Source organism: Spermophilus citellus, assembly GCF_964194105.1.
Source record: "Spermophilus citellus genome assembly, chromosome: 17".
Taxonomy (NCBI): Eukaryota; Metazoa; Chordata; class Mammalia; order Rodentia; family Sciuridae; genus Spermophilus; species Spermophilus citellus.
Window position 1 is genome coordinate 68,351,637 of NC_138199.1, and position 72,089 is coordinate 68,423,725.

At 40.0% G+C, this 72,089-nt stretch overlaps 2 protein-coding genes across 3 annotated transcripts in view; both read left to right on the forward strand.

The window, feature by feature from the left end:
- Nucleotides 1–39,869: 39,869 nt before the first annotated feature.
- KCNJ16 (potassium inwardly rectifying channel subfamily J member 16) lies at nucleotides 39,870–41,129 on the forward strand (the record flags this gene model as incomplete). Its single annotated transcript, XM_081271829.1, has 1 exon — nucleotides 39,870–41,129. The coding sequence occupies one exon, from the start codon at nucleotides 39,870–39,872 to the stop codon at nucleotides 41,127–41,129; it is 1,260 nt and encodes a 419-aa protein (XP_081127955.1).
- Nucleotides 41,130–67,626: 26,497 nt separating this feature from the next.
- The window catches only part of KCNJ2 (potassium inwardly rectifying channel subfamily J member 2), an 11,529-nt gene continuing 7,066 nt past the window's right edge, over nucleotides 67,627–72,089 (forward strand). The window contains exon 1 of one of the 2 annotated variants that reach the window (XM_081271142.1): nucleotides 67,627–72,089. This exon is cut by the window's right edge and continues 249 nt beyond it. The gene's annotated coding sequence lies outside the window, so the exon portion shown is untranslated. The other variant, XM_081271143.1, reaches the window with a different exon arrangement.

Genomic DNA, 72,089 nt, shown 5'->3' on the forward strand with positions numbered 1-72,089 from the left:
TTTCTCTTCTACTTTGTAAATGTTTATTATTTAATGGAAAAAAACATTGAGAAATACTTTTACAGCATAATTTTTATGAAAAAAAAAAACTCTTGGGCTTGATTACTACTTAATTAGTTAGTTGGCTCTGCCCCAGAAAAATATCTACTCACCAGAAATTTGGCCATTTTTTTAAACAACTATACATACTTCTCATATCAGGGGAGACCTATCCAAATGATGGGGAGTTCATGGCATTCTGGGTCCAGCATGGGGAAATAATCCAATCAAAATGCTTCAGGAGAACCTATTCTGGGCTCTCCCACATGGAAGGCAGCACAAGGATCTACGGGATAAGAGCTTGATAGCTTTCACCAATTAGCACCTGAAAGACTCATAGCCATCTCTGATGAACTAGTTAGGTCATCCTTGACCTTTTAATGCCCTTGCTTTTTGTGGCTGAGTTCTGTTTATGGATGACACAATAAAATCTTTTCTGGACCTGCAACTGAAGTTTGAGAAGGTGCCTGAATATTAGAGGCCATGACTGATATACCAGGCTTCTCATATCCAAAAGCCAACTCCATCTGTACCTTTACCTTGCCTTTTGTTTGGGTCAAGATTGAGCCAACTTGTGGGTGGTGACAAGAAGAGAGTGGTGTGGTTAATTTGAGCAAATTATCTAAGACTTATGTGTTACTCATATTTAAATTTGGGCTTTATGGGAATTGAAGGTGTTTTCATTTCCTCATGACTAAAATCTTATTGTATTATATAACAATACTGAGCTGGAGATAAGATTACACCATCTGTACTGGGAGTTTAAATGCTAAAGAAATGTTCAGAGAAACAAAAAATGAGCAATGCAAAACCATGAACAATCAGTCCCAAGCAAAACCAAATGCACCATGCTTTACCTAGTGTTTCTATGCATTGTATTGCTGCAATTTTTTTATTTTGCATTTTTCTCCTACACAATTGTGTCGACTCACCCTGGTGTTTGCAAATGCAAATAGTTGGCACCATTTTTCCAAGTATGCATGGAATTTGGTTGTGACCAGCTGGGACAGCTTGTGCAACAGAATCACAGTAGTACAGAACTGGCAGGTGAGAAATTACAAAATTGTGTCCTGGAGACTTCAGTTGTTGAGTCAGCACAGTTCATGTGTGCAAATACACATGTGCAAATTAAGTGTCTATACTAATTACATACAAAGTGGTACCATGATAATTGCTGAGCCAGGATTATAGTATTGTGGGCCTCGTTATTTTAGACACATAAATAATAGCATTCAGTAAGCATCCTGCTGTTCAGGAGACAGAAACTTATCTTATACACCTTGGTTTTCATAGTTGAGCATATGGCATCTCCTTTCTCCTGAGCAGGTGTAGGATAACTAACTATTGCACACTAGTGTATAAAGATAAATCCATGAGCTTCTTACCTTTGTGAATATCAGAATCTAGCAAATGAAGATACTGGCAGAATACTGTTTCCTGGGGAAATAGGAAGCATGAGTGTATAAATATTTCTTGTGTTTTAGCTTGAAGGAAAAGAACATATTTGCCTGTTATGAAGATCTGAACAGGCTTGGGAAGGAGTGCTAGGCTCACAGTGTGGCTAGAGAGTAAGTTTCTTTATGAGGATGGAGGCACAGTGGTATAAAAATGGAATCCAGAGGTAGACCTAGGTGGAAACTTTCATGAGAGGAGGGTTATAGTGTCCCCCTCCCTGTGTCAAATCTCTAGGGACCGCACCTCTAAGACTGTTCCCTATTACCTCAGGCTGATCCTGGAAAAGGAGAATTGCGTAGGAAATGTGGAGCACAGAGAAGAGTCAGAAGCAGCTAATTATTGATGTTTTCTTATGTTATAGGGGAGTCTTTGGTTCAGCTGGAGGTAGGATTTTTAAGAACTAGAACCACTCCTAACACAGGAACCTAACACAAGATCCCCGGCTCTTTGTCTTGGAGTGGTGGTGCTGATGGATAGCAGCCGGGTCCCTGCAGTGACTCTGACCCCTTTGTTCACATCACTACACCCTCTTTCCTAAGCTCCAACCCTGTATCCAAAATGTTTGTCCTGCTTTTGTGTAACTTATCCCTCTCTGAAGCTGAGAAAACAACAGACAGGTCATATAAATCATTAGCAAAATTCCTTGACCATGATACTTTTAAAAACGTATTGGAGGTAGGAGCCAGATCCTCAAAATGTTAGGCCAGACCTGCACAATGCCTTTCTTACAGCACCACCTTCTATAGATTTTCTCTCACGTTTTTGTTTGGTTAAACAACATTTCTAACCTTAATTTTATGCCTCAGTTATTTTTATCTGTTTGTTTGTTTCAGTACTGGGGATTGAATCCAGGGAATTTCACCATTGAGCCAAAACCCCAGCCCTTTCTTATCTTTTTGAGACAGAGTCTTGCTTAGGACTTTCCTAAGTTGCTGAGGCTGGTCTTGAACTTGTGATCCTCCTGCTTCAGCCTCCTGAGCTGCTGGGATTTACAGGCTCGAGCAACTTAACAAAAACCTGTCTCAAAATAAAACATAAAAAAGGGTTGGGGATGTGGCTCCTCCCGCCGCCCCCCACCAAATAAAATTGCATTTTTAAAAGTAGAACATTTTCAGTATTCTTTGAATGAAAGAAAACTACAGCAATGGAGACAGAAAGCTGTTAATATTGAATTCTTACTGTTCAAGAAATGCTTATACTCAGATGATTGTTTATGAACTATTTTTCAATATTCATTGAAAACAATGTATCTTGAAAAAACTAGGATGTTTACTTTATGAGTTGAAAGCAAATACTGTTGGGAAAGATTAGACAGTTTCCCTACCTTTTAAACCTTTAATGCATTTATCTTAAAGATGCCTTAGCTTCCCAAAGTCCCAGTAAACTTCTTTGCTATGTGTGGCATTTCCTTTTGCGTAGTTTCAGCTTTTAAACTAAAAATCAGATCACTCGGGGTTCTACTTTTATTTCATTTGTTTTGTTCATCTTTATTTGTTTGTTGATTGGATTCCTAACGAAAATAACAAGTGACATTCATGGTGGTATTTTGGAGCTTAGGGAAAAAAAATATACTGATTAATCCTTTTTATTTATCTTTAAACCAACTCAGTGAAAGTAGAGAGAGTAGATGGAAGTAGAATTCTTGTTGCAGTGATGGAAACACCAAGGATCAGGTAAATTGGGTAATGTGCTGGGATGTGACAGAGGGAAACCCGGCTCCAGGGTTTCAACCCAGCATCCCTTCTTGTTTCATTTGCCACCCACCTACTTTCTGGCTTTCTTTTCTCTTCTACTTCTGTAGTAAAGAATCTTATGGGCTGGGTGTGTTGGTGCACACCGATAATCCCAGTGGCTCCGGAGGATGAGGCAGGAGAATCACCAGTACAAAGCCAGCCTCAGCAATTTAGTGAGGCCCTACACAACTTAGCGAGGCATTGTCTCAAAATCAAATATATTAGAGGTCTAGGGATGTGGCTCCTGTGGGTGAGCGTACCTGGGTTCAATCCCTGGTACAGGGAAAAAAACCAAAAACCCTCTTATGGCAATTACAGATGCCTACTCAGGATGACAACAGCACACATTTTAAAATCAGACAGGATTTAATCTAGGCTGTGCTACTTATAAGCCATGTGATATAGGCTAGTGGTTCTTAAAATCTGAAATCGATCTATAGCATCTGCATCGCTTGAGAACTTGTAAGTAATGAAAATTCCTACTACCCCACCTGGTGATGGCGTTCCAGCAAACTCTCCAGGTGATTCTGCTCCATATTCAAGTCTGAAAACCAGTGCTGTAAGCAGAGGCCCTTTACCACCATGACATTTGTTTTCTTTTTAAATTGGGTCAATGACAGCTACAATATAGAGCCCCTAGGAGAACTGTGCTAAGGGATTTGAAGCAACCCACAGCAGAATAATATCCCCAGGGCACTGAAGCTTATTTGCAAGGGTCAATCCAAAACTACTCCTTGCACTGGATCTTCTGTGAGAAGAGAAACAAAGTGATCCCCATTCTTGGGATACAAAACTATTTCAAAACCGGGAAGAGATAGACTCCTCAGTAACTTATGGACAGTTACTGGCTATATTTTCAGTGGTTACTGGCTGCCATTGAAAGGAAAGCAAAAGAAGGCATGTGACTTTTTTCTCTACCTAGGTAGGGACTTTAGGAAAACAAACAGGAAGGAAAATGGCCCAAGACCTATTTCTTTGTCATGATTAATTTGTTTCCCACTTATTTAAATGATTTTGTCTGTCATATCATAAAAACTTTGCCTAGTGGTCAATTTTAGTTCCATGGTTTGAATCACTTAATATCTATCTATCTATCTATCTATCTATCTATCTATCTATCTATATCTATATATAGATATAGATAGATATAGATACACACACACACACACACACACACACACACACACATATATATATAAACACCTAAGTAGTTTAAAAGACCTGTTTAAAAATTATTTAAATTCAACTTAAATTTTTTTTAAAGTTTTGTTTCTACCAAAACATGAATTTTTTTTCTTTTCTCATTCTGAAACCAGCTGCTTACATTTTATGTTGCTAGATGGAGTATACAGGTACCAACAAGAAAATCAAGCTGATTCCTCCCCCTGCCTTTCTTTCTTTTTGATTTTCTTTCTGAACCTACTTAGCTCTACATTAGATGCTTGCTGGGGGCCATTCCGTCCTCATTTATGTGGCTCTTTTTTCAAAAGGGGGGAGGCCTATAATAGGAATTGGGGGCAAGGAGCTAAGCTACGCAGGTGGGGTTAAGTCTTGTGTAATTTACAGACTAGTTGTTACCAGCAAAGAAGGGAGCAGTATGAGGTGTGCCCTGATTCCTGAAGTTGGAAAAGAAACAGCACTCAGAAGCCCTTTTCTTTATTTATTTTAAAATTTGTTTCAGTAATTCTCCAAAACGGGATTCCTGACTTAGGGGAAACAGTGAGAAAAACATGACGTCCTAAGTTACTAAAGTGTAAAACTACAGCATTTCCATAACGGTGGTGTCTACAACCCGAGGGCACGCTATTAAATAAGCTTAACTTGTTACAAGGGGGGAAAATATTTACCCATAAACGAGGCTTCAGCCACATGTAGCATTTTTTCCAATCTCTGTTTATCAAATCTACATGTAGATTAAAAAAAAGGTTGAAAGTTAGTTACTCCAGTATTTAGAGAGAACACACAGCTCAGAGGGACGGACTGCGTTTAGAATCTCCAGTTACACCACACTCAAGATAGAGGCAGAATAGGAGACAACCACTTGGTATCCCTAGCAATGATTGCTTGTGTCACCTGGGTCTTGCCCTAAATTCTGCTCAGGTGCTGGACACAGAGAACTGGTAGAATCCACTTCCAGCAGGCCTTCACTGTCTCATTGCCCTTGAAGAATGCCATGCATTCATTTGCTCAAGCATTTATTTTTTAGACTCCACTTTGGATTTAATCACTCACTTATCTTCCTGCCAAAGTATTTGTGCTGGTAAAAGAAGGCAGCTGATCTGGATAGAACCTGCTGTTTCTGCTTCTGTCCAAAGACTAGTGGGAGAAAGTCTGAGGACAATGACTCTGGGATTGAATGGGGTAATTGTTCTGGTTGTTTTTTGGTTGTTTTGTTTTGTTTTACCTTGAAAGAAAATTCAGTTTTGAAAGCTCTGAGATAAGTGGGAAGTTTACCTAAGAACATCATTTGCCATCTCAGAAGTCTTTATTTAGCAGAAAACAGGTCATCCTTGTCACATCGTCAGTTGGATAAAATTGCACACATTGTTTGGGTAACTGAGGTCAATGAAGACATTTAGACTTTATTTTCCCAAGTACTTTTGCTTTCCTGACATGAATTATGGACCACGTTTAGACTCATATTCTTATTTCCAGACCGCGTTGCCAATTTAGTGGATATATTCAGAAGACTCACACAACAGACACTTAAAACCCCATAGCTATTGTTTTGAATTACCAGGCTGTGTAGTTTTTGCAGTTTCTTTTTGTTATTCTATCATTTTTCTATCCAGCTCAGTATGAATATATTAAATGTTGCATAGTTTTGCTAAATCTGTACCTGAAAATGGAGGTATCATCCAGTTTGCTCGGTTCAATTGCTAGAAATATAACATGTATCATTGTCAACACAGTCATTAGGATACGTGTGTCATTTAAAGGCAGGTGAGAAGTTTTCCCAGTTTGAGCTTGATTTAATATCTTGACTTCTCTGCCATTACTTTCCTTTTCCTATTTACAAACATACCTGTTCCTTTCTTTCATCTGGAGAATGTAAGTCCTTTCCCACTAGAATCTTATGCCTCTCTGCGCATCTTTCAAAGTTCTGGACAAATCTACCTTTAACATGCATCATTCCAGAGGAACTAAACCAGCATGGGGTGCACTGTTCCTGGTCACCTGTGCCACCTCCCACTCATTTGACTGTTCACTGAAATGGAACTGAAGTAAAGACACAACAAAAATAAGTTCGCTTCCTCTTTGTTTTGTCTGGTCTTCTAAATGCCTAACCAACTTCCCAATGGGCGAGGATCATGTCTTACAAATCACCCTCTTGTTAAAAACACATTACCCTCCTTGAGCCCAGTAGGCAGGGGAGATGAATGAAAAGCATGCACTTGGGAGGGGAAAGAATAGGAACTTAAGAATGAAACATAATAAGATTTGCTCCTTGGCAAGATATGCTGCATACAAGTGGAAAGTATGCAGTATTTATTTTGAGCCCTCATTCAGTTCAACATCCCACTGTGCCCCACCAACACACACACACACACACACACACACACACACACACACACACCTCCTTATAATGTTTCTGCTTCACCTCTTCTACTTCTACGGGTTGCAAGACCTAGTTCTCTGCTCTTATCCTGATTCGGTCTCCAGTTTCCTGCTGCTGCTACACTTTGGGGGAATGCTATCCTTGTTTTTCTCATAAGCTAGGAAATCAAGTGCTGTGCAACACTTAAAGGTCCAAAATTTGTCCTGCACTATAAGTAACAGAATTCTAAAATACCTAATTAAAAACACATTGAAGTGAACCATAGCATGCTCTGAGTTATTGTCTTCATTTTGTTTTTATCATTTTATGAATCTTTGTTTCCATATGGGATCAAAATATCTTCATGTCTTTCAGATATGTGGCTGCTACCGTAGCCTGCATATTCCTAATTATAGAGTAAAGAATATATGCACATTTATCTCCCCACAAGAAGTATGCAGCTCTGAGTCTGCTGATACTGTGGAATGTCAGCGAGCAAGATTTTATAATTTCTGTAATCTCTTGAAAATATGGTGTGTTGCAACCCAAGAGTAAGCTTGTTATCTCTAATGGCACATCTCTGGAAACAAACTCAGAAAATAGCTTAGGCCATCAGGTCGATGATTTTATGGTTGGAAATGACTGAAATACTTACTAGCTCTTTGTGATCACCAAGTTCTCCAGAGAAACAAAAACGAGGGGATGGGTAGATGGGGAGACGTATGTGAGGATATGTGTTAGGAAATGGACCCTGCAGTCCCAGAGTCCAGAGGTCATATGGAATTCCTTCTGTGGCTGGAGAATGAATATGTGCGATTCAGGTGGCTCCCCAAGGCTTGAGGACCAGAGGACCTGATGATGTGGCTTAGACTGAGTCTGAAGACCTAAAAGCCAGAACCTCTGAGGTCTGGCCGGGAATGATGGATGTCCCAGCTCCAGAAGGAAGAGTAAGTCCTCCCTTCATCCGCGGCTTTTTTTTTCTATCTGGGCTCTTAACAGTTTGGATGATATCTACCCACATTGCTAAAGGGACTTTCTTTACTCAGTTCGCTGATTTAAACACTAATCTCTTCCAGAAACTCACTGACAGACAAACCCAGAAATTGGGTTTTACTGGCTGGGCACCTCTTAGTCCAATCAGACTGACACAGAATTTTAGCCATCACCTCCATCAATTTGTAAAGGTCAAAAGCTAGTAAAAAACATTCCTTCAGAAAGGAAGAAGTAGAGGGAATAAAATCTATAAGATGTAAATTAACCTCTAAAATGCAAGTATGAATGTTATATTATTTTCCTGCTGTGACAAAGTACCAAAAACTCAGTGGCTTAAAACAGCAGAAATTTCTTCTTCTATTCTTTTTTTTTTTTTTTTTTTTTTTGGTTCCAGGGATTGAACTCATGGATGCAAAACCACTGAGCCACATCCCTAGCCCTCTTTATATTTTATTTTGAGACAGGGTCTCGCTACATTAGTGAGAGTCCTGCAAGGGTTCTGAGGCTGGCCTCAAACTTGCAGTCCTCTTGCCTCAGCCTGTCAAGCTGCTGGGACTATAAGCGTGCACCATAGCAGCACCCGGCTAACAGAAATGTATTCTGACTGCTCAGGAGGCTGGATATTTGGATCAAGCCACAGGACAGTGGCCGTGCTCTCCCAGAATCCACTGGGGAAGAAAGTTTTCTTGCCTTTCCCTGTTTCATCTGGCCCCTGTGTTTCTGGCCTTCTGGCAGCTGCTCTCCATGCTCTGCCTCCATCTTTATTTGACCTTTTTACCAGTGTGTGCATCTAGGTCCAGATTTCCTCCTCTTTTTTTGAGGATCTCAGTCACCTTGGATTGGGGCCCACTCTAATGACTTCAATTTCCTTCAGTCACATCTACAGACATTTTTCCCCCCAAATAAGGTCATATTCACAGGGTACGAGAAGTTAGGGGGACCCCCATCCATCCCATCATAGATGGGGATAGCCAAGAGAGACTCCACAATATCCTTGGAAAAGAGTCGAGAAATGCAGCAAGATGAAGGAAAAATTTGCTTTCGTTGTCTTATAAAATATCTTAAAAAAATATGGTTGAACTTTAAGTTTATTTTAGCCATCATGAAGTGGTTAGATAATCCTGGACGCAAGCACTTGTTTTTCTGCTTACTGTTTGGATCTTTCATCCTTTTTAAGATGCGTCTTTTGGACAATGCTTCTGTGATTTCTGTAACTAGTGGAAGTTGATTAGGTGTCAGCAAGCCATCTTAGAAGGGATAATTAAATGGAAGAACGCCTTTCAAAAAGAGGAAGGGGAAGATCAAATCAAAAGGGGAAATAAAAGGAACCATGACTTGTGGATGGGGGAAAGGTAGGAAACATGAAGCATTCTCCAAAATAGTTATCCTATAAAGAGGGAGAAAATTGGGATCTGGGTATTGACGCACAAGCTCATGACTCAGATTTTCTTCCATAACTTTTTCTTGCGCCCCAGACAGCTCTCGGGTTCTGAAGCTTCCTCTATATTTTCCAGATTTTCAAGCCTAAAGAGAAATAACAATAGTAACATTTGCATTTACTTAAGACTTTGGGAAAAAACCAAAGTGAAAATAAAAGTAACCTTCAAGGAGCGTCTGCACGGAATTACTGACTCAAGTCTTTTGGCCTAGGCTGTGCTTTGGTCCTCATTTTCATGGTAGCAAGATAAATATTTTCAGGCAGGGCAGGGTGGGGAAGTTGGGAAGGTGCAACTGCCCATCAAATCTGTCTCCAAGAGAAAGTATCTACATGTTGAAAGGTAATCGCTCAGTCAGTGTTACATTTATCCATTTGAGAAAGTTGAGGAAGTTGAAAGACCCTGAGCTGCTAAGAATGAGTGGACCTATATATTTATAGGGATGCTTTTCATATTGCAGGGATGGGCTGGTGAAATATTTACATGATCACCACCATCCATTGCACCTACTTCTGAGTCAACGAAGAAAGAAGCTGGAGAAATACAGCCACCAGGAAAAATGAGAGAAGTGGCAACATACATTTACCGAACTTTTGAGATCAAAATGAGTTTGAGTCGGTACATTCGAGGAGGTTGGTATTCATTATACCACTATCCTGCACTGGTACAAAACAATTTTGGACAGTGACATAGAGTCACATTTGGAAGTTAATGCACAGTGGGCAAGCCGTGCTTACGTTTGCTGTGCTGGAGTTGGTAGTCCTGGGAAATGGCAGGGACCGCTGTTCTTCAGATTCTTTATTGCAGAACCAGAGAACGTGTCCCTCTGAGACAAATTTGACATCATTGAGTACTTTTTTACAATCGATTTCGTAAAGAGCAGAAAGACTAAATTATAATAAAATTTATCAAGCTTTAACATATTGGCTAGTAATTAAATTTCTGAAAAAGCTAAGATGCTTTGAAAATAAGCACTATTTAATGTATTTTTGACTCATCTTATGGAAGCTTCTAAATAATTTCTGCATTTTTGTATGTTTGCTTTATTCACAAGTAACTCGATTTATAAGTCTTTGGGAGGAAATTACAAATACAGAAAATGTATTTGTGTAATGCGTCTGTTAAACTCTACTAAGCACCATACTGTGTTGTTTCTTGGAGAAGCTGAGTGTACAAATGGATGCATAAACTCTGTAGCAATCTCCTGAGAAGTCCAACTACAACCTTGGTAGCATTCAGCCTCAAGTGGTCAGAACTTGGTCAGTGATTGTCAGCTTCCCTCATTTTGGTCCCAACTTCGAACTCTGAACCCACCAGAGAAAGAAATCATGCTCTCTGAACCCAACACATAAGAGGCTCTGCTTCTGGTCAGCCCAATTCCAGCTATCCACATCAGCCTGAGCATACCTGAGTGCTCCCGGTTGGCCTCTGTAAAGTTGTTTCCACTCCTCTGTCTGCATTCCAGTTTCTGACAAATGAAAGTAACTTACCTGGCTCCCTGGCTGAATTGAGGTCTGAATTAATAAGCTCTCTGTTTTTTATTTGTGTGGTCTTTGCTTCTCCTTAAAGACTTTATTATGTTCTCTATACCAATGCCATTAAATGGCAAGAGTAGTCCCGCCAGAGGAAGAAACTCACTAAGACCCAACAAATATCACCTGTGGCAACTATGATTTGCAAAGCCAGAAAAATGGCTGTAACTGGTTCAAACTAGTGTCAAGATTCTTTGAACTAGCTCAGGTTTCTGATGATTTGGTGTTTAGGTTACTAAGTCCTCTTTCCAGGTTGTTCAAGCAAGAGTTGTATTGCTATGACTCTGATATAGTTGGCTATTCTCTTTGTGGATCTATCAGAAGTAACATGACATTTGTCTGTAGATAGATTAAAGTGACTCTGTTTCTTTAAGAAGGTCGGTTTCACCTCTACTGAGAATTGTGTGTTCTCTGATGTTAAGACGGTTTCTATTCAAATACTGCCAGTAACTTTTATTCATTATGAGACTTTTTAATAGCACATTAACATGTTTAATTCTCATTTTGCTTGTTTAAAAATTGCTATGATGAGCCAGGTGTGTTGGCACATATCTTTCATCCCAGCAGTTCGAGAGGCTGAGGCAGGAGGATCTCAGATTCAAAGCCAGACTCAGCAACTTAGTGAGGCCCCAAGAAACTTGGCAAGACCCTATCTCAAAATTTAAAAATCAAAAAAAGAGCTGGGGATGTTGCTCAGTGGTTAAGCACCCCTGGCTTCAATCTCTGGTACTCCTCTCCTGAACTGCGATGATGGGGTTAATACCTTATAGGTTGTTTAAGAACTAAAACAGATAATTCCTGTAAACCAGTTACCGAAGTTCTAATGTGTACTAGTTTCTCAGTGACTAATACCTACTATTATTATTTCATCAAAATCAGTGTTTACATTCTTAAATGAAAAATCTTTTGTACATTTGCTGTGACAACATAGCATTCAGAGCCAAGATTTGGAGATTGCTGGTAAGTTGATATTTTTTTCAGATGTTATTAGGTATCAGATAAGCTAAAAAAAAAACTATGTGCATTAAGTGACAAGGGAAATTTAGGTTCTATCTGCATAATTCAGGGTCTGGCAACCATCCACTGGGCTGGAAATCAAACCTCTCAGAGCTTGCAGGGTTTGGTATCAGACAATCAGGACTGTTTTGACTTCAGCTTTCTTGGTTGAGCAGGTTACAGCTGGTAACATGGTCAAGGTTTTCAAACATGGATTTTACTTTTTGGAGGGTAGACAAATCTATATTTAAAATACAGTCCTCTAGAAGCATGGAAAGATAGGAGACTCAGCCGAGCCAAGAGGTAGCAGCAGCAGCGTGTCCTAATATATTTAATGCTCCCTCTTTTCTTGGCGATCCCACTAGAATTAAAGAGACCATCAGACATGGTGAAATACTTATTGGGTAGATGGGATGTGGGCACATTTAATTTCTGAATAAAATAAAGGAAAAATTCCTGGGTGTTTTGGGGTAGACTTCCGTTGATGTGATCACAGATACAGAGTTAGCCACAGGAGACGTGAGCTCACTGGGCGGGGGGTGGGGGAGTGGGGGGTGGGGACGTGGGGGATTCTTTCCTTTGACTAAATTACGGCTCTCCCCACAGAGCGCTGGCAGGGTGGCACAGCCAGTGCGCTCCTGTCTCCTCGCTGATGTCAGAGGTCTACACGGGGAGGTCTCCAGAAAATGTTGCTGGAACAAATGTCTTGAAGGAATTTCACTGTTTTTGTCACGAAGGCCATTTAGTGGTCAAACTGGAAACCCAGAATGGAAATAAGTTACCTTATTAACATTCTTATATCAAAAAGTGTTTATTTTGCCTGGTGGGTCTCCAACAGAAAGGAGAGGAGCAGATAATAATGGAGAAGAGAGCACCTGGGACCATTTCTCAACGTATACTTATTGCATTAGGCTCTTAGGAACTGTTCCTAAGCCCAGGCGCTCAGCGTCACCCCATGGAAACATTTTTTTTTCCTACGTCCCGACAGTGACTGTCTCAAATATTTTCCATTCTCTTTAAGTTTCTACTCCTGTCTCTTCTCCCCATTACCCTTTCTACATAAGAGCAAATTGACCTCTGAAACCTCTTGCTCTTTGACCTACAGACCCGATGGCATCCATACCCATCCTTCTCTTGAAATCATCTTTGACTTTTTTTCCATCTCATCCCAGTCTTTCCCCATTTTCTCCACTCAGCTCTGCCATCTCCTTCCCTTACCCCTTTCTTCCCAAATGGATTGCAGATTGTTGCAGATTCTGACTCCCATGTATCTCTTGAGTTCGTTCCTGTCCTTTACCTCCTTAACACCCTCCCTGTCTCTCCTCTGGCCAATTCATTCTCACTAGCAGAACCCGATTCCTCAATGCCCATCTTGAATGCTGTAGGTTCATGCTAATCAGATGGTGTGAGTCTCCTGGGCAAAGCCTCTTTCCCAGTCCCTCAGAATAATCCACATGTTTTGCGATGATGATGTTGCTGTTCTCTGCTAGCTCCGTCTCCTAGTCTCCCCATCTCAAACCCAAGATAGAGCCAAGTATGCATTTGGATTTTTCCTGCTAACTGGTTTTCAGTGGTATCACAGTTGGCCTCCACCAGTTTCATTCAGCAGGAATAGAGCAAGGGTGTAAATTGTACCCTTGGGGAAAATGTGACTCAGCAAGTAACTACTGTAGAGCAGATTCGCTGGCGAACAAAAACAAACACGTCCAACGCTTCTAAGAAACTAGGAGGCTCCCTGAGAGTAGAAAAGGCTAGAATGAAAAGAGGCTTACTCATTAGTTGAGTTTTAAGTTAAATATTTTTTAGAGATTCTGCAATTCATGATAAGGGCTTAAGTGCTTATGGATTATATGAAAGAATTTTAAGACTTTAAAATAAATCATTTTGCAGCATCACTCTTATTAAGTCAGCAATTTAAATGCAGTTTCTTTTTTTTTTCTTCTATACCAAAAGTTTCAATAATGAATCAGTGGTTGCTTCCAAACATAATTTAGAGGGAATGTACAATGATGCATTGACCACCCAATTTTATTTCTAGCACTGACACCAAAGGACAATTTATTTTTTTTCTGACCCAAATATTAGAAGCTCAAGGGTTCCTTGTTATTTTGTATACTTAACACATTCAGAGTAGCTTTGAAGTAGAATTTTGAGTGGAACCTGGAGTGTCTCTGGACTGGTCAAGCAGCACTCCTCTAATTATAAATTAAGATATATTGCATCTTAAAAGAGGCATTTAGGAAACCACCAGAACATTGAGCAAACTCTATGGCATGACTTTTAATACAGCACTGTGCCAACATTGCTTTGCACCAGCTCATAAGGTCCAACTGAGCACACCTCTCAAATCTTACCACCCTGATACCTCACATCAGTGCCTTGAAATAGCCATGATTGGAACAGACGCCGCAGGAATTGGGGTTCTACAAATCAGACATTTATATCTTCCTAAGTGAGTTGTTGTCAGCAGGCCACTGTTGACGAATAAGTTGACCGAGTGTCCAGCAGTCCTGGTTAGTAGTATGGTCCTGTTAACTCAGAATTATTACATTTGCCCTGCTCTTTCCACTATCAACAGTGACAAATTAAATGATTGTTATGTATACTGGAAATAATTGCAGCCTTTGGGGAGTTTCAGCAGCAGAAATGAACACTGAGTTTATAAGGCAACTGAGCACACCTCTCTTTGTCTGAACAAGTGGCTGTTGGGAGTGGGATGAGACTTGTTTTGCAGAGCTTCAGGGGACAGCTTGAGTATGGAAAAGTCTTGTGAAAGCTACAGACACATTTTTATCTAAGTTGAAGAAAAGACTTCCTCTGTGGTTATGTGGAGTTATCCTAAAGTAGGAACAGATCGCATAGGGATCATTAAGGTCCTGGTTCATGTTGAAGCAGAAAATGACAGGAAAGAGCTGAGAGCCATTGGAAGGGATGCTGCTAGAGAGGGCATTAGACAGTCGCTCTTGCCATATACTTCCCTCTGCTGATTCAGATCACTGTCGAATCTTCTCATAACATTACTTGATTCAGTCCCTTTTGCAATTCTCAGAAGGACTTGCCTGGCAGTGTGTATGCTGCAGAGTAGGTACAACAAGCAGCTGAAAACATAATTCATTCAAATTCAGAAGAAAAAAAAAAACTTCTATAATGCTTCACTGTTCTGTTCCAAAATTAAATGATTTTCATTAATTTGAGAAGAACTCACTCACTGTAAATCTATTTATGGTTTTGGATTTTGAAATCTGTTAGGATAATCTACTTTAGCACAGCTTGGCCAAAGAAAGGAAGAGATGTCAGAAAGATTCTAATAATTTTAGGATCTTAAGTAGTGGAGGAGACTTCCAGGAGGAACACACTGTTTACTAGTGAGGACTTCAAAAGCTTCCTCTGTATTCCAAGGTAGCCAGACAGACAGAAAAACAGGAAGCCCTAAAGTCCATCTACTGATAAGCATACACCGCCTCTGCTGAGCTTGTTTAGATCCAGTTGAAGGCATGGCACAGCAGTTGCTGAGGCTGTATAGAGCAAGTCAACAATGTTCATTGGAGATGGAAAGTCAGTGCTCTCTCTTCTCTATTGAGAGGTTAGGGAGCCTGCCAAATATCCTGCAAGCACTAGACATCTTCACACATCTCTCTTCTCTATTGAAAATCAGTTCACTGAATTGGTCTGTTTGTGTATCATGTGATTATCAGGAGAATACTTTGTATGGTTTTCCTCCAAAATCAATGAGTTTCCTTTACCCATCTTTAATCTGGCCTCAGACCTCTTTGCCCATTCCTCTGCCACCTACATTTCATCTTCTCAGAACCTTTATGCTCATCCACCAGCCAGCAGGCATTTCTCTTCATGTTCTCCCACTAGGACTTATTCTACAAATACATAGATGGCATTTATTTTGGCCTCCTGCTGTTTTAAGTGCTTTACAAATATATTTCTGCTAAGAGCTCTATGAAATAGATATTTTTATTATTTCCCTTTTACAGGTTAGGGGGTGGAGGCATAGATGACTAAATAAAATGGCTAGTGACAGGGTTCAAATTGACCCTGTGACACCTTATCTCATCTCTAAACCACTCTACCTCTGGACACTTTAAAGACAACATGAAGACAATTTAATCCCACAAATTTAATGAGATTCTCAGGAAAAACAATGTCTGCACTACTCCCTCCATGGAAATGTGCTTTGACTCTCCCTCTTTCCCCAGAACACAGCTTCTACTCATGACACACATCTTCATAAGTGGACCCCCAGATCCCCAGCAAAGTCAATGTCACAAGCATGGCATGCATTTTACACATACACCCTCTTTTTAGAGAATCCAAATTCTAAATAATAATAATAATTCAAGTAATCCAATTATTTAGTATTGTATTTTATGAAAGAAATTACATTTGTACATTTTGAGAATCCATATTCTAGTCCAGTTACCACTCACCAAGAATAAAACTCGCCTACCAGAATAGTAATTCTTAAGCTGGGGCCACTTTGCATACCAGGGGATATTTGGCAATGTCTGACCCTAGTTTGGGCTGTCACTGCTGGGGATATGTGGGGGTTCTGCTCACATCACATGGGAAGGCTGCCAAATATCCTGCAAGCACAAGACATCTTCACACAACCAAGAATTATCTGGTCCAAATGCCAAGGTCAGCAAGCACAGGTCTAACATACTGTGAATTTAAATGGATTCTGTGGAGGGCAGCTTCTGCCCCTTTAAACAATGCTATCAAAGCTGTCTGAAAGCTCTATGCATGCATAATCATATCACCTATCATCTATTATTTATGTCCATCTATTATATTAAATAGACTCAATTTATCTGTTTTGTGTTTCATTTTTCTGTTGTGGTTTATAAAGGACTTAGGCCTGTAAACTATTCTTAATATGAATAGCACTTTTAAGGTAAATATTTATAGATAATGATCTCTTTAGTGATATGCTATTCACTCACTCATTCATATATTTTTCTTTCCAAGAAATAGGTATTGGGCATAAGTTGTACATCAAACAATGTTTGTGGTGAACTAGTAGCTTAGTGATAAGCTATGAGTAGTTACTGGATTAATATCATAATTATTTAAAAAAATGTTCTAATTAATTAAATATTATAAAATATTAATTAAATATTTTAATTAATATTTCCTGAAAAGTTATTATAGGGTGTATACTTTCTATAGTTCATTGTTTTCTATAATTATAAAAAACAATGTTTTATTTAAGAAGAAATTTTTTCATGGTATGGGAAAATATCAGAGAAAAATAGAAAATCATCGATTGAATTGTTAATTCTTCACAGAATTATTCGAATCTGGTGGTTAGTGGCATCACATGCACAAAGACCATTAGAAGTTGTTCCAATAACAGTGTCTACTCTTTCCCCAGGATTTTGCAATGAAACCAGGAGACTAAAAAGGGATCCCTCTGTGTGTTTACCCAAAGTACTTATTTTTAATAGAAAAAAACACACAGGAGTAATCTCAGGACATTTACTTCATTAAAAAGTTAATCAGCTTGCAACACCTTGTGTGACCCACCGTAACATCTCACATTAATTCAAAACAAGCAACACTTTCCCTGAAAAATAAGCCTCCTCGGATCCTCCCATCTTTTTCCTCTGTCAGTTTTCTACTTCATGTATCATCAGAACTCCCTGCATGTTGGATGAATGCTCTATCCCCTTCCTTCTATACTATTCAGTTGTCTTTGGCCTAATTAGTCATTTATTTCCAAAACTCTGTTGTGACATCTTTCATCAAGGTCACCAGTAACACCACATTGCCAAATCAAATGGTCAAGTCTTGGTTCTCTCTTCTACTAACCCTAGTATCCAACATCCAGTGATTACTCCTTTTTTGGTACAACTCCACTTTATTTCACGTCTCATCTCATCGTTTGCCTTTGACTAAGTGATTCTCCCTCTCAGTCTCATCTTTCCAACCTCAACCTGGGCTGCTCCAGGCTTTAGTTATTGTATAAACTCCTCTATGTTCATGGTTCCAAATTCCATACAGGTAACTGAAAATTTGCAATAACATACCTTCATTCTGGGATTCTCCCCTGAAGCCCAGATTAATATGATGTCAACTTGACGTTTTCATTTGGTTTTCAGAAGCCCTACCAAAGGTACTACTGCAACACATCAATTAATGAATCTTCTGCTCCAAATTCCTCCCTTTCCCATTGTCTTGGTAAATGGCACCAACATTCACCCAGGTCCTTAAAAATCTCAACATTTTCATGTCTAGTTCATTCCAAACTGCAAGACCTTCTAAGTACACAAAGAGTGGACATTGGACGAGTAATATATTCCTCTCTCTCTCTCTCTCTCTCTCTCTCATCTCAAACTCAGAGGAAGTAAGAAAACAAGCTGCAAAACAAAATCAGTTTCTCAAGAACATCTAAACCTTGCCCTTGGAATCACTATGGAGGTTGACAATCTTTCTAGGGTCACACATTTCCTTGGAACCCAAATGAAACACCGTTGGGCAAGATGCTGTTTACCTTCGGGGTAAGATTACATTGTCAGACAGGGTGTGTGTTTGCATAGAAAAATCTTTACTGTATCAGTAACAGAGCACCTAAACTTAAGAAGAACACAGTTTGGAAGCAGCACTCAAGCCCTGGAGGTATTTGCAAAAGATCCAGCTTTCTGGGTCGTTGAAAGTCTAGGGGCGATTTGTGGCCACTTGGAGATTCTTGTGGGAGATTCTTGCTATTGAACAGGCTCACAGAGGTGTGATCAAGAGACAAAGAGGTGTGGAGGAAGGAGAGTGCTCCCTAATCCTCATTGCTGTCAGCCACCATTGGCAAGCCTACCTAGTGTGAGTAGGCATGGGAACCAGTTAAAGAAAGTGTCGATTCACTGGAGTGAAGCCGAGAACTCAGTGGCCTTTGTGTGTCCGTGAATGTGTCCGGAAAGGCAAAGAAGAGCGAGATTCTCCTGTTCGGTTTCTCATCTCCATGGTGGTAGGTGCTGACAGCTTCAGAGGGGGCAGTAAAAGAACCCCCAGCCCCCTGAGCTGCACTGCTCTTACAGGATGAAAAGGACGCCGGGCTTGGATCTGAAGCTCGTTATCTGTCACTAAGGTAAGACTGAGCGAGGAGCACAAAGACAGCCTATCCTGAACTAATTACTCACGGGCTCTCTTGAGCTGGGTCTTTCTGTGGATGTGCTGCTAAGAGGCACGTTTATGGAGCTTCCTGGGGCTCTGTAGTCATGCTTTATAGCTGCACAGACTGGGAAAGTTTTTCTTTCTCTTGTGTCATCTCCAGGGAGCTGAAACAAACAGATTAAATAGGAGAGTTCACTGATTGACCCGTTAAGGGAATGAATGTTCAGAGAAAGAGATGCAAGGATGAGGACTTAGCCGGATGGACCTGAAGAACTGACTGACATAGGGCAGTGTGGGCTTGGTGGAGCCTCAGCCTCCTGTGGAAACTGTCTCCTTGTGTGCCCGGGTCGCTCTTCCATTTCTGCAAAGTGACAACCAAGGGCATTGAGAATTTAAAACTGTATGGTGAAGTGAGCTTCCATGGATTTGTAATTAATTGCATCTTCATAACTAAAACTACCAAGAGAAATACTAAAAAGATGCTTGGTAAAAACACCTGCTGAAAGGTAGCTTCATTAAAGCCATAAGCTTCTCACCTTGTAACTTTGACTGTTGCTCAGGAGCAAATGGCACTGGCCACCAGCCGCCGCCTTCAGGTTTCCATTTCACCAGAGGTGGCACAGGTGGGAGGAATCCAATTTGTCTCTGGAAGTTCTAAGTTCTATGTAATTGCATGGCCAAGGTTAACCTTAAATGCCCCACTTATGAAAAACTACAATTGTTTCATTTGAAAAGATCCTTTATGTCCTGCTTTTATTTCCAATGAGCCTTGGAATAAACTTGAGAGGAAGTTAGAAGCAATGTCCCCAGTTCTGAAAGTTTCTGAAAGTGCAAAAGGTAGAGCCCAATGGGCCACTCGTGAGCAGTGTGACCTTTCCCAGTTACTTAGCTTCTCTCTGCCTCCTTGACAACAGCCTTTAATAGAATCAGTCTCTTAGATATTATTTAATCTCTTGATATGATACCTGGCACACAGGGAGCACAAACTCAATGGAGACCATTTTTATTAGCTCCTTTTTAGAGAGGAAGGAGACTCTGATAGAGAGCAAAAGTGGTTTAGTAGCCAGGCTCAGGGTAATATCTCAGATGGCTCAGTTCCAAGGAACACAGGTCTGGTTCTCCAGTTTAAGAAAATACAAGCCAATTGCAATTCTGTCATGAGGAAGGTGGAATACAGTTGCAATATCCAAGGGAGTTTTGGCTATTTACAGCAGCCCAGCTCTGCTTCTGCTCTGGTGTTCTGGCCAGCAATAACCAGCTTTTAGCTTTTTGACATTCATAAGGCATCCCTGGCCGCATCCTCTGATGAGCACTGTGTCTGCAGCCAATGTCAGGGATGATGGCATGTTAGGATGGGCTGGCTTGAAGGGCCATGGAGATCCGAAAGAGTCGAGACCAGGGACATTCTGCTATGTGTACACAGTATATAAGAAGGACAGATCAGTCATTTCACATTCTGATCTTTTAAATTCTGCTATATCCAAGCATGTGCTTAAAAGTGTGCTAAAGTGCACAGTGGTCTCACCCACTATTGTCACTGTCTCTGCTCCAAGTCAGCCAAGGTAGAGGTTTCCATTTTGTCCCAGTGCTTAAACTTTAGGTGAAAACTATAGACACAGACAGGACATCTATTATTTTATAATGCTATCTGATTTACTTCTCGTAATTACCTCATTTTTTTTCAGAGTCTGAGTTTGCATAGATAAATGGTAGAGACGAAATTCAAAATTGGTCTGTATTTCACAGAACAATTAGGTCTTAATGATGATGGTAAAGGCATCATTTGGTTTGCAGAAATCCTAAATAATATATTTGGAATAACAAGTTGTGAGAAGAATCAGAAAAAAAGGGCCTCACAGGATGCAGATGTTCAAATATCTGAATCTGGTTCTTCTTCAAAGGCCACACTACCCGCATCACAGAGGGATCAGTAGAGCCTTGAACTCTGAGAGTCACTGGTCCAGAAACACCTACTGTCCTTGGAGACTTCCCAGGAATGTACCCTAGCTTTTCTTTAATGATCGATCAGAAAATCCACTATCCAATCCAAAGTGCTTTTTGTTTGTTTTTAGTTTTAGTTATACAGAGAATTACAAAATAAAAATGAAAATAAGTTAGCTAAAATTACAAAAGTCAACAGAATGAACCCAAACCCACATAGCATCAAAACATCAATTGGGACGATTTTCCTGTTGTCATGGCTGATATGTCTCATAATTCAAATTTTTTTTAATTAGAAGATTCAAATGTCTTGACATTAATGAGACGATGAAGTCTTTCTGAAGCGGTTTTCTCTTTATCTTAGACAGACTTTCACTGATATTCATCTCAAAATGTTGGAGAAAATGCTGTGTACTAGTTAATGAAAAATAATGTAAGATAGAACCATTTAACATCTTACAGTGCTAAAGGAGAACTCCAGCGCTATCTAGTTCAACTGCCTGACGATTTTGAAAAACCCTTCTGTAAATCCTTTAAGCTGATTATCCAAATTCACTGGGTGAAAGTTCTCAATCTTCAATATTTTGTGTCTGTTGTTGGAGACACTAATGGTAAAAACATCCTTCTGATACAGATATTAAATCCATATCCTCATAAATTCTGTAAGCAGAATATCGTCCCACCCTCTGGGCATCACAGAGCAAGGCCCTGTCTGTATTATGTGAATATATGGTGTCCCATTTTGTCAGGCAAGAGTGTCAGCCACTTGGAGTGAAGTCATGTTTTTCAAAACATGAAGTCTGTATTTCAAAACTTAGGTCTTAATGATTATGGTAAAGGCATCATTTGGTTTGCAAAAATCCTAAATAATATATTTGGAATAACAAGTTGTGAAAAGAACCAGAAAAAGGTTTTATTTATCTCAGCACCTCTATATCACAGAAAAGGGAATATAGTTGGTGCTCAATAAAGGCTTAGAATATGTAAGTTTGTATATTTAATAGTTTCTTCTTCTGTTATTTTTATTGTATAATCTTCTACTTTCGTTCCTTCACCATTACTGTGAATTCTCTTAAAAATAAGAGATCCAGAATCAACCATTACCCTAATGATCTGAAATATCTCCAATTAAACAAAACTTTATTACTTTTATTTGAAATTCTCTGTGGATGGGAAACCATTTTCATTGAAACTTTGCTTTGATTTTCTGGGAAAGATGTCCTTTCACCCCATTTTCCAGTGCTGCCTCCTCCTTCTCTGTTTGTCTTGACTAGACTTTTGGGTTGGGCACAGATGGATTGACATTTCGCAACATGAGTTGCCCAGATTTCTCTGCCCGTGAGCTTCCCCAGTCCCTGGAGCTGAGGGCATTTGATCTCACAAGCAATCTTTCCTGCTCCAGGTTCTGAGAAGGGTCATTCCTAAGTCCTTACAAGTCCTAGGTAAGTGGGTTGAAAACGCATCTCAGGGGCCTCAGCCAGCATTTCTTGCAGCTGGTTCTGTTCTGCACTTTTGACTCAGTCCCAGGGTCTCCTGAGCTCAAATCCAACCTTCACCCTGATTCTGCCTCCACTAGCTTCTTTCCTGATGAAGGTTTCCAACTTCAGTAATGGAACAAGATGAATTGTTCAGAGTCTTTTGCACCCAACATTTATTACCTGTTATGATTTGGATGTAGGTGTCCCCCAAAAGCTCCTGTGTGAGACAATGCAAAAAGACTTAGAGGAGAAATGATCAGGTTGTGAGAGTCTTAACCCAATGAGTGAATTATTCCTTGGGTGGGGATTAACTGAGTGGTAACTGTAGGCAGGTAGAGTGTGACTGGAGGAGGTGGGTCATTGGGGGTGTGGCTTTGGGTTATATATTTTACATCTGGACAGTGGAGTCTCTCTGGACTTCCTAATGATCCTGTGAGCTGCTTCCTTCTGCCATAATCTTCCACCATGATGTTCAGCCTCACTTCAAGCCCAAAGGAATAAAGCCAGCTGTCAATGGACCTCTGAAACTGTGAGCCATCAAATAAACTTTCCTCCTGTAAAATTGTTCTTGTTGGTTTTTTTAGCCACAACAGCAAAAAAGCTGGGTGACCCTGAGGAAATTTACCAAACTAGTTAAGCACCAATTATTTGACTGTAAATATAATGGGGATAATATTGACACCTAAATCTAGGATGATTAAGGAAATTCCTGGATGTTAAGTACCTGGCACTTAGGAAGCCCTTCTTCTTGGCTGAGGACTGTGTTTGACACTCATACTTCCCTGGTCTGAGCATCCTGAGCCCCAACTGCATCCCCGGGGCCCAGTAACGTTTTGCTGAGCCTCTTGGATGCAGTGTTCACCTACCTACATGCTGGCGGTACTCACTTCTCAATTCCCAACTCTGTATCTCTCCTTCCTTCTTGTCCCTTATTCCTTTATCTATTAAACTGATTAACCAAAGTCCTGACACTCTTCTGGTCAGTGCTGCGGGGGTCTTTCCAGACTGAGAGACTCAAAGTGAGGGTTGTCTTCCATCTACAAGGTCAGGAGATGATCTCTCCAAAGTGAAGACACTCCACGCGCCTGAAAATTATAGCCTGTAATTATAACAGATGCTCTAACAGTGTAGCATATCTTTGGAAATGAGGAGGGAGATGTGCTTTTTCAGGTTCTGAATGCATTTCAGGTTTTACTTATATATTTATTTTTAATTGACACATAAAATATACATTTATCATGCATAATCTATTGTTTGAAATATGATACACTGTGGCAGGGCATTACCTCATGTTTTTATCTTTCTTTTTTTTTGTGTGTGTGATGAGAAAACTCAAAATTTACCTTCTTAGCAGTTTTCAAGAGAAAATCACATTTTTTCATCATCACTCAGCTGCACACCGTACATCTCTTGAAGTGGCTCTTCTTATCTCATAAATTTATTTCTCTATCTAAATGAAATACTTTTATCCTTTGAAGGACACCAACTCAGGTATTCATTCATGTCTGATTTTACCTGACAAAGGACCCTCCTCCTTCACCTGTTAGGGCATGAAATTCTCTCTCTTTCTTGGATTTTTTTTTTTTTTTTTTGGTTTTTGTTGCTTTCATTGTTGCCCACCCCCATCCTCTCCATCCTCCCCATATCTACCATCACAGTTGCAATAATCAGCAGGTAAATGCTGGTGGCCATTTGAGAGAGCTCTGGCGAAGAGTGAACTAGTTTTCTTTTAAACCTCTGAGGAAATGACCTTGGGCTATGCACAAACAACCAAGGACATGTATAGAGCAGAGACTGGAATGTGGACCCTTTAACTCACTGATCAGGAACCTGACTTACATAGCTACACACACACACACACACACACACACACACACACTCACACTCACATGCGCACACACTGCTTTCTAGCATTGAATCCTTATGATTCAGCTAATTCTTCCCTAAGCTTAAAGCTTCTCACTGCAGAAGGAATCAATACCAAGATAATTCTGTGTACTTTGACCCATGCAGGAGGGAGCTTTATTCTTCCTGATTTCCTGAGGACCTGCTGAATTGTTTTCCCCTATGTGTTAAAGCTTATTGGGATAATTACGAAGGGTATCCAGAGAAAAAGGTCCTCCCACTGGTCCACTCACAGGCCATATAATGCCATGATTGGAAGCATTAACCATGAAAAGGCAGGTCTCAGTTAGCTCTCATGGAGAGAATCCCTTCCGGGTCTGTTTATTTCTTTGCCGCTATTGCAGATTCTAGATGGTTTAATCTGGTGGGTTTTGCTGCTCGACAGTTAGCTGTACTTGTGTACACTGGCATGTATATCAAGGGCTGAATTTATGAGTAGACAAAGAAGACACATCTCAGGAAAGCTGGAGAGTCACCTCAGAATGTTGAAATACCTCCCTACAACCTGGTATCTGGGGTTAGAGGCATAATATATAATCTCTTAGATTTTAGAAACCTGGTGAAAGTCTTGTACACAAAAGATAAGCGCATCCACAGGTGTGATATTGACTTTTAAGCACCGCTTACAATCTGGTTTCAGGGACTTGGGTTGCAATCTTAGAGCATAAAGTGAAATACTCTGTAACCTGGCTTGCTAATTTGCGAGACATAAAAGATGTGATAAAACCTGCCTTTCAGGGTTGCTGTTAGGATCAGTGGAGATTGACATGACACCGAGCTCCTGAAAGAAGAGGTGGAGCTGGGCAGAGGGGGAGGGTGTCACTAAAAGTAGAAGCTGGGAATGTGTAGAGAAAGATTGGGGAGCGTCCCCAACTGCTCTTGGGTTGGACCTTCAGGGTCATGCCACATTGCTACTTGGCTGTGCTTTTGTGACTTCCTGGCAGTCAAGGCCTAGATAGTTCAGATTTTTGATAAGTGCTGTTCTGTTGAACTGAAAGTGAAATCTCCTTAGGAAAAGGACTGGGGCAGTCTGCCCACAGACAGGCAAGGTCACAGTTCCCAATGTGTTGCATTGGGAGAGGAGGTAGAGGCCTGCTCTGCGTGACTGGCACATGTAACCTGTTGCCATGCTTGGGCAAGCCTGGACCAAAAGCTCCAGAACCAAATGGAAGCCTGAGGGGATCCGAGGGTAATGGCCTGGGCCTTGGGCTTCTTTGGTTCTCATGAGATTTTGCTGCCATTTAGCCAAATATGAATGACTAACAGGGAAAGTATTTCCTTAACCTATTATGTCTCTTCTCTAAAGTGTTTCTGTATATGGGAGCTGGCATGGGAACACTCACAAGTGGTTGAAAATCTGTCTTTGAGGATTGGTTTCTAATGTTTTTTTCAATGAGGGCATCCAGTCTATCTTTCCATCAGCAATTTACATGAGATTTGGGAATTTGGATTCTCATGAAGTTTACCCTTCTAAATTAAAGAGTCAACATTACTTTCCCTGTTCCTAAATTCTACAAATGGAAAATGAACCTTTAGTTCATAGTATCATCTTTCCATAAATATTTAAAATGCCTACTAGACTCCCAAATCTCATCCATTGAATTAATATTTCATAAATAATATCTACCACATGCAGGTGGAAGATGGCATTTCAATTAACATGAAGCAAAACATAATTTTATTAGCATATTAGCAGAGAAATATTTGTGTCCCATCTGTCTCCCCTTCTTCAATCATCAAAGCAGGTCACAATTTATAGTTAAGATTACTATAAATAAACTAAAAATCAGTAGCTAAAATTATTAAATTTTCAAGATATATTAGACATTTCCGTAGCTAACTGTGTATGTTCTTGACTAAGGGAGAATTTGTTTTTGTTTGTGAGATACCTATTTGTTCAAGTCACATACCACTCAGATGTTCATAGGGTCATTGTCCACAGGATGAATTAACCCAAGGAATTATTTTAAGTTTCCCAACTGCCTTTTATTCAATGACCTAGAATATTCCTCTTGATTGCATCTGTTGCATCTGGAGCTTGAATTCAGATAAGAAAAAAAATTATTTTGAATAACCTGGGATGTATGTTCATGGAACATTTTTTCAAAGCCTAGGATTTATTCCAAATGCAATTAGACTTCTCATTACCATCTTTAATGGCTTATTATGGCCCGAATTTCCTTCACTGGCCTAAAAAAATAGGTATTAACCACAAAAGCGGAGTGGTGGGAAAACCCTTCGACTCTTACATGTTGGCAAGGGCCTCAAACTCGGCTGCCATTCTTTAGATCTAGCAACATCCATCACCGTTGGTACTATTCTAGCACAAAGGTCTCCCTCTTCAGAGGGCTGCCATGGCAGAGCGTCTGTGGTCGAGTTGGAAAGAGTGAGCTTCTTACGGACAGTAATAGTCCTCAAAATCCTTAGTCACAATCCTCAAAATAACTCAGATATAGTTAACTATTGATTGAATTAAAGAATATGCATAAACCATTTCCGTGATCTTTTCTAGATCATTGCAGGCATTTGGCTTATTTGGTTAAATGATATAAGAACTCTTAAATTTGTCTTCCTGTTGTTGTTGTTGTTATTATTATTATTATAATAATTACTATAATTATTATTATTATTTTGGTACTGGGGCTTGAACCCAGGGGCCATTACTACTGAGCTATACTCCAAGCCTTTGTTATTTTATTTCGAGACAGGGGCTCTTCAAGTTGCTGAGGCTGGCTTCCAACTTGTGATCCTCCTGCCTCGGCCTCCAGAGTTTGCTGGGATTACAGTTAGGATCCACTGTGCCCAGTGCTTTAGAGACTCTTACTGGGAAGATTTAAATATCTCAACATGAGATTGAAGGAAAAATAGCCTCAAACTCAATTCCTCAGTGCCCCTCCAAAAGAATACTCAAGTCTGAGAAACTCTGGGATGGATCACTTCTGTTTTTAAGAAAGATATCACTGAGTTGTTTTGTCTCTGTTTGTACAGATTATCATAGAAAATGAAATCCAAGCCTTCCAGATCAGAACAGTATGATTTACTCTTTTTGTTCAGCACTATAGTGAAAACAGAAGTGTAACTGGTAGCAAAAAGCATAGGAAATTAAATGCATGGAAATTCAAGAGTCTATCAAACATACTAACTCCTATTAGCTTCCTAAATCTCCTGTTATCTGTAGCAAGTGGCAATGCTTCCTTACCAAGGGGTCTCGGGAATGTGCACAGTAATAGAAAGCTCATCTCACGTGGTAGGCAATATTCAGCTGTAAGTGTTGCCTTAGAGGCAATCTTCCTAGGAGAAACTTTTGTCTTGCATTCGAAGGCCTTCTCAATTCTCACAGGGGATATGGGAATGGTGCCAGCAGTTGAGAACACTTGCTTTATTTTCCTCCCCAGTAAAGATGTCCTGGGTTTTCATTCTGACAGCTTAAAACAGACACTGAATCATTTAAAGGTCAAAGAAGTTGTAGACACTATCCAGGGAGTTCCTGGTCTGCGAGCAAATCACATCTGTGAGCTCAGTGATTCCCCGCAGATGGGATGGACTAATAAATAGACTCTCCGTCCATTGCCAAAGAGGACAACTTGTAGGCCACTCTCACAAATGGGAAAATAGCAACAGAGAGCTAGGCTTTGGACGTCTGTTGAAATGCCACAAATACCAAACTCTGAGAAGGTCAAAAGTCACGGCACATATGCTTTCCATAAATCACAATTGTTTTGGAGCGAACAGTTCTGTTCAAACAAAGCCACTCCCAAAAGGCACTGTATGGGAGTTGGTAAAGGTCAGTGGTAGGTAACCTGGCACCGGAGAACCACCACAAAGAGCATTGTTGTCACTCTTGAGATCAACATGGGTGGCCAGTACCTGATTTCTATGCTTCATGGCACTTGAAGTTCTTCTAGGCAGCTTCCCATAGGTTATGAAGGTCAAGGCAATTAGATACTAAGGTCTGGGAAATTGCTGACCTTATAATTAACAGTGGGGGGAAAATGATAGTTAACTCTCTTTCATATGGATTTGATAATGCAATCCCAAGTCCTGCAGAAGATGACCCCACTTTCTATTATTATTTGGTTGAGAATGTACTCAAATAAACATGCACTATGATTGTGTCTTTACTACACACCGGGCACGGTGAAGGAGGTTCATGTTATCCTCATAGCCATCTAGAGAGGTGCATTTTTCAGACGAGCAAAGAGAAGTTCAAAGAGGCTGAATGATTTTCGCAAAAATGCTGGGTGTTTCCAGTGATCAAGCAAGCCTCTGAACTCAAACTCACGTCTGTGTCTGTCAGAATGCAGCCCCAATCCTTAAAACTTGAGGGTAGTAGATCTCCACCTTGAGGATGCACCAGAGTCAAATGACACCATCAAATCAGAAGGATAGGGATGAAGCCCAAAGATCCACAAGGGTCCTGTGCTCCCCTAGGACTTGGAAGGAGGTTGTTAGAAGGCTACGCTTTATTTATTTATTCATTGAGAAAACAGAACAAGAAGTTTTATTGCTTTGCCAGTAAAGGAAAACACAGGGGAACTCCTGTCCCAGAGACTGTGATTCAAATGCTACATTCTATGAGTTTTGTAGTTCACTTGTTAATTTGGGAGATAGTAATTTCTGAGATCTTCTGGTACCATCTTCAGGCCAAATTATTTCCTTCTTATGGTGGGTATGTGTTCAAGGACAGATCGTTCTGCCTACGGTGGGGAAGAAAGCTAATCCTATGAGCCCACCCCACCCCCCACTAACAGATTAGGGACAATAGAGATTAGGGAGGGTGCAGGAGATATTTTTAAAGCACTGCTTGTGGCGTATCTATGTGAGGTAGCAGAGTATGAATATGTATTTATTAAGAAGTAGATAGGGGCAGCTATTTAAGCCCATCTGTACTCTAATTCCACAACTGCCTCCTCAGAGCTCATCCATTGAAAGCACCATTTACCTCGGGTGTTAAAAGTTTGTCAGTGTAGGACCCACGTCCTACAATTGCATAAAAGCACAGTTTTTAACATTTTCTTTCCCAAGTTATTAAAATGTCAAGATAAAAGTAAGATTCCTAAAACAGACTTTGCTGTCCCAAGCCCCAAAGTGAAAGTGTTAGCATTTAATATGGTTTAGAATGAAGAAGGAACAAGAGAAGGCCCTGAGGGGGAAACCCCTAGGATGCCCAAACAGTTCTAGCCCCGCATTCAACAGCCCCGATTAGCTCCCAACTGCTTTCATGATTTCTCCAATTGGTCTCTAGCGCCCAAATCTGATCCGTCTCTGGGCTCCCTCTTTCCTCCACCCCCTTGTTTTAAATGAGATCTGGTTTTACTTAGATGAATTAAATGACACTATATTTGTTTCTGTGAATTGTTCCAGCAAAAATTACAGCATCAATGTCTGACTTTCAACGTCTGTAAGACTGTCTGCCTCTCTGGGCTATTTATAGCTGCCTTTTAAAAGGTCTAATAAATGCTTTTAGATGGCTATTGGTTTGTTTTCTCTTTACGCAGCCTCTGAATTAGTATGCTTCAGAGTATCAACTGAAAATACCTGGTTTTGTTTTTGCAAAAGACATGTATGTGTATTGTCAAATTTTAGATATATCAAAAATGTAAATAGAAGAAAACTGAGGAAAAAATAACCACACCAATCAGAGAGGGCCATAATTAATAGTTTGTTGTATATCATTTGCATTTTCTCCATGGTTAAATATATTTAAACTTAAAATGTTTTAGTTTCAAGCTGTTTTATAGTAATGTTTTTATTTGCACTAACCAATGTTTCAAATTTTTTCCTGTCATTCTTCCATTTCCTCACTTTTGATGATTACAGGGTAATTATGTCATTATACCATTATCTATAAACCAATAGCATACTTCTTAGATGGTTAGCTGAGAGCTACATTTTGTCAAAGCCCTCCAATGTAGCCAAGACTTTGCACTCATCCATAGTAATTTTCTTAGAATATTTTTTTTCAAGTGGAATTGCTGGATTTGAGGGTATACCAAATTCATAGACTATTATCACATATAACTAACTCATGTTTAGAAATATTTCAAATTAAATATGCGCATCTCCTACAGTTCAAATTAGGTATATATATATATATATATATATATATATATATATATTTGAATATTTTTAAATGAAATTTTAATGTCATACTTTTTTTATTTATTTTTTATTGGTTGTTCAAAACATTACAAAGCTCATGACATATCATCTTCCATACATTTGATTCAAGTGGGTATTTGAGAAGTCAAATTTCTAATAATTCAGTTATAGATTTAACAAATGTAAACACTTGGTAGTGCCGGATACATATTATTATGATTTTCTTAAATTCCACATTTCCAGAGAGGTCTGCAGCATAGTTGGATGCAGTTCTCATATTGAGTCAGTCTCCACAAACTGCCAAATCAAACAGACAGTATGAATTGTATTTTTTTTTTAACTATCTATTAACTGGCAACTACAGGTGGGGAAAGAGGACAAATGAAGGAAGGGAGATCTGGCATTTGGAATGCTGATTCTCTTACTGAAACTGATTCCCCTTGAGTATTAGTATCGTCTTTGTATTATTCAACCATTTATTCCTTCATTCCTTCAAAATATGATTAGGAAGCATCTACATGCCACACATTATATTACCATTACATTACCTTTATCAGTGGCATGGATATAGTAGTAAGACAAGTGTGACCCTTTTCTCTCAGTGCTGACAATCTATTCCACCGAGCAAGACATCAATTCATCGATCATGCACGTTAGAGCAGGTTTGTCAAACTTTCCACTGAAGAGGCAGAGAATGTTTAAGGTAGCAAATACTTTAGGATTCGTGGACCACATGGTCTTTGTTACAACTACCCTACCTGTAGGTATGTATGATGTAGGGAGAGAGGATTTCCCCTTATCCTCTGAGGTTTCAATAATTGAGCTTATGAAATAATCAGACAGCAGGGAGATTATTTCAGAACAAAAGAATGTAAATGTATAATGTGCACTGGACACCACAGGAAAGAAGGGGAAATACCCGCAAAACCAGTGGGTTATGAAAACAAACACATTTGCTCCTAGGAGAGGAGTGAGGGGGTGGAGGCATCTGAGGGGAGAGGAAATGACTTGGGTGAATGATGAGCAGGTCCCTAGGAGAAGAATCGATCCTCTGTGACAAAGCTGGTGGGGTGTGGTGTGGACTTCCAGTCTCCTCCTTGTGATAGGAGTTAATCTCCCCTGACTGATAAAACTCCTGGGGAAGGAATTGATGACATTTGATTTTTCTCTTGAAAGATCTACCTGTGAGCAAATCCAGGGGACCCCAGAGGGCTTCTGTCTGCATCCACAAGTTCCCTCAGTTTGAAGTCTCCAGAATACTAAAGTGACATCTTTGGAGTGGCATTTCCTAAAATTCTTCAGTGACAACACATGGCCACAGACTATAGACAAATTTTGATGGGAGGGTATTCCAATAAAACTTTATTTATAAAATAACCACTACAAGTCCCATTTGGCTTACAGGTTGCAGTTTTCTAACCCTCATGTCAATAAAAAAGAAGATGCAACGGAGAGCTCTATCGATCACCAAACAGTGAGGAGAGGGGAGAATGTACTCGAGTCAGAGAGGCAGAGGTCAGATACATACAACCCAGGTGGAGTACGGATTACACAAGGTATTTTAGATGCAGTGAGAAGACACTGGAGGATTTTGAGCACAGAGGGGCAGGTTTTTATTTTGTTTTAAAAATAGAATAAAGTGCAGCAATGGCAAAAATGAGAGACTTGTTGGGAAGGTGTTGCTGTGGCCCACTGAAGATGTGGTTTATTGAAGACGGGATGGCTTTGCCAAGAGTGAGGGGCAGCCAGGTGACTACTCTGAAGGTGGCCCAATGTATTAGGGCCTGCTGATATTTGTTTAATAAGACTCAGGGAAAGAATTAAATTGTACACTTGCATAGGGAAGATATTTTTTAAATGTACATTAAAATGATCTTCAACTGATTTTCTTCTGTTGTTCAAACAACAAAACTATCACTGGTTAAAACAGCAGAAGAAAATGTCATGGAAAATATATCTGGTAACTTATAGCATCCGAGGAATTATGGAAAGAGAGAGAGAGAGAGAACCTAATTTTGGCAAAAGGAAAGACAAAAAGAAAACCTTATCTCAGGGATTGTCTGCTAAACTAGTTATGATTTGTGTCTTTTTCCCTGGGCACTTAGATATGCATCATATCAACACTGGCTTCCTGATTCCTTGTGGTTGTCTGACATAAGAGCATTTATCACCTTTTCTCAAAACACAATCTTGATTGGTCATACCTGGGCCATGTGACCCTGCTCTGGATGCAGAGGGAGAAACACTATAGTGAGAGATGGTTTCTGCTCCATCTAGGGGTATCATATTAATCCCAGTCACAATCATCTCTTACCTTGTCACTGAAATAGCTTCCTGGCTTACTTTTCCTGGTCTGCTCTTTGAGCTCTGCGGCCAGTTTTCTACTGGACAGCTGAAGTGATCTTTTCAAAATGCAAAAATTATCATGCAAAACCCCTATTTCAATAGCATTCATTGTTCTTGGGAGACAGACCCCAAACTTTAATGCTACCTGTAAGATCTTTTATGCTGTGACCTTTTTTTCTAGCCTTGTCTCTCTCTTCTTCCACTCCTGTCTACATTCAGCTCTTTGGAAAGCATGCCCTATGCATCTTGGAGTCACAGGGCCTTGGAAAATACTTTTTCCTCTGCCTAGGAAGCAGTTTTTTTTCTTCCCTTGGTTAATTCCTATTTATTCTTCATACCACAGCTTGAACATTCCTCTCTCTCAGACTAAATTAGGACCTACTATGAGGAGCTATCAGAGGCAAAATATTTATTTATGTTAAAGTTTAAAGGGTGACTATAAAAAGACACCTTCAAGTTGCTAGCCATTGTACTCTCATAGCATTCATTCCTCACAAAAAAAAAACATTCTGAGCTTAATCAACTACTTTTCCCATGTCCTAAATAAATACCATGGGGCTTAAAGATACTTGTACAATGATGACAACAGGCAGTTAGTTAAGACCTGCTAGAGCCATAACTAGAATCCAAGTCTTTGGTCTCCCCTCCTGCCCTTTATCCACTATACTGCAGAGGGATAGTATGTAGCTTGTGCTGCAGCCTGTGGTAGAAGGAGATTAATATTCAAGGTTTAAGATCATCATTCTGGATGAGGGAGACAAGAAATGAGGCAGAAGGCAGGCTGTTATGTAAAACAGGTGGAACAGGTGAGAGATCAGGAAAATCTGAGTTCAGTGATAAGATGCAGATGAGTTCCCATAAGGACAGGTTCTCATGAGAACCAGGTCTTAGAACCAGGCCAGCAGGAGCCAAGCTTCATCTAGAGATACTGAGAGCCTTAACAACCACTTGTTGACTGTCTTAAACAAACAAACAGGAGAGGGAATGGGGTCTGAGCTGGGAGCATTCTTCCCCAAGGTGTGTGTGAAGAGCAAGTTCTCAGGTCCTGGGCCAAACCTTCTCTGATGTCTCTGATAAGCAGCAGCCTCCTCCTGGCTTCTGGCCCTTCTCCACGCTGGCACTTTATTTTACTTTCTCCGTGGTAGTTATTACTGTCTCTGATTCTTGTTTTCAGTTTATTGATGTGCACCTCCCTAGTATAAACTTCACATAGGTGGAATTCTGTTCTCCAGGGCCTAAAAGGGAGTGGCACACAGTAGGAATACAGTTTTGTTTTAATATAATTCTTTTTTTAAAAAATGAAAATAATTAGTAACAATTTCTCCTGTAGGGAATTTAGAGGTCATTGGGGAAATGCTTTCTTTGCACAACAAAGAAGTATTGAATTATATCTTTTAAGTGGGATCTTATCACACCTAAATTCTGTACCTACCCAGATCCAGCTCCAGGGAAAATCACAGCGTGTTGGGCTAGCATCCAACCAGGACAGGGATGGACAGGCCTGTTGGCAAGATAAGAACAAGAGAAACCATCAGAACCATCATCCACATACAATTCAAGACAAAGAATAAGCAGGATAATCATCTTGCGAATTTCTTTAACCTGTAAACTGTGCCAAGCTTGTCAGTCTTGTTTCCTTAAGTTGGTTCCTCAGAATAATTAATCAAATTTTCATACTGAGTTAGAAGTACAGGTGTGTGTGTGTGTGTGTGTGTGTGTGCACGCGCGCGTGTGAGTTTGTGCATGTGAGTTTGTGCATGTGTGCATGTGCGCTTGCAGGTGTGTGCAAAACAAGGAACAGGAAATCGTTCTAATGGACCATTGTGAATATGAAAGAAAAATTACCTAGTTTCTGGGGCTTTGGGGAACTAGTGGAAAGACAGAGAAGTGGCGCTTATGGCTTGGTGGTAAGGAACATTGATACCATCCTTGTCAGTGGAAAGCCTTGAGACACTAAAAGCAAAGTAATTTTACAAAGGAGGAAACTGAGTCCTTAAAAAATTTGGGTCAGGCTGGGGATGTGGCTCAAGAGGTGGCGCGCTCGCCTGGCGTGCGTGGCCCGGGTTTGATTCTCAGCACCACATACCAACGAAGATGTTGTGTCCGCCGAGAACTAAAAGATAGATATTAAAAATTCTCTCTCTCTCTCCTCTCTCACTCTCTCTTTAAAAAAAAAATTTGGGTCAACGAAATGCTTCGTGAGCATCTTATATGGGCTTATTACAGGATATTGTGTCTTCTCATTCATTATTTCATTCATATCTAACAGTAACTCAGTAACATGGGTCTTATGCTCCTATATCATGAATAAGTATATTGAGGTTTAGAGAAAATAACTTTAAAAAGGTGCTCTGGAAGTTGAGGACAGACCTGGCCCTAGGGTCTGCCTTTTCTTTCAGGGTTTCTCTATTATACAAAAAAGAAAAAAAAAACACTGAGACTAATTCTTATTAAAATAATTTGACCTTTAAACCAAATTACGTGGAATCATAATTCATGTTATTTTGCTACAATTTATTTTATTTTTAATTAAACATAACATGTATCCATATTTATGGGACACAGGGTGATATTTTGATACATACATACATGTAATGATCAAACTGATTTTAATACAACCTTGACATGCAGAGGAAAACGAAATCCCAGTCTCCAAATTTCTACTTCCTTATAGAACATAGCAGCATCTGGGCGAGGACGGATTTATGATGAGGATATAAATATCCCCTTAGGAAAAGCTGGGCTGGAAACAGGACCTCGGGATAATGTCACTGGTGATGTTCTGTGTTTCTATTCCCAACTGCAGCTTCAAACTGGAGCTGTGAAGGAAGCCAGGGATTTGTGAACAAAGAAGAAACTGAAGCCAGATATCGGGGGATTTGGAGAAGTCTGGACTGTATCCTAGAAGGTTCCGGAGTGAAGCAGGAATTCAGAGGCGGAATGCAGAGCTACCTCTAAGTGTCTGTATGTCTTATCAGAATTCCAAGCAAAACAGGGCCCTTACCCCAAGCAAGGAGCTGTGGAACAGGCTTTGAACAAAGTAGGAAAACAGCCTGACTGTGTAGGGTCTGTCGTAGCTCAATCCCTGTCTCTCCTTGGTCAGTGAGGAGTGCTCACCCACATTGTGCCACCACCTGTCTGCATTCCCTGACTGATCTGTTCTCCCACCCCTTCAGTGTCTTTGCTGCTTCCTGCAGAGCTCGACCAACAAAACCTGTGTTCAAGGCCAATGACCTGCTTGAGGAATTAGGCCACCTTTTCTACTCTCTATCCAGTAGGCTCTCACATTTCCACCAAAACTTATCTAATAGTTGCCAGGAGAGTACTTTGATTACTACTGATGACTTGCATTGACTTCTCTGGTCTTTGATGTGGGAAAGAGGGTACTTTAACCTCAAAGGGCATGGACAACAGTAATTGAATTTACCAAAGAATTTTTCGACCATTTGTTTTGGTGGTGCATCACAAATTATACAATTAACTAGGAAAGGAATATAATTATGTTAAGTAGATGCTGGAGACAAGACCAGATTTTATTATCAATGTGGCACCAGTTTGTACCCTCAGCATGCTAACAAAAAATATACGTTGGACCAGGTGCAGTGGCTCTCTCTTATAATCCCAAGTACTCTGGAGGCTGAGGCAAAAGGATTGCAAGTTTGAGGAGAGCCTTAGAAATTTAGTGAGATCCTATCTCAAAAAATAAAAAGGAGAGAGGATGTTTCTCAATGGCAAAGCAACCCTGAATTCAATCCCTAGTCCTTGGGCCCCCCAAAAAGCTTACTTTTGAATAACTATCTGCAATAGTAGGTAAAGTCAATAAATGAATGAGACAATGTGGCAAAATGGCAGGAAAAAAAATGCTTCAAAATCTATGAGTCTGACTGAGACAATTTTGTACATCAAGAAATGAGGAAAAACATGTTGGATACTTGTTGGCTCCGTTAAAAATATTCCCTGCTGTTGATGTCCCATGTGAAATGTGCTGAATTCGTTGACTGTTTTTTAATCCATTGAAGACTTAGAAGGTTAAGAACTAGATGAATATCCTGCTAGTTAAGTTGATTAAGAAACTTTTTTTTTATGCCCGAATTTCATATGGTAAGCTAGATGAGAAAAGTGGCCAGCAGGATTGGGTGGTCTGACCCCACCAACTTCTTCTCTCCTGACTCCCTCCGGGGCGTCAAGTAAGTCAAGGGCCCTCTTAGGCTTTTCTTGGTGTCTTGGACATTTTAACAAGCTCTGATGACCTTCTGAGGGTTTGCCATTCCTGACCTTGCGACTGTCCTTACTCTAGTTTCATTTGTAAGAGTCCATGCTTGTGGCCAAGGAATCTCGGGGCTCTCCCCACCTTTGTGGTTAACTATATAGCATGGGATAGCAACATGCAAAATTAAATACGGAAGTAGGGAGATTGCAAATGCTTTTTCATGATGGAACTGAAGGCAGCAAGATGATTATGCAAACATTTAGGCAAATATAAGGCTGGGGTTTAATTATAAGAAACACAATGTTAAAAATGGAATTCCAGTCAATCCACGGGTGCTCTCCTTTGCTAGTTGATGGCAAGCAGTTGTTCATATTAACACAATGTACTAACCAAGAGGTTAGCTAATGTCTAGCTGTTTTGACCAAAGGGCCTCCATAAACTTCTTTCCTCATAGTGTACACTGAGAAATAGGTAATATGATTTATTTGGCTATCATCTTCCATTTAGCTTGAAGACATTTTTCGTAAGAAAAGCATCATTTCCATGAACAGAGAAAGTCAAAGAATAAATAAATACAGTTTATGGACCTTAGTAGAATCTGAAAGCTTGTCTCCAGATCAGTTGCAATGAATGATCCCAATAATGAACCACATCAGAAGATGGCGCATAATTCTCACAGTTGTAACTTGTACTTCTAAAATTGTTCCATTGTTCAGCAACAAATTTTCCACATAATTGAATTTGCTCGCTGGTAACTTGAATTAATTGAAAATTCATGCACCCATTAGCATGTTTTGGAAGGTGTTTTAAAAGTGGCTTGTTTAGAACAGTTGCTGGCACCCCTGGAATTCACAAGGATGCCAACCAAATGCCATTTCAAATACAAAGTGTTATTCTCTTTTGCCAACATGAAAGAGCAGAGTTACACAGTAGCTCTTAATTTATGAACTATGCTTTCTAACTTTCAGCCTCCCATGATACATGCAGTTTTCTTTAAGGAATCAGGGTAGGAGCATGTAATAAAAACAAAAATCCTATTTCCACATCTGCTTTTTAATTTGAAATCATATGGGCCTCTGATTGTAATTCATCCCATTCTCAGGCATCCTGGATCAAGTAGGAGCAGAGACTGAATCCCATAGTAACTTCTATTTGTAGTGTCATTTAATGGCGAATGAGATAGGAATCTCCAAGGGCCAATGGATGGTGATTGTTAAAGCAATTAAATTTTGGCAAATTTTCTATTTATTTATGCTACGAACAAAGTTTATGGCACTATTTTACGTTCTATATTCTAGAAAGCATTTTGGCAGCCCCAGGTCATGTTCTGAAGTTATAGAATCATCCTCCCAAAACCATGCTGTCAGTGCTAACCAGCAAGAGAACATAGCTACTCAGAACAGATCAGGCTGAGATGCAGGCAGGTGGACAGAGAAATCCACTGGAGCCTAACAGTGTTTTGGGGCGGTGAGCAGAGTGCCTCCTCCTAAGTGGTCCACTAAACAAAGAGTTCATTGTAAGTGGGCCTGATCCCTAGCAGAAAGAGGACAATGATTCAATTTCAGTGGGAGTAGTTAACTCTTTCTTCCCTTTTTCAGGGAGGACGGTGTTGAGTGAGTATTTAGTGAACCTTTTCCCTGGTTGGTGGCAGGGGATCTTAGTGTCAGGGACAGTATTTATTCTCACTGCATTTTCTATGCAGCCGAATGGCAGGATCCTCTTGTATAATCTCCCTTCCTGCACTCCCTTTCTCCCATCTAGCATAAGTGGAGTATGCAGAATATTCTAATAATCACTAAATCATGAAAATGGCCTGCTGTTAGTTCTCTGTTTTATTTTCATACAGAAGTGACTAAAGAGGATTTTTTTTGACTTTGTATTTTTTAGAGTTTACTTTCAGACTTGATCGGGGAAATCCATTGGTCTATAGCAAGGATACTGAAAACTGTATGTTGTGCTTTAACTTTGTCACAACTGAGCTTAAAGGGAGAACAATGATACTTTGCCTGGGGTTGGTTGTGAAGGCATCGGAAAACCAATGAAGAACTAGAGAGAAGGATCCAACTGTGTGGCAGTAGGCTCCCTTTAAGAGAGAACAAGATTAGCAACTTTGGCAAATTTTAGGTTTCTATTCAGAGGGAAATAGAAGAGCTGCCAATGTCTAAGGGGGGGGGATAAAAGAATGAAAGAAAGGATGGATGTTATGAGACAAAGACAGAAGCAACTCTACACCTTACCGAAAGCTTACCTGGGAGTGGTTTTAACTCCTCTGGGCTAAGAAAGGTATTTTCCAGTTAAGACTAAGGGTGGAGCTAGGGGGAAGGTGTTTAATCTGCAGTAGATGCTCCGGGGTTCTGCTCTATCCCGGGAAGCACACAAGGAAGAGAAGTGTGTGTGGGAAGAAGACAAAGCAGCAGGCAGTGGAGGTGAGGACCACTTATTAGCAACCAGCACGTAAGTTCCATTCAGTGGAGGTAGAAACTCTTTCTTGTGTTGTTCTCCAAGGAAAACTGTATGGATTCAGCACTGGGAACACTTATAAGGCTGCTGGACAAATAACCAAATTACAGTTTACCTTTGTCTATTATGAATTAGTTTGTTTTCTAGATGCCCTCATGCAAGAGGAGTCTACAAAAACAAAAGCAAATGTTTTCTATCCTCAGGTCCGAAAGAGTAGTGAGGCATCATTTGGTATAATCATGGTGTTCACTCAGGCTTTCCGCATATAGTAAAAAAAAAGTGTTATTTTCTCTAATTGCATATTTTGTTGCTATCATGACTCTATTGAATTCTAAACTGAAACGAGAAATCAATACTGAATGTCTCTATGGTTCAAATGAAGTCGTAGCTATTTCAGATGGCAGATAATTGCTGCAGATTTGTCCAACGGCTATGAAGGTAGAAATCCAAAGCTAAAGTTCAGTGGGTTTAATTTTCTTATTTATTTATTTTTAGATCTTAACTGAAAAAAAAAATCAAGAACCATTAACACACCTAGAGCGATTACTGCTCCAGAACTCAACTGAATGCTCTAAAGACACAACAGAGAATGAGCTATTACGGCAGCAGCTATCGAATTGTAAACGTGGACTCCAAATACCCAGGCTATCCCCCAGAGCACATCATAGCTGAGAAGAGGAGGGCCAGACGGCGTCTCTTGCATAAAGATGGCAACTGCAATGTGTACTTCAAGCACATTTTTGGGGAATGGGGGAGTTACATGGTGGACATTTTCACCACTCTGGTGGACACCAAATGGCGCCACATGTTTGTGATCTTTTCTTTGTCTTACATTCTCTCCTGGTTGATCTTTGGCTCCGTCTTTTGGCTGATTGCCTTTCATCATGGAGACCTGCTCAATGACCCAGACATCACACCTTGTGTCGACAATGTTCACTCTTTCACGGGGGCATTTTTATTCTCCCTGGAGACCCAGACCACCATAGGGTACGGTTACCGCTGTGTCACCGAGGAGTGCTCGGTGGCAGTGCTCACGGTGATCCTGCAGTCCATCTTAAGTTGCATCATCAACACCTTCATCATTGGAGCTGCCCTGGCCAAAATGGCAACTGCCCGAAAGAGAGCCCAGACCATCCGATTTAGCTATTTTGCTCTGATAGGCATGAGGGATGGGAAGCTTTGCCTCATGTGGCGCATTGGTGATTTCCGACCAAACCACGTGGTAGAAGGGACAGTGAGAGCCCAGCTTCTCCGCTATACAGAAGACAGCGAAGGGCGGATGACAATGGCGTTTAAAGACCTCAAGTTAGTCAATGACCAGATCATTCTCGTGACCCCGGTAACAATCGTTCACGAGATTGACCATGAGAGTCCTCTGTATGCCCTCGATCGCAAAGCAGTGGCCAAAGACAACTTTGAGATCTTGGTGACCTTTATCTACACTGGTGATTCTACTGGGACCTCACACCAATCGAGGAGCTCCTATGTGCCCCGAGAAATCCTCTGGGGCCACAGGTTTAATGACGTCTTGGAGGTGAAGAGGAAGTATTACAAAGTAAATTGCTTGCAGTTTGAGGGAAGTGTGGAAGTGTATGCCCCCTTTTGCAGTGCCAAACAGCTGGACTGGAAAGACCAGCAGCTACACAACATGGGGAAGTCATCACCCGTCCGAGAATCCTGTACCTCAGACACCAGTGTCAGAAGAAGGTCCTTTAGTGCAGTTGCCATCGTCAGCAGCTGTGAAAACCCAGAGGAGACCACCACCGCTGTTGAGGAGGAGTGTAAGGAAGCTCCCTATCGGAAAGCTCTCCTGACTCTAAATCGAGTCTCCATAGAGTCCCAGATGTAATCCTGCACACAAGCAGGGCTACTACTTGATCACTTTATCTTCAGACAATCAGCCAATCACCTAAGGCAAGTAGTTGTAATCATGGCTTTAAAAACTGTTACAGCTGTGTTCTGGTGATGGTAGTAAGTAGAGTAGGTTAAACTCATAAAAAATAATATATAAACTCCATAGCTTTATGTCATTAAAATCTATTTTTTTTGCTAGCAAATTTGGTTTAGAAATCTATTATGAAGACTAACGGAGTAAGTTTCATCTCCTTTCATTATCTCATTTACTTGTATCTTCAATTGGAGGAGCAATTTTCAGTAATGGGGAGTAAAGACCAGGTGCTGAAATCAGGAAAAACTGAAAGACAGGAAAACTAGAATGTGTAAGTTTTTTAATCTATAGAAAATGATAACCGGAGAGTGCTTTCTTGTAAAAAGCATCCTGTCATCTAACCAAGACACATAAGCCATGCCTTGAGTACCGTCATATTGAGATACATAAATGTGAAATCATTGGCCAGATAGAGTCACCCAATTTGCCTCTTACGGTGTCTCATTATCAGCAGGCAGAGACAGAGGCTGAAAAAAAACTGGACAGTGCACCAATTTTGGGACTTTACCCACTGCCGCTTGCCTGGGTAACTAATGAGTCCTGGAGCTAACTAACCCTGTGGCAGAAGAAACGTTGACGTTGTCATTTAGAGCAGTGTCACTCTCTCAAAGACAGTTGTGGACATCCTCAGACCCTTTGAGAGAGAACTTTGCCTCTGTCCTGAAAGCCTGCAGTATGGGCTGCTATACAAGGAATAGAAGCCTTCCCCACTCCCAGAGAAGGATGTATTCATTTGTGCCCAGAAACATCTTGGTCACTTTATAAGACATAAATGCCTCTAGTTCGAAATTGAAAATAAAATCTTTTGTTGAACTTGGAGCAAGCATTCATATGGATGATTTTGTGAAATATAATACAGACAAGGCAATTTTAATATATATTAAATGAAGAATCTAAATGTTAGGGGACTAGTTACATTTTAGAACATGAGATAAATTTATATACTCTGTTTCTAGGTTAATAGCTATCAAATTATGATTACTTTAGGCATAAATTCAATCACCTTTGAGGGAAGAATCAATTTCAGAATTATCAATTGAGGCATTATTAGCTACATTTGAAATTATTTGTGTGTGTGTGTGTGTGTGTGTGTTTTCTGTTGTTACTGCTCTGGCAATAAGTGTATGCCACATATTTTATTTGTTTATTTTATTTAAATATACATCTGTGTAGACATACACACAGTTTCTGTTTTCTTTCTGGAAAATCAATCTCTCTCTCTCTCTCTCTCTCTCTCTCTCTCTCTCTCTCTCTCTCTCTCCCTCTCTCTCTCTCTCCCTTGTCCCCACATTTTTCTTTTTTTCTCTCTTCCCTTCCTGCCTGGCTTCTTTCCTTCATTGCTTCTTTCCCCTCTTCCTACTGCCCAGAAGCAAGTTACTTTTTAAATGAACACACGAAAAATCTGTCATTCCCGTTGACTTGTGAAATAAAAAATTTGCTTAGGTCATAAGTTGCAAAACTCTCCTGGACCTTAACAATCAGAGATCTAAGTGATGTACATTTTGCACATTTTTTTTTCTGTCTTGCTTCAGGAATGCAAATTCCATTTTTTTTTAAATTATACACACGAACACATGGAAAATTTGGATTTTATAGCAGCAATAATTGACAAAATTAGAGTATTACAATCTCCAACGTAGAAAAAGAATAATAAGGACAATAATCAGAAAGCACCCCTCACTTTTTTTTTTTAGTTTACTTTCCCCAGGTCTAGTTTTCTTTCCCCATTTAGCTTCCTGAATGATGTTTGCCTGGATAATATCAGATCAGGGGTATTGACATTTGGTTAAATACATTCTTTTGTGCTGTGTGCCTCTACAACCAAATCCTCAAATGGAAGAGAATGTAAAATCAGCAGTGATGTGTGAGAATTGTCTCTAATTTTATGTGTTGATTTCTAACACACTTGGAAACTCCCCAATGTTAACAATAAAGATCTTAAAATAATGCTAAATGAATGTGCAGATACTTTATTCTCTGTAGTGAAAACTCTATTTGGTGATAAAAAGAATGCTGCCTTATATAATGATAACATAGGCAGTACTGTCAACCATTTTCGTGGTTTTTTAATAGCTTGTGGACAGCTATATCCGAAATAACAATTAGTTGCTTCTGTGAATGTTAAAAAAAGGTTCTGTGCAAAATGGCTCTTCTGGTTTTAAATGCTCCATTGATGATAAGTAGGTTGAATATTTTTTCTGATGCCATCCGTCTTCTCCCTAAAAATGAAATGGTGCATTGGAGTTAACTAGATGGAGAACAAATCATGGCATCAGGTATTGTTGCAGGGTGTGCTCAATCTGTAAACAATGCCCTGAGGGGGGAATAAACCTAGAGAGACAGAAGGAAGTCCTAATTTCATGTGCTACCACTCCATCAAACACTGATATGCTTGAAACAGATATGTCTCCTCCACAAAATAGTGAGGTGGACATTTTAAGTCTCATTTCTTCAAATGCCCAATTCTATGCTTCTTCCTGACAAATTGCTAACTGGAACAACAATGTGCTCAGGTTAACAACAACAAAAAAATGCAGTACGTGAGGCAGGGGTGTTGTATGGCACTGTTCTGAGCTATGTAATCTCAGCAGAGATCTCCCCAGGGTAGCCTTTATGAAAGCTCTTTTTTTATAGGGGCTGAATTAGCTGACATACACCCTTACACTCTCTGTGGACCTCAGACTTGATGGCTGATACCCTTGCCACCATATTGTGATGAGGCAAATCAAGGACACCCCCTTCAAGGAAAAATGGGAAGACAAGAGAGAGACTGCATCCCTAGATCCCGTATCTCCAGACTTCCTTTGCATGAGTGCAAGTAGTTATGATCTCTGACAGAGTAAGTAAGCCATAGGTGCAAAGGGAATTATCAAGAAAACAAGACAGGCAAGAAGAAAAAATCGATGTAGAGTCCAAGTCCAACTGTGCATGATGTTTGATGGAGCCAGTCGCTGTGGAAAGGGCATGTTTTCTGGGGAGCCAAGGAAATGCCATTATTAGTGTAAAACAAACACAAAGGACTTGATCTGGGCCTGGAGATCCCTGTGAGTCTGGTGGCCAAGGGACCTGGTGGCAGGGCCTGCGGTGGAGATGCCCTTTTTCTTTTTCTTCCCCAGAGCAGCAATGCAGACATTCCCTGCTGCAGTGGGACTTCCACTTGGTTGGATGCTCTGAGACCCTGGAGGCCTGGCAGGGGCAAGGCAAACACCACACAATAGGGTGGGAAGGGGCCAAAAGCAAACTGCACAGAAGAATCTGCTCATGTGGCCTCGGCAGACCTCAGAGAGGTGGAACAGCTTCCATCTTCAGTGTTCAAGGGGAGGATCATACACAAAAGGACCCTGCACCCCTACTTGTTCTTCTGACTTCCGAGTTGGGGTTTGGATAGGCATGAAGACAGAATTAGACAGACAGTCAGTATAGATAGGTAAATTGAGTCAGGTCGGATCAAGGAGGCCAATTTGAGTGAGTCCGGGCAGTTGGAGACTGTCCCCTGGAGGGACTGAAATGCCTTCAGAGCCCTTCCTCCACCCTATAAAGATAACAGCCTCAGCTCCAACCTGTTGCTAAAGTAACTGGTCCCAGGAATTGCTCCTCCCTACAGAGAGTGCTCCCTCCTCCCAACCAGGCCCTTCCCTTCTACCATCTGCTTCTCACCTTTTGGCCATCCCACCGAGCATCTCCTGGGCCTGGTCAGGACCAGGAAGGAAAGAGATAAGGAGAAGAGAGTAGGAGAACAAAAGAAGCCTAAGATACATAACAAAAAGGCAGAAGGCCTTGCTTCTTGGGATACCAGAATACCAGCTATGGCCCCCTTCTCCCTCCCTGGAGAAACCTGTGTTACCCCTTTTTAAATAAACCCTGCTTCACACGCTTGCCTTGGCGTGCTTCTGTTATACTTAATCATGTGAAGGAACAGAATTCATCACCGAAAACAAGGGGTATCAGGTGTATGAAAGATTCTCTTGGCCATTTTTTAAATCATTAGGCACCAAATTCCCCCCAGTTTAAAATATCCTGCAAGCCACATCCATTGCAGCCATGCACACTGCGGTCTCGAACCCCTTACAAGGAATGTTGCCAAGTCCAGTATTGTTTTGTTTTGTTTTGTTTTAATTGTTTTTTGTAGTTGTAGATGGACAGAATATCTTTATTCTATTTGCTTATTTATATGTGGTGCTAAGGATCAAACCCAGTGCCTCACACATTGCTAGGCAAATGATCTGCCACTGAGCCACTGCCCCAACCCAAGCCCAGTGTTTTTTTTTTTTTTATTGGTTGTTCAAAACATTACAAAGCTCATGACATATCATCTTTCATACATTTGATTCAAGTGAGTTATGAACTCCTATTTTTACCCCAAATACAGATTGCAGAATCACATCAGTAAGGTGAGCATCGCTGCGGCCTCCACCCCTGGTGAAGTTCTATGAATTGCAAAGCCCTGTCTCGTCTCCACCTTAAAAATCAGTGTGGCTCCTGCTCTCTCACTGTCATTTTTAAAGGAGCAGGATGACCCATTCCGTGGAGAAAATAAGACAATAAAAAGTGAGCACCCCCCACACAATGTAACTGGGGAGGCCCCAACACAGAGTGAGCTGAAGGAACGCTCTTGGCAAATTCTGTGCCAAGATGCTCCCGGATCTGAGGTCTTTGAAAACAAAAATGAGCCACTGAGACTTAGTTTGGATAAAACTGGGGCCAGAAAGCAAGCACAGCCCTTGACAGGGCATTTTTCTAAAAAAAGACATAATAGCAATGTGGCCTCAAGGGACACCATCTCTGGCCTGCGCTGCTCTGGAACTTTTGCTTCAGGAGGAAAAACTTTACCTTCCCAAGGGCTTCTGTCACTGCTGCTGGTTTATAAAGTGACTTAAGACGTTCCTCCTCGGACCTCTCGGTTAGGTCATGAGAGTCTTTGAAGCATAGGCTGCCTCTTGCCTCCTCCTCCTCCTCCTCTCCTGGCTGCCTGTCCTTGGGAATGTCCTTGCCTGCAGTTTAGAATCCTTTATGCAGAATCCGAAGACTCATTTCAACTCACCTGAAGGTGCTGATGTTCAATAGGCTCTCTCTCAGTCACAGGGGCCCTAATAAGGAAAATAAAATAAAAAATTGCCTTTTGCTCTTTGGTCTCATTGATTTATTCTATTTTATAAATATTGTAAAGTGAACGGATACTGGGTCTCCTGTCTGTCAATCCAAGAAAAAGCAGCTGGACAGAGACAAAGAGTCTTCTAAATAAATAAGGCCATTCGTGCAGGGTGATCACTCATCACTGCCCTGGATGGGAAACTGTGGAGACTCCTCAGGCTGCAGAGAAAGCAGGTTAATTATTCAAAGTATTTGAGCAAAGCCGGTGGATGAAATCCCAAATACTGTCCTGCTAAATTACAGAGCTGAAGAATGCTTTTTTCTCTACTGTTATCATTGACCACAGGGGCCTATAAAACAGCCTTAATCACTATCTAAGTAACTTGAACTTGAGACAGAAAGAGCCCCAAGAGGTTTAGTCACTGTGAAAACATCTTCACAGAAAGTTATCAGAAACCTTCAAATTTCCACATAAAATACTTCAAGCACATGCAATGCTCACTGTGGTCAAACTCCCTTTATGAGAATTAGAAGCACATGTCGGAGATCAATTAGTTACTGTGCTGCTGGTTGATTCTTTCTGACATTAGTTTGCCTGGGGAAGGAAGGCTGGCCACAGGGGTGGGGGGAAAAGACAGAGTTAGGCCCTGTCAGCAGCCAATTCCAGAACCAAAAGGTTTTTTAGGACATCAGCTCATTTAATCAGATCCCATTTTGCATTGGAGGAAACCTATGACTCTGGGAAGTTAATCTGCCCAAAGAGACACAGACGTGGAAGGACACAGCAGAGGGAGACACTGGATCACCAGTGAACCAGGGCTCTTTGCATCACCCCAGGGCACCAGCACTTCGGATGCTACCAAAGGTTGAAATATTGTCACGTTATAATCCTTCAATGGAAAATGTGATCCCGTCAAAACCTTTTGCTGAATAGAAACCCAACATTTTCTAGGAGTGCTACTCTATTCATCAGTCATTAATTATTTAGAGAGATTGGGCCAAGAGAAAGAAATATGGAAAACGAATGTTAAGGCCATGATGAATGAGGATAGTCTTCAAAAGGCAGACAAAACACATGGAATTAAGTAAAACAAAACAACAAAAAAAAAACCCAGCTCAGACCTTCTCAGGGAAATGCTCACGTACAGCACAGCACACCCCTGTGTACTGGTCCACGCCTCCAAGCCTCTCACCTCGGAAGCAGGGATGCTGAGTTCTCAGACAGGGCCAGCCTTAGGGAATAAACCAATACAGTGGGCAGCAGCATTTTCCTTCTATGAAGTACATGCTGTTCCTTCTTGAGACTGGGACAGCAGGAGAAGGAATCCAACCTGAGATAGCCGCACAGACCTGACTGGCAACAACTGCTTGTCTTACTACCTGTGCAACCTGGATCAACTTAGTTGGAGTCTCTGATCCTTACTCTCCTTATTTATAGCTGTTCTTAGTGTATGAAGCTGCAACTAAGGGTAGGGTGCAGGCTCAAGAAACAACATTCTTAGTTTGAATGCTATTATTTCAGTATTTTCTCACTCTGTAACTTTGGGCAATTAACTTTTCTATGCCTAAGTTTCCTCAGCTTTGAAATAAGAAAAATAATGGTACTCACTTCATAACTGCTATAAAAATTAAGCAAGAAAATATTTACCACAAATCAAAAAAAAAAAAAAACCCTGGCACATAATGAGTGCTAATTAAAAAAAAGCTATTAGTATTATTGCCAGCTGAAAATTCTTCATCTCTTTTGGTGTTTCGTCCACTTACATTGTTTAATTTTATCATAGACCTAAATCAAAAATCAAAACAAAGTGAAAAAGGAGTAATTATGCAATCATTCGGTAGAAAGTATACAAGTTATTCCCTATTCAAATGAACATTCTTACCAAAACACTGAAATCTTACTTCCTCTCTATTGTGTGAAGCATCAGGGGTCAGTAAAATGGGCTTTGAGAGTAAAAATTCTACGGACACACACATATCAGGCTTTGAGTGAGCACTGCCAAACCAAGGAGCAAAATCAAACTGCACATAAGACAGCAGAATCTTGCACAAAGTACCAAGTGGGCATTGAATTAAAGCCACTTCCCAAAGTGTTTAACTGCTTTATATTATGGTAACGTGTTATTCTCAAACGGCTCAACATGTTCCAGTGAGTGGAAGAATCCTGGGCAAAGCAGGTTCATCATCCCAAAATGACCTTTCACAATCCACTTAAGCTGCTGCTCGTAAACCTGGAGAACCCCGCTGGCTTAGGATGTGCTGGTGGCCCCCATGGATTTGCAAACTACCCAGGAGACTTGGAGCCATACTCACAGAACTAGAACAGAGGCATGTGCTGAACTCATTTGGGATGAAGGAGAACAATTGTTTGGTGTTTCTTTTTTCTCTGATGCATGACATACTTTGGTAGGAGGTTCATGGTTAAATCAAACAGAAGTGGATTCAAATTCCAGGTGGGTCCCTTGCTGGCTGTGTGGATGTGGAAAGCTTTCTGGTTGGCACTGAGACTGTTTCTTCAAGAGTATAATGGAGCTGGGTATGGTGGTGTGTGCCTATTATCTCAGTGACCAGGAACCTGAGGTGAAAGGATCACAAGTTCAAGGCCAGCCTCAGCAACTTAGTGAGACCCTAAGCAACTTAGCATGATGCTGTCTCAAAATAAAAGTAAAAAGGGGATGGAGATGTGGCACAGTGGTTCAGTGTCCCAGGGTGAAATCTCCAGTACAAAAACAATAAAAACAAAAAACTGTAAACGGAGCATTAGTAAAATTCACCTTGTGGGTCAGACACCCTGGCTTAGGCGTGTAATCCCAGTGGCTGGAAATCCTCAGGCAGGAGGATTGCAAGTTCAAAGCCAGCCTCAGCAACTTAGTGAGGCCCTAAGCAACTCAGTGAGACCCTGTCTCTAAATAAAATACAAAAAAAAAAAAAAAAAAAAAAAGGAGTAGGGGGAGCAGTTGGGGATGTGGCTCAGTGGTTAAGTGTTGCTGGGTTCAATCCCAGTAACAACAACAACAACAAAAAGTGTAAGTGGAACATTAATAGAATTTACATCATGGGTTGTCTTAATCTGCTTTCTGCTGCTCTGACAGAATACCACATACTGGGAAAGTTATAATGAAGAAATTTATTGGCTCACAATTTTGGGAACTGGGAAGTCCAAGACTGAGGGTCTGGCATCTGTCAAGGACCTCCCTGCTGTGTCATTCTACAAAAAGCAGAAGGGCAGAGAGCGTGAGATAGAAAAAAAAGGGGACCAGGATCACCCTTTTGGAATGAACCCGTTCCCAGGATAATGGCATTGGCTTTGATCTATTCATGGGGGAGGAGACCTCAGGGCCAATCACCTCTTAAAGGTACCACCTCTTTATACTGTTACCAGGGAAATAATATGTCAATGTGATTTTTGGAGGGAACATACATTCAAACTCTAGCATGGGCTAATTGTGAGCACTAGATCACCATGCCGTCACCTACACATGCATATAAACCTGCATGCATGTGTATGGGAATCTCTAGACACATAATCATCTGGCAGATAAGAATTGCTCAATAAAGAATATTGCTTATTTTCTTCAGTATATATCAATAATAGTGCATTACAGAAAAACGTGAAGGCAAAAGCATGATTAGCTATAGGATAGCAGTGCTTCCCTAACAATCACAAAATTATCTTTTAAATACCCATGATTTCCTCTCAATGCGATAGTGGATACCTGAGTGGATATCATGTTTCTAAATCTTTTCTATTCCTGCTCCCAAAACAAATTGATTTTCACCTCAGTGCTACTACCATTGAGCTGTGCGTTTGGGGAGAATTACTCAACTTCTCTGCTCCACTGTTTTTAAACAGTTATGACACATATGTGCTTTAAATTACTTCAGGGATCCCTGCAGCCACAAAACGTAATGATATTTCCTCATTCTAGTTCTACCCCTGATTCATTCATTCATTTTCTTTTCCCCTTTTTTTTTTATTCTTGTTTTCATTAACATATTGCTACAGTCAGATCTGAACTGTTATTATAAGATGAACTTTCCAGATTGGCACCTTTATGCTTATATTACAAATAAATGTTACAACAGAATTGAAAAAAACATTGGATTCATCAAATCCCACAAAATTCATCTGTTGAAATCTTAACATCCTAAGAGATGGGCCCTGGTGTGGTGATGAGGCCATTAGGTCCTGAGTGTAGCGATCTCATAAGTAGCATTAGCACCCTTGAATTAGCACCCTTGTAGAAGTGGCCTGTAGGACCCCTCACCCTTTTGCCATGTGGAAACAGAGACCAGGCATTGTGAACCGGAAGCTGGATCTCACCAGACACTGAATCTGTCTTCATCTTGGCATTTCCACTTTTAGATCACTGAAAAAAAAAAAAAAAAACATAAGAAACTCTATGGCTGACAAGTCACCTGGTTGATGATATTTTGTTACAGCACCCTGAACAAGGTGAAGATAGAGGTAATCCATCTAAGTCCACCTCATCATCCCTGCCCAAGTTGGGCTTAGTTGAAAAGTTTTGATTTCACATTATTTTCTGCATCTCTTTAAACCTTGTTTTAATGTATAGCTATGAAGTAAGTGGTATATTTCTTGTGAAAATACATCCACCACGGTCGATGCAATAATTGCTGATTTTAGTTTTCAGATCTGATATGACTGCTCTTTTCTAAAATCAGACTTATTTTAAGCAGCAACATTTAAGGGATTTAAAAACAATACAAGGTCTGATTTATTTTGTTTTGCTTTGTTTTCCCCCATGAACTGAATTTAGGTTCTTATTTTCCTCCACTGCTAAGGTATAATATTTGGAGGAATATTTTATAAGAAGGAAATCTGGTTTTTACACTTGCAATGGAAGGAAGCCAGCAGTTGCATGAACAACGTAGTAACTGAGACAGACCACCAGAATTCGGATGAAGACAGCATAGCATATATCACATGAGCCAGGAAAGGCCCTCAAACCTGCTAAATTCTGTGAAGCACCAGACTTTTCATTTATGAAAACTGGGTGGGGGGAACTCATCTGAGGGTGTTATTAACCATATTTGTTGTTAGTATTAAGAGGTGACTTATTCTGTGACAAAATAATGACAGACAATTATACCTGCCATTCTGCATTTCATTTCCACTTGGGAAAGAAGCTTCACTCTTCTGAACCTTCTCAATGAGCATAAGTAACTACCAGTGTAGCACTTAGACTAGCAAGCATCAGTGGCCTCCTGGTCTCTGTAGCATGAGGAAGTAATAGTCTGTTCCCAATGCAAGGCGATAATAAAATAAATGGAGAGCACTTGGAATACTCTGGGTATACTTTTCAATATGGTATCTGGCATGAATCCAGAGAAATAGTAATATTCAAATAGGAAATCCACACTGTTACTATAAGGTGACTTTTCCAGAATGGCTCTTTCGTTCTTATAATAATACAAATAATTGTCACCATAGTCACAGAATGACAACTGAATTGAGAACAACACTGGATTCATCAAACAATACGAAATTTTGTTTGTCCTTCTTATCAGTCATTGTTTTAAAAACTTTGGACAATTAAAAACATTAAAAAGAAAGGTCTGCAGGCCTGCTCATCCTGTTGGGGATTAGGGATTGGAAGAATGCAAAATGTTAGTGATTTTGCAAAAGGAAGACGACCAATAAATAAATAAAAGCACTTTATCTTTACACCAAAGGCTAGGATGCTATTTTAATGTTGGCCTTTTGAAATACCATTATCATCATAACCGCATTAATAATAATTATGGAGATGCCTGCAGTAATTGCATTTCCATTAGGAAGTTGAACATTTTGTTCCTCATTGTGCCACCTTGTGGTCACAAGAGAACACAGTTTTTTTTCCCCCCATGAACTGAATCTGTAAGGTTCTTATTTTCCTTCACTGCTATGTGATGATATTTGGAAGAATAGTTTGGAAAGAATGTTTCCAACAATACCTATAAACAAAATATAATGGGCACCGTTCAACTCAGAAAATAGCATACACTGAAAAGAAGCAAATGGTCTAAATGGATTGTATTAGATTTTCCGTCTGCTACCTCAACATACATTATATATTTAGAAAATGAAATGGGAGTTTATTTAGGTTGTCATTGTGGATCTACAAATATAGACATGGAAGTCTGGATAGGATCCACTAAGGATCTAATAAATAATTCAGCAATCTATTTATTGCAAGAGAAAGCAGCCAGAATTTAGGTTTCAATTACCGATCTCACATTAGAATAATCATGTAAACGTGTACCTGGAAATTGCTTAATAAACACAATTTTAATAACACCAGTAAAGATTTGCTTTGTAAATGTGTAGAGTCTACTCTCATACATTTTGGGCTTTTCAAAGAGTTATGGTATTTGTTAAAAGGATTTCTCTGTTTTCTAAATTCCACTTTTGTCAGTATCCAGATGTGAAGAAGAGAGAAAGATAGGATTGGCCACCTTCCCACACAGTCCTGTCTGCTAAGGACTAAACAGTATATTTTGTAACAAATTCAGAAATTCAATGGCCACCATCTTTTACATCAGAATAAGACGGTGCTTGTTTGATCAGGAGACACACACACACACACACACACATACACACACATAATATTTGTTATTATATGTAAGTATATATAAAGTACATAGGTAAATTACACATTTACCTATGTACTTTATATATATAAAGGTGAGAAAAAATGAAATCTAGCGATGTTCTCATTTTAAGTAGTGTGTGTGTGTGTGGGGGGGGCAACATGGAGGGAGAGAGAATCCACAGGAGGCTCAGTGTGCCACCACAGGTGTACTTCCACATAGGAACTGATTTGAGGCTTCTCCATCCGTCTCTCAGTCTCTGCTCTCCATTTCTGTTTCTTTGATGTTTTATATCTAACATTTTCCCCAATATCTTCTTTTGGTACCTCTTCTACATCTTATTCTCACTCTAAATTTTGATCTGTTCTTTTTATTTTCCTCTCTCAGTTTCTGTCTCTTTGGGTCTTTTTTCACTCTCTTATTTAATTCAGACTACAATCTAGGAGTTTCATGGATCTAGATTTGAATCTCATCTGCTGGTTACTCGACGTAGTCTCAGGTAAATACCTGAAACACATAAGCCTCGGTTTTCTTATATGCTAAATGGGGTTAAATGCCTTCCTCCTGCATTTGACAACTATAAATGGCACATTGCAACCAAAAGCACATAAGACAACACAAAGTGTGGATAGAGTATATGGCCAACATAGGTAGCCTGTATTTGTTTTGTTGTGTGAGAAAAGTGTATATTTGAACATTCCAATACCTATCCTCAGTAAGTGTTCTAATACTACCTGTTTCCAGGTGTAAGGTTGCTGTAAATTGAAGACCTGCCTTGTGGAAGTGTAAACCAGAATCGCTCCTGTACCTTTTCTAAACACTTTATCAGTGACTCACGCAGGACAAGAAACTACCGTGGCTATAGCCACACATTATAAGTAGCAGAATCAATGTCATCCACCTCTCCACTTTTTGTACAGAACTCCTTGTAATGAACAATGATTGTCCTTCATGGTTTTTAGAATTTTGTCTACCTGCCTTCTTCCTTCCTTCCTTCCTTCTTTCCTTCTTCCCTCCCTCCCTAACTTCCTTCCTCCTTTCTTTCTTCCTCTCTTTCCTCTTTCTGTCCAAGCTTAGAATCAAGGCAGCCAGTGAGATATCAGCTGTCAGTCACCAGTACCTGTTTATATAAAAAATTAACTTGTGCAATCACATGTTGAGCATCTATTTCTTTCAGAGACCGAGCATCTGCCCTGAATTAGGTCATTCATAGACATGGTAAAGGCAATAATGAAATGAAGAGAGAAATATCTCATGGAACTTAACGTGGGAGAGATAGGATGGAAAAACATATATAATTGAATGTCAGATACTGTAAAGGGATATGAAAAAAAAACTAAAAAGAAATCTGTGCATGTGTAGAGTAATAGACAGACACCTGAAATATGAGTCAACCATGTGGTTAACTTAAGAAACAGAAACTGCTAGTGATCCGAAGCAGAATTTTATAATATGGTGGTGGTGTGGTGAGAGGGACAAAAATTCCAATTGGGCCAGGAGGTGTTTCAGATAGCTATGTTCTACTTCCAGTTCCTTGATCTGCAAGTTGTATGTGAACTTGAAGTTGTGGGAGAAGGTCAGACTTTGTATTAGTCAGCTTCCATCATTGTGACAAAATACCTGAGAAAATCAACCTAAAAGAGTTAAGATTGATTTTTGACTCACAATTTCAGAGGTTTCAGTCACTTGGCTCTGTTATTCTGGTCCTGTGGTAAGGCAAAACATCACTAAAGGACTCATGTGGCCAAGCAGGCTGCTTACCTCATGGCATCCAGGAAACAAGAGAAGGGAGTGGGGAGAGCCAAGGATAAGTGGTTCTGAGGTTCCGTTCCCTTCATCTATCTCTCCAGTTTTCCCCCACCTCCCATTAGTCCATCTACTGAAGAGGATAGAATCCTCAGGAGCCAATCACTTTTCCAAATCCTTGTCTCTGACTTTATCTGCATTGAGGACCAAGTTTGGGGGGAGATTCCACATCCAAATCGTAATAGACCCCAAAGCTGTAAACTGGGGTAAGTATGTGTTTGCAGGTAGACCTGGATGAGATCTCTGAGGAGTTGAATGGACACAGGGAATCCTGGTACCGCAGGACCACGAGAAAGCTAGGAGACTGCAACATCTTGCAGCTGAACCATGAGGAGCTGGATAAGCAAGAGAGGAGCAACCCCAAGGTATGAACAAGACAGAGCCCAGTGCAGAAGGTGGTGTGAGGGGAGGAGGAGGATCCCTCAGAGGTGGCACCAAGCTCCAAAGACCTGGGAAAGAGCACCTGGGGTTGAAGCCTGCTGGAAGGGGCTCCGTGGAGAAGAGGAGGTGGGAAGAGAGTCCACCTGTGAGAAGCTCTGAGGCTGAGCAGAGAAGATACATGAAGCCACAGCTGGAGGGAAATCTAAGGTTAAAAAGAAGCTTTTCTTTTTTCTTTCTTTGTGTTCTTCTTCCTTTTGTTAGTGGGAGGGAACTCAGTATGTTTGTGAACAGATGGGAATGATCCCTCTGTAAGGAAAAAATAGATAATGTAGGAGAGAGAGGATAATTAAAGCATTGGAGCCTCCAACACATGAGAAGGGACAGCATTCAGTCCAAGCAGGGGGAGCCATGGTGGCATGTCATCTCAGCTACAACAAACAGGACAGTACTGGCAGACAGAGGTGGTACGTCCTTCCTGTCACGGGAGAGGGGATTGGAGTTCGAGCTGATCCCCCATCTCAATTCCAGTTCCTCAGTGTATTGAGAAGTCAGGGTAACAGATGAGGATGGAGGCTATTATCGGAGGTTTGTGTAGAGGCAGAAAAGTTCGAATTCTCAGCCCAGAGACTAGGGAAATACAGCAGGATAGAATTAAGTGAGGGTTGCCAGGCAGTCCCAAAGTCCCTCCGAGGCTTGGATCACGCTTTTAAAGTAACACCAGCCACTGCAGCTGTGTTTTTCTTTATCGCCAACATTTGTTATAAAGGTTGGTTTCCAAGAGCTGATCAGTTGGGGGGAAAGAATCCAGCTATTCAAATGAACATGTTTCATTTTTATGAACAGTACACACATTTATATTTCAATAAGAGATAACTGATCCGCTAGTGAAATGTTAATCCAGGGAATTCAGAAACTAGTAGCTAGGTGATCATGTGGCTCAAAGAGAATATCATACAACCTAAGGATCTCAAGGAACAGGGAGCTCTGACTGCCACAAGCCTGCTCTGCACCTCTTCTTGTATATGGTTGTATATTACAACCATCCGCTACAGGGAAACATGGAGAAGCGTGTTGGGATTCTGTCAAAAAGACCTATCCAAGCTCGTGGCTCTGTATACAATTTCATGAGCTCTTCTGTGGATCATACTAAAGCATAATAAAAGGGATTAAATGCCAAGTACATGAGCTTGAGAACCATGAGTCTGTTTAAACTAGAATTGTTCAAGAACGGCGGCCACCTGTCTACTGTCGCTTGACGCTGGAGCTGAAGGGCGGCCAACTGACCAATGAAGTTGTCAATCAAACATTTGCTTGTCTTCATGACAATTTGACTTACTGGTTTCCCATCCATGGATTGAATAATTCTTTTCTTTCACATTTGTGTGTAATGTCAAAACTGGTTCTGATGGTTAAAGCCAGTCTCACCCATACCCTAAAAAGAGGGAACGATGGATTCCAGTCTGATAATGGTCTTTTCTCTTTTTGGGGAGGGGGCGGGCTGGGGATCAAACCCAGAGCCTTGTGCATAGGAGGCAAGCACTCTACCAACTGAGCTATATCCCTACCCCTGATAATGGACTTTTAATTGAGTAAATAAAGTCTTTGAATAGATGCATTTAGGTATATATTAGGAATTACATTGCAGCTACTATACCAACAATGAATAATGCTAAATATTTTTAAAAGTATTGAAGAATGGGCTTGCATAATATAAATAGATCTCGAATTCGGCATATTTTTGTGGTTGGTTGTCATAAATTCATCTGAGGGATGAGTTTATGTTTAGTCTACAGTAGAGTTCTGTTTCTCAGATAGCTACAATAAGTCACTGATTTTTGTTGACTATCATACAAATTAGAGAAGCTCACAAAAACTTTTAGAATACCCTTATTTACAAATATTACATAGGAAACATCCTTAACACTGAACTTCTTGGTTGTTCCTGATTATTTAAACTGATTGCTTCTAGTCAATTTAGCTTTTCCAGGAGCCTGTATGAGGGAAATCCATGTTCCTGTTAAGAACATTGTATGGGAAAGACAGAGAAAATGGTTTTTCCACATTCATGTGTATTTATGGGCTATGAAGAGTGTAAAGGGTGGTTTTTAGGGATCTTTAGTTCAGCATATTCTGTACTGAAAACTACAATGATATTGACAATGATGATGACGATGATGACGATGATAACAGTATGAACAGTAACATTTTTGGATCAAACTGGAGAGATGACATGAAAGTTAAGCATGTGAACAAACAGAAGATTATAGTGATGTCATATGGAATGTCAGGATTGAAACTCTCAGGTCATAGAGAACCAAGAAAATAACAATAAACACTGTTCCTATCATAATCATTAAATTATAGGACTCTCAGAGGACTTGTAATTATATATAAGTTTTAAAGTTGGTTTTAATAATTGTATTTCTAGTAGGTCAACCTAGAACCCAGGGCCCTCAACAACTGAGCCACATCCCCAGGCCCTTTTAATTTTTTTTAAAATTTTTTATTGTGAGATAGGGCCTTACTAATTTGTTTAGGGCCTCACTAAGCTGATGAGGCTGGCTTTGAACTTGGGATCACCCTGCCTCAGCCTCCTGAGATGCTGGGATTATAGGTGTGCACCCATAGGTGTGCACCATGCCAGCCTAGGTCAAGTTTTTAAGAGGGCCAAATCACCATTGGGAAAGTTTCTGCCATTTCAGTTGTGCCAGAGAGATCACAGAACGTGTCACTGGAGGGAACCTCAAGGAGGAACTTGTCCAATTCCTCTTCCTGTGTTTGTAGAATAAAAAGACAGGGTACAAGAAATAAATGAATTTGTGCATGCATGTTTATGTGTATTTAACCTTAAAGATGACTAAATCCCCTTTTTAATGCAATTTAATCCTATAAGTATAAAGGATTTAGGGATATCCCAATCTGTTTGAGTGAACTAGCGTCCGTCCTGTTTACATTTTATGAGAATAGCTTTTGAAACTCAAGATTCTTCCAAAATTAATTGACTAGTTTTGTTTCCTCTTACTGTCTTATGAACTTTCCACCTAAAATTTCTCATGACATGCAATATTTTATTATTTTTTAAAATCCCATCCACCTTCATTTTGATTTTTCCCTCTTATGTTTGTCTCCTAGAAGCAATTCTGAATTTATTACCCACACACGTCATATGACTTGAATGACTAGTTAGTTGTTCTCCATGGAAGCACACAGTCATCATGTGACTATCAGAGAAAAATCTAAAAATTAACATTAGGTAACCAACGATCTCATTGAAAATCAGTATTCTCCCTACATTTTGAGGATATGTCTGTAGGTTTAGTATTTCATGCTATTAACAATGGCAAACATACTGGAGGAATTAATGAAGGGATGCACTCTCATTTCTCTTGCTCTTAAACAAAACAGTCACAGAAGCAAAGTCCAAAACTCTTACTTACTTGAGTTTTTGATATTAAAAAAATTGACAACTTGACCCTTATTACATGAGATTCAAGCCAACTTACAGGGAGATAGAATGGGACTCTGGGAAAAGAGAACCAAACTCCTATTAATTCTAGAAATTTCCAGTCTTTGGCTATGTTCCATTCAAGTTCTACAGGCAGTTAGCCAGCATTTGCCTTCTGTGGGGTATGGTGGCAAAAGGTACATGTGAATGATGCTGAAAATATGGCTGCTATGCTTTCTTTTTCCTTATTAAATCCAGGGAGGGAATTTCTTTGAGCCTCTCCCTTCAGTGAATTCATATTGATCTAGAACTGAGTCTGCATTCACTCAATTAATAAAGAACAAAACACCATATAAATAATTTAGTTGTGTCTCTAGAAGGATAAAAGATATTTTTTTCTGCAATTGAGTAGAGAAATATGATCAGAGCAACATCCATATTTATGTGTACAGGAACAGCTTTCATCCAGTGGTTTTGTAGCCCCTCAGTGAACAAAAGATCAAAATTGCATCACCACGTTGATCAAGAAGACAAACTTAGGCATCATAAAAAGGAAAAGGGAGTGGTGTCTGCTATGGACTTTTTTTTTTTTTCTTTTTTGGTGCTAAGGATTGAACCCAGGGCTGCTTGACCACTGAGCCACACCCTCTGTCCTTTCATATTTTTGATTTCGAGGCAGGCTCTCACTGAGTTGCTTGGGGCCTCACTAAGTTTGCTGAGGCTGGCTTTGAACATGTGATCCCCCTACCTCAGCCTCCGGAGTTGCTGGGATTACAGGCATATACTACCACATCCAGGCTCTTAAAATGGGTTTTTAAGAGTTCATTATTATAAAATGATAAATACTTAGGAAAAAGTAAGAAAATGGCAATCAGTAAACATGAAACTAAATTATAATCACATCAATTAGGTCATTATTTATATATGAATGTACACGTGTGTGTGTGTGTGTGTGTGTGTGTGTGTGTATGTGTGTATGCATATGTGTATGGAAATATATTGTTATAGCAGAGGTCTAGGGGCTCAACCCACCCAAAATGCCATGGTATTACCATCAAGCCCTGGAATACTATTTCTATTAAAGGCAACTCCAACTAATCCTAATATATAGATATATGTGTCATATATACATACATACACACACATACATTCTTAAGAACAATGGTTAATTATCACTGATGAGATCAAATTCAAGATGTATCGAGCTAAACAACACAAAGTTAGACACTTGCCTTCAACTCGAACAGATTCTAATATTTCTCTCCAACAGCAAGCTCAATACAGTCAAGGTGTAGATTTATGAGAATCTAGAAACTGATATGGCTACGGAAAGTAGGCCAAAACATAATCTCCATGGAATCAGTGTTCACATTCATTAACTTTTTATCACTGTTATGAATAATAACTGTTCTATTTTATGAACCCACTTGGAAGCCTCTTAATTTTAACAGGTAAGAGTATTTGATCAAAATGTTTCAACTATAATGAGTTTGAAAACAGTTCTTGTTTGAATACTTATTTTATAATCATTATATTGCTCATCCTAAAATACATCTATGAGAATTTTATCTCTGCTTCAATGAAAAGGTGTCAACAGATGAATTATTCAGTTGAGTTTCCTCAGCTTTCAAGATCAGCATGAGGAATAGCGTTCTTGCCCTTTTTACTGGGTGTAACTTGATGCTCCAAAGATTCACCCTAGGGTAGCAGCTAACAGATTATTTTTCTATCAAAAACCAGGTAGAAAACATTCTAGACTATATCTGAGCCACACGGAGTCTCTGACTCCCTCTCTCAACTCTGACATGGTAGCCTGATATCAGTCAGAGGCAATATGTAAACAAATGATCATGACCATGGGCCAGTAAAACTTTATGAACACAGAAATAGAAATTTCATGAAATTTTCGAATGTCACAAAATAGTATGTATCCTTTGATTTTTCTACTAACTTAGAAATATGAAAAATTCTTAGCTCCTTGACAGCATGGCCTGCAAGCACAATTTGGCTCGGGGCATAGCTGCAGACCTTTATTCTAGGATCATGAAAAGTGGGGTGTCCCAGATCTAAATCTCAGCAAAACCCAGGCTTTCACTTTCTATGAGTCTAGTCATATAAGGATATTCTGCTGTAAAACATATATCTTTGTTGCTGGGTCATTTTCCTGACAAAGATTCTCGTCCATCAATAATGCTCAACCCTATATAATTTTTCATGAGCAAAAAGAAAGGGGTGAACTCAGTTCACTCATATAATTGTATTTTTTGAAGAGTAGATTTTTAAAAGATAAAAATATCCCTATGATGTTCTTTTTCTCAATGTTTCTTTTCTTTCTTCTTTTTCTTTTTTTTTTGGGGGGGGGGGAGGTTGCTACCTTTTTTGTTTTAATTCAGTTCTCTATCAACACTTCTAATATAATTAAGACAGCTGCTATTCTAGATATCTGAGCCCCCATTATTAGGAAGAATCCCGGAGTTCTCCCTAAAGGAGTTTATGTGCAGACTGGAGGGAGGAGATGGGCGGGGCGGTGGGGGTGGGGGGAGAACAGTGTGCCATTTCGGTGTGGAGGGGGGGATTGCCACACAGGCAGATTGAGGGCTTTACAAGCAGATTCAAGATCATCCAGATGCACTGAGGACAAAAGGTAGAAGTGCAAACAACTGCTGCCCTCTGTGTGAAGCAGAAGCTCTTGCTCTCCAGCTCAGGATGAATTCCTAGAGAAGAAAAGGGACTGAGACTAGGGGGAAGGAATTGTCTTTTAAGGGATCTCAGTAGAAGAGGAAAAAAAAGCTTCAGGCCACCTCTGCCCACTTCCTGCTGGCCTCATGGAATCCTCTACTGGGGGCTCAGCTTACAACTAGCTTGGTCACATAGGACCTGACACTGTCCCTGATTGTCCCTGAGGCACCAGGACCAGGAGGACCAAAGGTATCTGCTTCACTTTGTGTGCATTTGATCTCACCCACAAAGGAAAACAAATACATGCCCTCTAACTGATTCCAACTTCTTTTCACTTGCTTCGGCAATCTTTTTCCTGTATTTTGTAGGAAAAAAAAAATTAAAAAAAAATGAGAGTGCACTGGGCTTGATGAAAGAAATAGTCTTGGGTCAGGTTGTTGTTTTGTTGTTCTGTTTTTGTTTTTTTTTTTTAACTGAAGCTGCTGCAGTATCTTTTATCTGCCCATCATTCTTTCTGGAGCCCAGATCCCTGGTTTCTCAAGCCATCCTCTCCTTCCTGGCCAGTTAAGATGTGGGCAAACTTGAACAATTCTAAAACTTATCTGCCAAATTCAAACCATCACAAACCAGGTCTCACAAACCCGCTCCCTTGAGCCCAACAGGTGAGATGATATTTCGATAATGGTTGGAACCTTTGGATTGTTTTGAGAAAGAGCTCAGTGGTAAGGGCTTGTCTTTGCCTCCAGACTCTTTTTAACCAGAATGTTGCTGAGATCATCTGAACCGGGTGAAACCATGTCCACTTGGGAGGTTTCTGGACCAGAAGCATGAGTTCTGGAGGTTGCCATTGTTGTTGTTCCTTGCACGGAAGAGAATAAAAGTGTAATCACACTAGGTCATGTGTAAATTTATGCTGTTTTTACTGGCTCTTAACCCTTTTCCTTCCAGGAATTGTCCAGTTCCGCTGCAGTCATGTGTCAGCCCTTGAGTACGTTCTCACCAAGGGCGACTGACGGTAAGGCACCTTGGTCCACCAACAGAATAGCAATTGGGTCATGCAACTGATTCCCTGGAAATTACATAAGAGAAACAAATGCCCTGGTATTTGCAGAAAGGAAATTAGAAAACTTTCATCCAACAGGAATTCATAGACTCTCTGAGACTCTCCTGTGAGAAAAATGTTTCTTGTTCTGAGGGGTCTTCCATGGAGTAAGGGACGAAACCTTTTGTAGGACAGATCTCCGGTTACCGTTACCAGGTTGCGTGGTGAAATGAGCTGCAAGTCATTCTACCTTCTGATGGAGACTTGGAAGGGGTTTAGGAGACAGCAGAAAGCACAGAGCATCCATCCATCCATGTCTGGAGTGTTTTCTTTCTTTCTTTCTTTCTTTCTTCTTTCTTTCTTCTTTCTTTCTTTCTTTCTCTCTTTCTTTCTTTCTTTCTTTCTTTCTTTCTTTCTTTCTTTCTTTCTTTCTTTCTTTCTTTCTTCTCTCTCTCTCTTTCTTTCTTTCTTTCTTTTTTTTCTTGGTTTCACAGCATGGCCTGAAGGTCAACTCACGGAGAATCGCATTCTATTATGGAGAAATAATTCCAATTTTTTTTTAATTTCTTTTTTTTTTTTCTGGTGGGACTGTCTCAACCTGTGGGTTATGACTGGCTTTTGTGGTATCAAGCATTTCGGGGGCTTTTCTGGCTTGTGGCTTTGATAGGTGATGTTACTGAATGAAGTATGTGGAGCTGTAACCACGCAGGTCTTGAGCTGCATTTTCATGGATGAATCAAGTGCTAAGTTATGGTAGTGAAATAAATGAGAGGACTGGGCTTGGATCAGCAGCTCTGTGGCAGTCCTAATCCCCTTCTTGAAGGACTTGAAAATAATATGGACCTGGGAGAGGATGAATGAGCAAAAGAAAATCATGAATGAATGAGGAAAAAAGATAAAAACAGTATAGAAGGCAGTAAACTAATTCCTGTGCTTAATTCACTCAGAGAAGGGCACTGATTCATTTTGAGCCTAGGATTAAGGGAACTTGCATACATTTCCATTGTACTGTCTGGATTCAAAACTGTGCATACTGCATTAGTGACTAAATCTTGTTGTGTTAAATCACGCTGTGACCAGGTAGATATTCAGATCACTTCTGGAAGGAAATTAAAGGAGTATTTTTATTGTCTTCTACTCTTAAAAAGGACTGCTTAAGTTATCTGTCCTTTTCTCGTGTTTTACTGTATTGCAGAAGCTGTTGAGCCTCTTGAGCCTCAGAGTCTCATAGAAGATTCTTCTTTCCAAAAATTCTGAGAGTTGCCAGTATTTATTTTGATTTTTTTTCATATTTTTTAATGAATAAGGAATGTGCATGCAAAGGGTGAGTATAAGGTTTTTTAAATTGCAGATTGTGAAATGTATCTGGTCTCTGAGCATCATAAAATCAGAATCATGAAAACAAATTACTGAGAGAGGGAATCTTAGAGCTGACCGCAGCTCCTCTGTCAGAGTGTATAAATGCAAATGAAAATTTATCCTCATCCCCCTCTTATAAGAGTTTTTTAAATGTGTCACTACTGGGTCAACAGATAAAATGTGTGTATGCGTGTTTCTATATATTTTGAAATTGCTTTCTGTCAACTTTCACATAATCTTTTATAAAATTATTATACTATAAGAGCAAAGTTTTGGGGCTTGATCTTTGCCCAAGTGGGAAATATAACATTATTTTGGGGGATTTGCGAGCACTATCGCCTGTGTTAACATGTAAACAGGTTCAATCTCAGTAAATGTGAAAGGTAGCTCTCCTTACTGATTATTTCCCCCAAGTTGACTTAACAGTTACAGTACGAGTTTTTGTGTATTTCAGTTTACACACAGGGAAATGGCAATCAGATTGCAAAGAAGGCATTATTTATAGTGCAGTTCCTGTCTTGCTAATACTCGGTGAGTCAGTTATACAAACCATACAAAAGATCAGACTTTGGTAAAAGTACAGATTTTGAAACGAGATCTTTACTGATAAAAAGATCAGAAGCTAAAACACTAGCCAAAGAATTTGTTTTTGTTTAAATTCAGTTTACTGCTAACCCTAGACACAATTTGAAAAAACACTTATTGATAGTGAAAATCAATTTGAATTTTTTATTAACACTTTAAATGGACTGGATGTAGTTCAAATTCAAGAGCCAAAGAAAAATTATCCAGATTTGATCCTAGTAAGTACATTAAAATATTTAACAAATCACTTATAAAATGAGAACGATGTAACTTGTGTTCTCTTTAAAATCATGCTTTTATTAACATTTATATGTCAGTAGTCATCACAAATGATATTGGTGATAGTTGGGGAGAGCATTTTATTTTTGTCAGTTGTAATACCAGTTTATTTGTACGTAACTTGTGCAGGAAGATTTTTAATATTAGAACAAAAATTCATCAAGACTGAAATTAAACATCAGTTGAGGATATGCATCTGCATAAGGGAAACCAGTCAATGATAGGGGAAAAGTTCAAACCAACTCAGATACCAGTCAAATTTATTTTTATAATGGAAGAAGCTTCCCCATGGGGAAGCAGGAAAATTGAACCAAACGTTTAGAGCCGGGAACTAGAGGAGGAGCAGAAAGTCAAACTTTATATATTTTAGAGTCAGGGATTTAAAAAAAATTATGGGGAATTAGTAAACGTCTCTGAAAACCATAGGGGCTTATTGTGTGTTTCCAGACATGTCTGAGCAGAATGTTATGAGAAATTATATTCTACAGAGAGCAAAGAAAGAAATACTGGATTTTGGATGGGTAGGCTTAGAAGCCATATCTACAGCCTCCATTTGCAGGAGGAGATTTATTAGAAAGTGTAATTTCTATGTCTCTTTCTTATCATGTTAAGAAACAAAGCAGAAAGAAAGATAACATGGCAGGCTGTAGCCAGACGTGAAGGATGAAGAAATGCCAGACTGAGGGCTGCTCCAACTGGCCGGCTTCCATTTCCTACTCTTCTCCCAAGTTAGCTGTAGATCCCTCCTCTCTGCATAAAGAAAGACGTATCAACTCATCATCCTTGTCCTGAGTCTAAAATTGGACCCAGTTTTAATGGTCCATCCTAATATCTCTTTAAGAAATTCCCAAGTTTATTCAAATCTTGACCAACTAGGGGGAAAAAAATGCTTTCCTCTGTTTGACACCAGCCTGCACTTAGAGGTACACCTGGATTCTGTTCCTCAACTCCTCGGGCTCCTCTTCATTTATGATGAGTCAAGCACTGCAATAGAGTTCTGTGACTTAAAGGTTTATTGTAGAAATGGCTTATTCCACCAACTAACTTGTTAACCTTGCCATTTTTATCATCCTTAGTAGCAACAGCAGGGGCAGCTAGAGTATAAATAACTGCCACTATTTGGGTGATCACTGTGACTCAGGAATTTTACATATATGATTTCTAATCCCTAGAACAATCTTTCACAGTTAGTGAGGGGCAGATGGAGGTTGCAGACACATTCGATGGCCGCTCAAATCTCCACCCCTCCCCATAGAGAAATGCCACTTCCAACATCAAAGTTATATAATTAAGAACATCCTTGAAATTCGATATTTCGGTATTTGATGTGAAAGAACTGCAGCAAGAAAAAAAAATTAAGAGTTCATAAACTTTGACCTAGTAATTCTATACCTAGAATTCTAAGATATTAGTAAAGATGAAGAAAATCATTATTCTACATAAAAATAAATTTAAAGCTACAAGGATTATCATTCACATATATTACAGACATAAAATATGGTGATCATTCAAATATATGCTTTCAAATTATTTTAATTGCATCAAATACTTAGATAAATATAAAAATATGACATCAAAAAGTGTGATACAGTTGACTTTAAAATTGTAAAATAAAAATGACTTAAAAATCGAAATATAGGGAAGAGGGGAATATGTATTACAAAGCATTTATTTATAATAGTTTTCTCCTAATAATGGGGTGTGGATTCATTTTATTTTCTATATTCCCCTACATCCTTCTACATTTTATAATGCTTTTAAAATCTTTTACATTTTTTTACAACGAGCATGCATTGTTTTGACAATAAACAAAGACTTAAAATACATTAAAAATAAAATTAAAAAGCTATACACTGTCAAGGCCCACATCCCCAAACCCAGGCATTTAGGTTACATACTCTTTTTTCCCAAAGTATCCTTTCAGCATTGTTGATATCACTCAAAATATGTTTCTTCATAGATTGTGGCATATTTCTTAAATATCTGCAAAAGCGCCCAGCCTTTCCTGTCTGAAGTCTTTTTCTTTGTTGTTACTTTAAGATAAAGCCAAGTTGCATGACTCTTGTGGTCTTCTGAGGAGGTATTAGTAAAGCAGGGAGACATTCTTCTAGGTGCTTGAGACACTAGACTCAGTTACCAATTGTAGCACATCTTACTGGGGGTATCTCCCACTGGGCTAGGGAGGGCACTAGGGAAGCCAGAGGCAGGCTTACTTCCCAGTGGCTACTGAAAGTGCTCCTGTCTCCTTTAGAAACACTGATTTCCAAAGACTATTTCCTTGGGTCTGCTCCTTTCCCCTTCTTTTGCATTATTTTCTTTTGTAAAAGTCTCATGCAATGTATTACCATAGCTTTAGCATGTCCTGCAAAGAACAAGAACAATGCCTGCTTCCTTCCGGGAAAGCCTTCAGTATGTGCTGGCTTATGGTTGGCCTTCGTATTAATATTTCATCACCATTATTAAATGATAAGACTGCTGAGCCACAGTATTAAGGCTCTTCTTCCCCCTGTGGTAGTGATGAGTGTGCATAATGATTGGCATTTGGCTCCTTTTCTGACCAATGAATGACCTATGCTTATGTCAGGACTACCTTGCCGAAAGAGCTGTCATCCCTGGCAAGAGATGATGAACTGAGTCTGTAAGGGCTCATGACCTTTGAGAGAATTAACCCCCCACGGATAACAAAGATGAAACAATCATTGTAATCATTGTGTTAAGAACACTAATGTAAGGGCTGGCCCTGCGATGAAAATGATATTTTCAGAGTATAATTGTCTCACCCACATGAGATTAATGAAGTCTTCCAGAGCATGACAGAAGAGGTAATTTACTAAATAGTTACCTGCCTGCTCTAGAAGTGTGAGTTCCTTTAAAAAGCAGTCCCACTGACTGCTTTTGATTTTTACCAGATTTGATGGAAAATAAAGATCATGATAATAAATGGACACAGGAAGCACTGAAATATCACTGAATGAATAATATGAATAATATGTGTATATATATATATATATATATATATATATATATATATATGTATATATGTGTATATAAACAGTTGCAAACACACAGGTACTTCCTTACCCAAAGCTTTTCTTCAACTATTCATAACACAGCAAATACAATCACTAAGGGAAGTAAGTACTATGCAAATCTAAAATAGATGCCATAAATTCATATCCTGAAGCTTTTTTATCCAAAAAGAAAACTGACCAAAAGAAGATGACTTCAAATCCCGCATCTGTTCATACTATTTCAAAATTACATCTTTAGACTTGTTAGATCGTATTTGGTTTTATTTTACATATATTTTTAACAACCGTAGTTACATAATTTGTCAGCCCAGTGCAGATTAGAATCAACACATTAGACAGAGCACGGTGACAGGCTGACAGATTCAAGGCACACTGTCAGAAGGAGAAATGTGAAGACTCATAGTAAGGGAGAAGGAAGAACACACAGAAAGGCTTAATTAAGTTTGGTCTAGAGTCATTTAACGGAGAGGAAATGGCTCTTCTGTACACTGATAGGTCCACCATATTGCAGGTAAAAATGAAATTGCTATGTTTATTATATTCATACTGAGTCATTATTCAAATCAAATTATACTCAAAAATATTTGTTCACTTCATTAGTCAGTTGACATTTATGGAGACTGACTGATGTCCCTGGCCAAGTGCAAGGCAACAAGGACATATAAATAAAAAAGACATTGCATTAGATTTTGCAAAGTCTGCAATAGGTAAGTAGAAACAAACATTTTTTTTTTAAAAAAAGAACAAATTATGCTACACTCTAAATAGGTACAGAGCACTCTAACAGCAATCAGAGAGCTGGATACAATAACGAAGAGAGAATAGTTTCCACCCAAACAAATTTCAATCATTTAGGAAAACTATTATGTAAAATGCTGCATTCCCAGGTATGCCAGATAAAAATGGCATTATTGCCATTTTGTGAAGCAAATAACGCTTATAGAATAAATCCTATTTTTCTTAGAGTAGACAGTAGACTGAGACACTGAATGAGAATAGGCCACTCTTAGAAGCATCTTGTAATTTATATACATGACTAAAAATACACAAGCCAATCCAGACATAATGGGTGTTTGGCACATTAGCTGAAAGAGGAGGCAATTGTGGTTTTGGTGTGTTCTCAGCATCCTTAGTATTCCTACTCATGCTAGTATGTCACGCATAGTAAATCTTCTACCATTTGAATGTTTCATATGTGTATTGTTATCTGAACCAGAAGTTGTGAACTCCTAAGGGCTGAAATTGCTCCTTCTAGGGCTTTCCTGTCCCTGTGTCACCCAGCATATAGCCAAAGCACAAAATACTTATTCAACAAATACATTCATTGAATGCAATATGAAAATGAGTATTACCCACGTGATAAGTGAAACAGCATGATTTTTAAAACCAAAACTATTTTCCAGTATATAAGAATTAATGCCTTAAAGTAGCATAATCGGTGGCTGTCACAAAAGCAGCAGATTGCAAATTCATCTTGACTACATTTCTAGCTAATCTGATGATGATTTGTTATCATCAATTAGTACTCAGAAGATTAATATGTGGTTCTTAATACCTGATAGATACAAATGTCAGGAACATCTCATTTCTTATTATTGTGGTCTTGAACTGTTTAATACAGTTATTAGAAGTCTGAAAACATGTTTAATTGTTGGGGATCAAAGGAAAGATCTGTGCTGCTAGTGAAACAATTACCCTGTGTGTCACATGCCCATTCACAACCTGAATTCAGATCTAGATCATGACGAATATTTGACTCTACTGTTATAGGTAGCTTCTCAGGAAGAGCATATTTGTCATTTCCCTGGAAAAATTTAATCCACGGATGGATCCCAACATCTAACTGCAATGGTGTCCAAAACTAATGGGGATATTTGCTAAATAAGGCCTGACTCAGCCAAAAGAGAGAGACTGACTAGAGAAATCAGTATCACAGATTGCTCCAAAAAAAAAGCACATTTGCCCAAGTGCTTGGCACGACTGAATTTTCCTAATAGGGATATAGTGAAAAGTCACTTATTAATTAGAATTCATTTATATGCTTTTGTTTTTAAAATGCAACATTTGAGTATGCAATGCTATCATACATTTATGGAGTTTGAATTTTAAAAATTGATTGTTCAGGGCTGGGGATGTGGCTCAAGCGGTAGCGCGCTCGCCTAGCATGCGTGCGGCCCGGGTTCGATCCTCAGCACCACATACAAACAAAGATGTTGTGTCTGCCAATAACTAAAAAATACATATTAAAATTCTTTAAAAAAATTGATTGTTCATGTTTCCTTACTTAGCTAAACAATTAAGGTAAAGATTCTATTATGAAAATCAAGTTTCTTACCCAAAACATTAATATTTCTTCAACTTTCTCTTATCAGATGTAATCTTTGCAGTATGTCATTCAGTCCATGGGAGAGGTGGATGAAGATGATGCTGATGATTGTTGAGAAAGACTGAGATATGTTTATTATGTGCCTTTAATAGATGCAGCCAATCATCTTAAACTTTGTACTCATTTCTGTAACGATTTTTGTATCAAATTGTCTTCCCCTGTGGTTGATTCATTTTGCTTAGAGTAGACTATTAAAGGAAAACAATTTCAACCCAAGTTTCAGAAAACTGGCATTTATTTCTGCATGATTGATTTTCAAACAGAGCTCATTACCTGGAGTCAAAAAGAGAAAAAAGTGTTGCCTTTCTAAATGCATTTGGTTCAGAAAACTAATAGCCATCTGCAGGTGCAACCATAGAATCATAGGAAAGAAGAGAAAATATATAAATGATTAATTTCCTTTTTCCATTTAGTTTTAATATATTTTAGGGTATTTATCTGAATCCAGACCATTTCTAAGATATCTAAGAGAAAGGGCATTTCTGAAGAAGCTTATGGAAGTGGGAGTGAGCTGTTAACTCGGTTTTTTTTTTTTTTTTTTTTTTTTTTTTTTTTTTTTTTTTTTTATCCTTTGGCTGATATAGGATTAATTTGTCTACCGGCAGGTTCTTTTAGCATTTGGGCTATGGCCTGGGTTCTTATGCATCCTTTTATAATAGCAAATATAATCCAAGCTATTTCTAAATAATACGTGACTTAATAAATGTTAAAGTAGCCCTCCCTTGTGTGAGACAGTATTCCCACGTACAAAGCTTTAGAAGTCAAAAAAAAAGGTTAGTAACAAGCCTGGGTGTACTGCATAATCCCTACAAACTAAATGGAACAGCACCGCCATTTGGTTATCAGAACAGTCACAGCACGTGCGTGACCTATTCCATACCCTTTTAATTTAAGTGTCTTGGTCAGAGCTACAAAACGAGGCACACTTGCTAACGCAGCATTAACTACGTAGCTGTAAAACCGAAGCACATTTCACCAGCACCTCCTAGGGGCCACGTGAGGATATGAAACTAGGAGGTGGGTACCCGCGCAGAGCCCTTCTTGGAATTTTGTCCGTTTCACGTCTCTTAATCGCCAAAATTCACCCGAGCTGGACAGTCCAGAATTAAGAGCTAGTTTGGCGAAGTTGCTGGTGACTCAAGGAGCCCCTTAAAAGGTCTACAAACACCGCCTGAAAGCGGCATTTGATCGCTTTAGGAAATAAACAGGAAAAAATATATATACAGGAATTGCAAACACAGGGGAAGGAAAGGACTTTTAAATATATCGTGTCCTTTAAGAGCGAAGCTTCGTTTGACACCGAAGAACTCAGAGATAATATGCGCTCACTTTCACACACACACACACACACACACACACACACACACACAAACGCACACAGATGAATTTGCAAACTTCTAGACTCTAGACCCGGTTAACACTGAGCTGATTTTTCAGGGTCTACACGCTCTTGCCTGGTTGCTGGGAAGGAGGGTTGGGAGGCGCTGGTGCGAGGGCAGAGCTGAGTGTCTGTAGGAGTTGCTGTTCCAGAGAATTCATTACTCTCTAATTGTTCTGATTTTAGATCAGCAGAGCGTGCCGGGCGGTGGTGGAGGAAGAGATTGAGGGCGGACAAGGCGAGAGAGAACGAGCAGTTCATCCTCCAGGGAAGTCTAGGCGCTTTGTAAGTAATTCTCCAACAGTCGGGAGGAGAAATAGCCCAGCAGCTTAGCAGTCGCTACACTTGTGCGCGTCTAAATCCCGTGGGGTTCTGCGTGCGGGTCCCAGCCCCTTTCCCCACTTAATTGGCCGCTCCTCTGCGCGCTGCAGGTCCCGTTTTGGAGAGACTAAGGGCTTAGGGTGGGAGGCAGGGTAAAGGAAGACGGCGGCAACCTCTCACCCCAGCACTGGCACGGCGCAGGCCCTTCGAAGCGGAAAGTGTGGGGCTAGGAGAAGGGTAGGAAGCTTTGCCCAAGGCCAGGCTGCAATTAGGCAGCCGCAAAAGCCCGGACGCGGACCTTCCCACCTGCTGCTGTCCCAGCTGGGCCGCAACTTCCTCCTCCCCAGCCGGGCCCGACTCCCGGACCAGGCTGGGAGGGTGGAGGGGGAGGAAGCGGCAGCAGGTTCCCTTGGCAGGCTGCGCCGCGGGACGCGGGTGTAGCATCCACCCCTCCCCGCCGCGGTTCCCGGGGCCACCGCGTGC